The following is a 70204-nucleotide window of genomic DNA, read 5'->3' as shown; positions in this document are numbered from 1 at the left end:
TACCTGCAGATTGATGTCATTGTGGCTTAATACAGTGATTTTTCTAGGCTTTCAAAAGCCTCCAGGCTTGGGTTGGGGTCCCCTCCCCCTTTTCTGTTCACTTTTAATATTTGTCAAATTTCAGCATCGAAGCAGTGAATTTAGCGCAACTACAGCCCCCTGCCCCCCCCCATCCCCGCCGCCACTGCAATAACACCCGTTATTCACACAGGAACCAGGAGAGGAGGGGGCACTGATCCCGCTGCTTTGTCAGTTTCTTGACTTTAGAGCAAGCACAATCAGAAAGGAATTGGTACCGGTCAGATTCTTAGCAAATGGTCAGAAGAAGGAACTGGAAGAAGCCACTTTAAAGAAGAAACAGGAGTCAGGGCAGACTGCAGGATCATCCTGAGCGTCCTGCCCCAAGACCCATCCAGGGGCCATCCCCAACCTTGAGCGAGAACAAGTCCCCTTCCCTGGGAGAGGCACAGCCAGAGCAACAAAAGGTGCCATTCCCTTTGCCATGGACTTCCAGCCATTGGCAACTGCAACCCCCATTTCAGGGGTGAGGAAGCTAAACCCAGCCCAAGGCTACAGGGCTCCCTGTTCGGGTCCTTTGTGTCCAAGTCCAGGTTCTTACACATAAACCAGTTGCCTTTCAGTAGGGCAGGAACGCTGTTCCTGCTTACACACCATGTCTGAATTCCCTGTTGCCTCAGAGATCCTGTGGTCCACACGCATCCCTTCCTGGTGAACGACCTCAGAAGAGAACCGACAGAGGGCCGGCACTGCGGGTGTGCCCTTCACGAGCGCCTGCCCTTGGAAAGCTTGCAGATGGCGAGCAAGGGAGGCAGGGGTGCTAGGGTGGGAAAGACCCAAGGCTGCTCTTTCCTCTACCTCCCAGAGCCCTTGGATATGGCCCTCTGGACCACTTTCAAGTTCTAGGTCCTGTACCCAAGAAATCAAAAAGTAATGAAAGGCAACTGGTTGGGGATAAGAAGAGTTTTGTACAGATAAAGCCCTGGAAAGAGAACCCACTTTGGGGGATGATAGAGGGCAAAATGCCCTGGGCTTCTTTAGTCCCCTCATTTAATTCCAACATGGAGCTTGGCACTACTGAAGTTTCCAGATGAGAGGAAACAAGAGAGAAGTTGGCCTCCCGTCCCAAGCCAATGGAGCAAAAGTCAAGGGGCACAGTGGTGACGGCTACTGCTTCTCTCGTTTAAGGAACAAGAGTCTGGTTAACTGATTTACCCACTAGGATCACACGGCTAATGAGGGTGGACCCAGAATCAGAACACAGATCCGTCTACCTGCTTCCAAAATCCTTCCCCTGGGCCACACCACACCATCTTCTCCAACGAGAACCGCCAAGGAGTATTAATACCACTCACTGTGGCAGAGGACTTCCAGATGTCTTTCGAAGGGCTTTCACACCTACGACCTCCAGTGAAGCAAGCCAGGACAGCACAATATCCACGTCACACCAAACCACAGGATGATCTGGAGAAAGTCATCTTGCCAGCAGGAACCAAGACAAGTGACACTTCCTCCTGACCTGGTGGTCCTATCGGTAGTGGTGGTAAAAGGAATTCCAAGAGGAGATAACACCTGGCTTAAGATCTGTAAATCCAACTCCTTGGTTCAGCTCATCAACCAAAATTAACTCTCTCAAGGCAGACAATACCAGGAGACTGTAAACGTCTGAACCACCACTTTTCTTTTTCTAATTGCTTCCAGTCAGTTCATCTATCGGGCGCAATCAAAGCAAAATGTTTCAAGCACATGAGCTAGCTGACTTGTCAAGAGGACACATGCTGATTACCCTCTGCTCCAGACATCCCAGAAATGATGGCTACCTTATAAGACTCTAAAACATTTTGACTCTAAAACAAGAAATCCACATTCCTGTGGACGTGGACAACTGATCTCTGGGGCTGTGGCAGGGAGTTCAGTATCTGCTGGGTAAAAGGGGACTGCTGGCCAGCAAGAAGGAGGTGTCAAGAGAGAAAAACCCACGGTAACAACAAAGGACCAAAACTAAAGACCTGTACTCAGAACTCTGATGGGGGAAATCCTGTCACAATGTGTACATATATCAAATCATCTCATCATACGCTTTAAAAATTTTTTTTTTCTTCAACGTTTTTATTTATTTTTGGGACAGAGAGAGACAGAGCATGAACGGGGGAGGGGCAGAGAGAGAGGGAGACACAGAATCGGAAACAGGCTCCAGGCTCCGAGCCATCAGCCCAGAGCCCGACGCGGGGCTCGAACTCACGGACCGCGAGATCGTGACCTGGCTGAAGTCGGACGCTCAACCGACTGCGCCACCCAGGCGCCCCTCATCATACGCTTTAAATATCTTACAATTTTATTTGCCAATTATACCTCAATAGAGCTGGGGGAAAACAGGAAGCCTAAAAAGCAAAAGTTTAAGTCGGCCATCAAAATCAAATTGAAACATACATTTACACCAGATGACATTATTCTATAGCTCCATCAACCAAAGACTTTATTTAGGTCTAAAATGTCCAAGGAGGTAAAGGAAGGCATGAGTTCATTAAAAACACTTCAAGACGGGGCGCCTGGGTGGCTCAGCTGGTTAAGTGTCCGACTCTTGGTTTCAGCTCAGGTCATGATCTCACAATTGGGGAGTTTAAGCCCCACATCAGACTCTGTGCTGACAGCGGGGAGCCTGCTTGGGATTCTCTGTCTCCCTCTTTCTCTGCCCCTTCCCTTCCCCTCAAAAACAAACATTTAAAAAAAATTCCAAGAAATTATGGAACAAAAATAGGCAACATGTAAAACAAGAAGGGGCAGATATGTAAAAAAAATAGAAACCCTAGAAATCAAAAACATTTGCTGGGTGGAATAAATTCTCCACTAAATACAAAGACAAAATTAGGATATTGGAAGAGAGTTCTGAGGAACTCACCCAGGACACAGCATGGAGAGAAAACACAACATCCATCAGGCACAAGTGCCAGGACAAGGGGATGTAACGAATTTGGGCAAGCAACAGCCACAAACGTAAATGCTAAAAATCTTCAAGAGTTTTAAATGTGCACACCTTGAGTACTAAGCAGGGATATATATAAAGATAAATTACAGCGAAACCACAGAATATAAACAGATGATCTTAACAGCTTCAGGATTGTGACGGTTGATTTTATGTGTCCAATTGGCTGGGCATGGTAGCCGGATACCTGGCCAAACATTTTCTGGATGTTTCTGTGAAGGTGTTTTTGGACGAGGTTTACATTTAAATTGGTCGACATTCAGTAAAGCGGATTACCCTCCATAAAGTGGGTGGACCTCACCCAATCAGCAGAAGGGCTGACCAGAACTAAAGGTTGACCTTCCCCAAGCAAGAGAGGATTCTACCAGCAGACCTCCTGCAGATTCCATGTGCAACATCAGCACTTTCTGGCTCACCAGAAGACTGCCTTTGGATGTGAAGTGCACTCTCCTGAGCGTCCAGCCTGCCGGCCCCCCCTTATCGGATTTTAGACTCACAAACCTCCACAAGCACATGAGCCAATTCCTTAAAATAAATCTCTTTACTTATACATATACACTTACTCTGTTTTTCTGGAGAACCCTGACTAACATACAGAAGAAAAAAAGATAATTCTATAAAGAAACAGTACTAAGACTCACAGCAGGCCTCTCAACAGGAAAGTACACATGCTAACACAAAGCAGGCTGAGGGAAAAGTAACTGTCAACTTAGAATTTTATACACAGCTAAACCACACTTCAAGAGCAAGAACAAAATACAGACATTATGTGGGAAACATTATCAAATACAGACTTTTTCTAGAACACAAAGATATACTCGTTCTCACTATGGGCAAGGATTTTTTAAAAAGTTAATACACACTATTAACTGCTGAACTATAAAAACAAAATAACTAACTTTGATATTTTAAAACTGAATAAAACCAAAACTTAAACATCAGTTATAAGATAGTGGAAAGGAGTGTTCAGTGAACAGGTAATATGGGTGAGACCACTGTTGTTGGGAGGCGGCAGCATAACTATAGAGTTTTATACTTATTTATGAGCGTTTAAACTTTCGGGGTACCTATCAATCCATGGCCTTCACACTGGAAGTGAGGTGGGAGGGCGAGAGGAATACGAAAAACTTTATCAATCCAACAAAGAGCAGAGAAAGAGGAAAGAAAAAACAAGCATGGTAAATAAAAATAATCAATCAAATAATAGAAACTGTGGGAATGAACTCATATAAATACAATCATAATTTCAATCTTTTAATTGACGAGCTTAATCTATGATTATATAAACATCTAAATGGATTAAGCTCATCAATTAAAAGCCTGAAATTATAAGATTGCATTTGTAGTTTTTTAACATTTTTAAATTTTTTTAAATGTTTTATTTATTTTTGAGAGAGAGACAAAGTGTGAGTGGGGAAGGGGCGGCGAGAGAGGAGAGAAGACGACACAGAATCCAAAGCAGGCTCCAGGCTCCGAGCTGTCGGCACAGAGCCCGACGCGGGGCTTGAACTCACAAACTGTGAGATCATGACCTGAGCCAAAGTCTGATGCTTAACTGACGGGAGCCACCCAGGTACCCCTGTATTTGCATTTTTGATTTATTCAGTTTATGATGCTTACAATGGACATACATAAAACCCACAAGGCTGAAAATACTGAAATAAAAATATATATCCCATGCGAATGCTAGCCAAAATAAGCCCACAGAGTAATCTTACATCAGATAATGCTTAAAGGAGAAAAAAAATGTATTCACAGGGATGAAGAGCCATGCTTTATAATAATCAAAGGGAAAAAAATCCACCTAGAAAATATAAGAATTATAAACTTGTACATATATAATAACAAAGCCTCAAAATAATGTAATTCGTAAAACATATAAAAATATATAAAGAAAAAAATTACACAAAAGCAGAAACAGAATTACAAGCAGAACCTGACAAATCAACTTAGTGGGAGAGCTTAACACATCAGAAAATTGATAGCTAAAGTGGTTCAAAATTTAATAAGAACATAACAAATTCGAACAACAAAATTAACAATCTAATAAATATAAAAACTGAACTCTGCACCTGACAAACAGAACATTCTTTGCAGAGGTACATGAGTCATTTATAAAACCAATTTGTGTCACAGTGGAAAACATAACAAATCACAAAACCTGGTATCATTCAGACCACTCTCCTTGACTACACTGTCATTAACTAGTAAATCAACAAATAGCCCACATGTTTGGAATTTAAAACATACATCTAAATAAGTCATGGCTAGAAGAGGAAGTCTCAGTGGAAATTATAAAGTATGTGGAACAAAAAACTATGAAATAACTCCTTTCAAAACTGGTGAGATCTAGCCAAGATTGTACTTAACAGTAAATAGAACACAGCTTTATGTTCATTTATTTTACAATCAGAAAGACTGCTTATTAGTGAGCTCTGTGTTCAACCCAAGGAGCAAGAAGGAGGACCAGGGAGAAAACCTACAGAAGATAGAAGAAAGGAGAAATTAATGGAGGAGGAGAGCAACAGCAGGCAGGAGCAACGAAACCAAAAATGTTCTTTGGTGAGAGGCAGGAAGGAAACAGAGACTCTCCAATCAGGACCGGTCAATAAAAGTCACAACCAATATGAGGAATAATAAAATAGGCAGTAAAGATTTTTTACAAATCCTAAGAGAAGGCTGCAAATGATAAATGTGGAAATGTACACGAAACAAAGTGTGTGTGTATATATAACCAAAACTGACACAAGAAGAAACAGAAAACTGAAGAAATCAAACTGAATTGCTAATCAAGTCTCCCCACCATCCCGAACACTTAAAACCGACAAGGTCCAGATGATTTTCTAGGCAGCTTTCACCAAATCTTTAAGGACCACGTAATCCTTATTTTACATTGTTTCAGAGACTAGAAAAACGGAAAGCTAGCCACTTTGTTTTTCAGGACGAACAACAAACTGCATGGTACAACTGGACAAGATCCACGTGGAAAAGGAATCCCAGAGCACACAGAAACAGCACATTCTAGAATGGAGAGAAAGCACTGCCACCCAGCAGCACCAGAGCACCCCAACTCCAGGCCAGAGAGGCTACACCCTACCAGCTTCGAGAAAACTTCAAGTAGAAATCCGGCAAGAGTGAAAATTCTTTTTTTTCCTCCTGTTCAATCTAGAAGCTGTGTTTTCTTGCTCTTCAGTACAACGGGGTGAATTCAGGTGGTTGTGAAATCAGCCAGCCTCTACTCAGACACTACCTCTGGTCTCATGCACACCCAAAGGGCCTTTTTCATTTTCTAACAGCCAGCGTTGATTCAGACTGTGCGCTGGACACTCAACAAAGACTTGTGTGTGGGGTGTGATTGTGGTAAAACACACATAAAACTTACTATTTTAGCCATCTGTAAGCATACAGGGCAGTGGCAGTAAGTACATTTTCCCGTAGTTGTGCAATCATCACCAGCATCTCCAGAACTCTTTTCATCTTCCCAAATTCAGCTTCCGTTAAACAACAGATCCCAAATTCCCCCTCCACCCAGCCCAGGCAACTGCCATCCTACTTTCTGTCTCTGTGTATCTGACCAGTCGAGGTGCTTCACATTAAGTAGAGTCACAGAGTACTTGTCCTTCTGTGCCTGGTATATTTCTCTTAGGATAAGTCTTCAAGCTTCATCCATGTTGAGCAATGTCAGAACCTCCTTCCTTTTCGAGACTGAATAGTATTCCATTGTGTGAACTGACCACATTCTGCTTATCCTTTCACCCACTGATGGACGCTTAGCTGCTTCCACCTTCTGGCTGCTGTGAACATAAGTGTACAAATGTGTCTTCAAGTCTCTGCTCCCAACTCTTTTGGGTGGATACCCAGAAATCAGTTTGCCAGACCACGTGATGATGCTAGATTTCATTTTTTGAGGAACGAACCATACTGTTTTTCGCAGAGGCTGCACATTGTCCATTCTACTAGTAGTGCACGAGGGCTCCGACTTCTCCGCATCCTCATCAACACTTGTTATTTTCTGGGTCTTTTATAACTGCCATTCTACGGGGTGCGCAGCAGCATCGCACTGCGGTCAGAGAGATTTTAATTGCAACAGACAGCACGGCAGGCATCTGTGGAAGAGGGCTGCTGCTCCCCCTGTAACAGCTCAGACTTTAGAGCTCAATTTGTTTAAAAAAGACTGGGGAATAGGGCAGGGGTTGGGGGGAGGGCTGTAGTTATAAAATGCACTCCCTGAAATAAAAGTCCTTGTGGATCAGAAAGACTACTAGATTATTGAGTCCCATGAGAGTCTAACACTACAGAATGATACTCCCGTAGACCATAAACAAACAAATGAATGAATGAATGAATGAATGAATGAATGGAATTTATTTTTGGCTTTGTTGGTCAAAGATCACCTTCAAAACATATATATTCTGGGAATGCAAGCTGGTGCAGCCACTCTGGAAAACAGTACAGAGGTTCCTCAAAAAACTAAAAATAGAACCACCCGACACAATTGCACTACTAGGCATTTATCCACGGGATACAGGTGTGCTGTTTCGAAGGGACACATGCACCCCCATGTTTATAGCAGCACTATCGACAATAGCCAAAGTATGGAAAGAGCCAAAAATGTCCATCGATGGATGAATGGATAAAGAAGATGTGGTATCTATATACAATGGAGTATTACTCGGCGATCAAAAAGAATGAAATCTTGCCATTTGCAACTACGTGGATGGAAGTGGAGGGCATTATTATGCTAAGTGAAATTAGCCAGTCATAGAAAGTCAAAGATCATATGATTTCACTCATATGAGGACTTTAAGAGACAAAAGAGATGAACATAAGGGAAAAGAAACAAAACTAATATAAAAACAGGGAGGGGGACAAAGCATAAGAGACTACAAATATGGAGACCAAACTGAGGGTTACTAGAGGGGAGGTGGGAGAGGGGATGGGCTAAATGGGTAAGGGGCATTAAGGAATCTACTCCTGAAAGCATTGTTGCACTATACGCTAACTAATTTGGATGTAAATTAAAAAAATAAAATAAAAAAACAAAAACAAAAAGCGTATACATTCAATCTAATAGCCAGTGTAACATATTATCATTATCATATATTATGTAACAAATTAGCATATATAGCAAACATAGTTCTCACTATATTTCAGGCACTAGGCTAGGTAATTTTCCTACATTTTCATTTCATTCTCCTAACGACCACCTTTGCGGATGAGGCAGCTGAAGCCTGGGACCCAGGAAACTTACCCAGGATCACACAGCTAGTCATTTGCAAAGCCAGGATTTGAGTCACAGGCAGTCTGTTTAGAGTTTCCGAGTCCGTAAGTCATAAGACTTCAAGATCTTTTTCTACTGTTCCAATTTTCTCTCTTGTAAAATTTAAGTTGAAGCTGTGCTTTGCTCACCAAGTTAGCTCCCACGCATTTCACAAAACGGGAGCTCCTCTGAAGAGGAAGGACCTCGATCCGCCACACTGCAGTTCTCACATGACCTTGCTGCGCTTCCCAGTTATTGACAACGCTCCTTCCTCAGTGGAGACTATGGATAGCAGGCACCCAACCGCTTCCCTTTGGATTGTGGCACACGTTAAATGCTGAAGGCTCAGGACTGGACTACCTTACAAACTCACAGGACAGCTGGATAGGGTCTGAAGCTCCAAAAATAAAGCTCCCAATTTTGAAACGTAATAGCAGACATCTGGCAATCAATAATCAACCGATTCATAACTACACTGCAGGACAGGAAAAAAGGCCTACATGTGGCCTGTGGAACTTCATCCCAGAGACCCCAACAAGAAAACCAAGAAATGCAACAGCAGACACAGCCTAGATGCCACTGCAAAAAAATACACCTAGACCCAATGTCTCAACGGAAGCCAGATCTCCATTTCTCAGGGGCTCCATGGTTCTGCTCCTCAACGTACATCTCTGCCTCTTTCTCCCCAACTCACTTGCCCGCTTGCACGTGCACCAGAAGGGGCTTTTTCCCAGCCATCAAACGAACAAGAGGCTCCAGCCAGCTTCAGAGCCCACCACCAACCAACTGGCCCAGTCTGGTTAGGGCCCCAGGAATGAATTCCAGTTGACCGGACTCCTCTTCCCTGAGCAGGACAATGGAAGTCTACGGTCGCCACCCTATCTCCAATCAGAAAATCTGATGCTCTTAGGTCAAGTATCCTTCTCAAGCCCATTTACCTGTGCCAGGGAGGAGGGGGAGGCGGTGCATATAGTTCTGCGCCTTTAGACACCATCCTAAGGAAGGGGGACTTGGTCCAGGACTGAAAGAGCAACTGTGCAGAAGATATGTTGGGGAGGTGATAATTTGGGAGACTTTTTCTAACAATGATTATGACTATATATTTAAATTGGTACGTATCCCCATACTGCTTATCTACCTATACTTCCGATATCTCTAGGCTTAAGAAAAAAATACCTAATTCGTGCCTCCTTCCTCTTAGCCTCAGGCCACTTTGCTGGCTCAGGTGTCTGCCCCTGCCCCACCCCAGTAAACTGTAAGCTCCTTGAAGACAATGATTATATGCGATCCATATAATTGGCTAATAACAGTTACATATCAATAAGGCTGGAAAAAATAACAGCAGTTGACAATGTGTACTATCAATATGCCATATACGGGTGCGAATCACTTTACACCCATTAGCTCATCTAATCCCTAGGCTGTTATCACCACATAGATTAAGGACACACAACTCAAGTTATTTAGCAACCATAGTTACTCATAGTTAGTGAGTCCTAGCATCTGCATTCAAACCTGACAGGTCTACTGCACAGCCCATCCTTCTAAACCCAATGCTATGTCCAAGGCAGGTCATTCAGCAGTGGGAAGATCGGGGATGGATGGAGAGACGGATGAATGCATGCATGGATGGATAGATGGATGGATGAATAAGCAGGAGGGTGGGTGGATGAAAATGTTAGGAAAACAAAAACAACGACCCACAAAGGGAATACTTTGGTGGCCAGTGGGCTTAGCAGCATTAAGGCATGTTCCCGAGTGAGGTTAAGGCCATGGGTTTGCTGTATTCCTAGTCTTGCTAAAACCTAAAATCCCCACCACTGGTCCTAAAAGCGTAAGAGGTCATATGAGAAGGAAAGGATGAAGGATAGACATAAACATGTGAGTGTCTATTCTCTCTTATGAGCTTTCACAAATCCAAACTTGTCTGGATCAGCATGAACCCACCTTCACAAATGGTAGGGAGTCAGAAGGGTCATCTTCATAGAAAAAAGGACATCTCATTATGTCCCAGAGACCATGGAAGCAAGGCAAAAAGGTTTTAGCACTTTTGTCCACCACTAAACACTTGCCCTTAACAACTTTAAAAGCAAGAGGCTTTGAAAGAATGAGAGCCCTTTCGAAAAAAAGATTTCACACTTGCTTCTAATTCTCTTACTTCTTGTGTTAGTCAGAGTTCAGGCGGAGAGCGGAGACCCCACGAGAAAATGGAACGGGACTTTCTTGTAGGAATCTGACTGTATACATACAGTTAGGAGAGGAGCTGGAAGAGGGGTATGAAGATCCAAACGGGTGCTGGAAGATCAGCAGTCACCTGTCAATCAGAGAGGGCAGGCATGTCCAGCTACAAAAGGACCACAAAGGGGAGCTGGACAAAGGCCTCTGCGTAGCTGCTGTCCTGTGGGTCTGCAGCCACACAACTGGCGGTGGGTCTTAGGCTCTAGCTGGGCATCAGGGCTTCGGGGCTTCGGGTCAAGAAGAAACGCTGGATGCAGATGAGAAGACGGCAAGGATAAGCAGGGCACCCATTACACACTTCTGCAGCCATCCATCTCTGCACCTGACAGCCAACAAACCTTGAAGAATAATGGCCATGTTTCTGGTCTGTGTACATTCCTCTTTGGGCCAACTTTAACCCGGAACCATACAGGCAAGGGGATGCTGGGAAACGTAGTTCTCAGCTTAAGCAAGGCAACCCAGCCTAGTCCACCAGACTCCTTTAATTAAATATAGAATACTTAACGTTATTATTCATATCTTTGGGGAGACTGTACATTTTAATCATAATTACGTGATAAATATTTCATGGTATATATCTTTGTCATATAATTAGGAATAAAAAATGTAATCTCAAAAAGATTCTAAATAATTCAACTGGCTGAGGATGTGATTAAAGCCATGATTGAAATATGGTCAGAGGTAACTCAAGGTCTTCAAGCATGATCTCCCAAGAAACATGTCACAACTAGGTGTTTTACAAAGGGCACTGAAATGGAAATGATGCAAAAGGAAAAAATCCGGGTGCTTGTTAAGTGTGGGGTAAAAACCTAAAGAACATATCCAGCTCATGTTATAATCTGGCAAGAAATAATCTGGTCAGTTTTATGAAATCAATATCCATTCTTCTCTGGCCATTGTTGAGGCAGGGGCATTCATTTTACTCATTCATTTTGAAGATTATCTTCTTTTTTTTTCAAACCCCTTGAGGTTAGGGGCTGTGCTGTTACTTCTAAAGGCCCTCACAGCACCTAGTACCAGGACGACTGGCATTTAGAAAACATGTCTTGACAAATTTCAATCTAATTCCATATTTGCTGCGTCCTACTTCACGCAAAGCACTAGGTTTGGTGATGGGGAGCTGTGAACCAGTGGGGTTCCTGACCTCTAGGGGCTCATTAGCCAGTACAAGAGACAAGAGACTACTCGTGCACAAAATATACTCTGAAACAGAAATAAACTGGACTTTGAAAAGTACAATGAAACATGCTTTGGGGAATACGGGAAGAGGTGAGATCAATGTGATGTGAGAAATCTGGGAAGGCTTCTTACAGGAGGTGGCAGGAGCAAGGCCTTGAAGATTAAAACTTCAAAAAAAGGTTATACATGTGTATGAGAGACAGACTGGCAGAGAGACGAGAGGGAGAGGAGGTAAGGAGGGAGGAGGGAGACTGAAGAACCTGTTTGGGGGTAATTTGGGGCCTGACTTATCAGTGGATCACCTAAAACATTCTCCATGTGTCTCCCTTAACCTACAGCCAAATGAGTGCCCATGGCTTCCCCCACTAGATCCCAAACATAGTAATAAACACTTCTATCAAGTGTTACACCCTGGGTTTAAAGAACTCATGCCCTATGGAGGAAACTAGAAACTCTTAGATGGGTCAAGCAAACTCTTGTACCATCCAATGACACCCACCCTTTCGGGCAGTCATTCATGCAGCATACATGTATTTACTGAGCACCTACTCTAGTCCAGGCACTATAGAAAAAATAAAAATCAAGACACAGTCCTCGTCCCAAAAGAACTCACTACCTAGCAATCTGGAACATAGTATGGGTCAATAAATATATAGAAAATGAATGAGTGAGTGAATGAACAAATGAATGGAAGGGAAATAATACACATCATCATCAACCATTTAGATACAGAGAAACAAAATGGTGTAGTGGGTTAAGTGCTCAGGCTCCAGAGTGAGGCCAGGTATGAATCCTGGTCCTACAGACAGTAGCTGTATGACCCAGAGGATGTTAATTTCTTGTTGACTTGGGGGGTTATTAATATCATCCTCAGGGCGCTTGGGTGGCTAAGTCGGTTGAGCGTCCTACTTCAGCTCAGGTCACGATGTCTCGATTCATGAGTTCAAGCCCCATGTCAGGCTCTGTGCTGTCAGTGCAGAGCCCACTTTGGATCCTCTGTGCCCCTCTCTCTCAAAAATAAACATTTAAAAATATATATTTTTCAACTTTTTTTTTTGGGGGGGGGGACAGAGAGAGACAGAGCATGAACTGGGGAGGGGCAGAAAGAGAGAGGGAGACACAGAATCGCAAGCGGGCTCCAGGCTCTGAGCCATCAGCCCAGAGCCCGACGCGGGGCTCGAACTCACGGACCGCGAGATCGTGACCTGGCTGAAGTCGGACGCTTAACCGACTGCGCCACCCAGGCGCCCCATAAAAATATATATTTGTTAAAAAAAAATAGTAATAACAACACCATCCTCATTGATTTGAGAGGTAACACTATGCAAGGAAAAAAATGATCCAGTGTCATTTAGGAAAGATGGATAAAATCATTTAAGGGCTCTGAGCAGGTAGAGGTAAATCATTTCGGTTTTTAACTTGCAAGCTACTCAAACATTTAAGAAACATTACAAGTCCGTATTTGTAGAAGCTGAGAACGCCTGCCTTCCAAAGGCAAAGGGACAGCGTGTTAGGCCATGCCAGCATGGAGAGGAGCGTGAGAAAGCCAGAGAAAAAGCTACAGCCTCAGGTGCCCCCGGCACCCCAGGGCACCCAGCTGAGTGGGCCAGAAGCATGTTCTGTTCTATATGAGCCATGCAGAGAAGCAGGGATGAGAGTACCTCCTAAGCGACTGCCTGGAAGAGTCCTTCCACGATGCATGTTGTTTTTTGTGTTTTCGTGCACTGAAGACAAAATGTGCTATTTCACAGTTCCCTCAAATAGCCCAGTTATTTCATGGCATCACATATGCCAGACTGGATCCAACACTTGGTCTCATGGGCATACACTGGGCTGACTGTCCATTGCCACCCACCAGCGCCTGGACCAAATGGCACAGTGGGGTCTTGAGCACCTATTTCAGAAATCCACCAATGGCCTTACTTTCCTAAGCCAACTTTCACACAACTGCCGCTTTTTGTTTTTAATCTTATTTTGAGAGAGAGCACGAACGAGCAGGGGAGGGGCAGAGAGAGGGGGAGAGAAATCCCAAGCAGGCCACGCTGTCAGCGCAGACCGTGACATGGGGCTCAATCTCAGGAACCGTGAGATCATGACCTGAGCTGAAATCAAGAGTCACATAACCGACTGAGCCACCCAGGTGCCCCACAAATGCGTTTTATGATCTGCCCGTGGATTGAAGGGAAGGGAAAAAGAGAAGTAAGAGAGGAACAGAGGGAGAAAAAAAGAAAAGTGAAGGACTGTGACCCCTGAATTACAGATCTGCAAGATTAGCCCTAAGCAGTAGCCGAGACCTTGAATCCTGTGCTATGAATCATTCAGCCTGGCACAGGCTTCTGATCTCTGAGGATGAGGAGGCTCTTGTGAAAGACCCCTGTTATTCTTTGCAGCAAGCACTTGGCAGTAATGGATAGTTCCATGAGAAAAATGGCCACGACTTCATGTTTTCTGTAAGGCCCTCAACATTCAGTAAGAGGCCAGGCCTTCAGAAGCTTTTCAGATCTCTGTTCTCCAGATGTCCAAGGCTTTGGGTACCCCTCGCTCAGCAAGTTCTGACAGAGGTTGAAGGCGGCTTGTTTCAAACTGATTTCTTCAGTTTCTAGTTCCTGACCTTTGTATTTCTGGAGGGCTAAGAAAAACAAAGAGGAATCCCCTTCTGCCAAAAGTAATGACAATCCCACCCACAAATATTATAGGCACAGGCTCTGGTACATGGTCGCCCCTTCCAACGCATCCACTTCTCTCTTGCCAGGTTCGTCTCCCAAGTTGCCAAAACAGAACCTTTTACAGGCATTTTTGTCTCTTTAACTCCAAATCTACAATTAGGTGCTCAAGGCAACAAGAATTAAAAATAACTTTCCCTAATTTTATTTTTTCTTCTCCGCTAAGAAGCTCTAGTCAAGGAAAAACCCTTAAAAAGATGAAGTCAACCAAGAAATTTGCTGAGAGAGATCTAAACACTGTCCAAAAGGAAATAGAAATCATCTTCCCTTCTGGTTTTTACCTTTTCTAAAATAGTCACTTGGTGGCCAAATTAAAATTTTGCTTACAGAGCCCAATTTAAATTTCAGGTTAGTCCTACTGTTTCCCAATGAATCCCAAAAAGTCTCTGCAAGTTTCCCAAGGTTAGTCCCCACTCACCAGCTGAGAGGTCTGGGGTAAATCAAACTGTTTCACTATTTTCACCCAAAAAGTGTTTCTTTAGAAATATTAAACATGCCCAGCCTCAGTAACAGAGATGGCTACCAAGTGTTTCCAGGCAGTAGCCCTGTTTGATGCACAGATCAAATTATTACTACTATTACCAATAATGTGTTAATCGCCATGAAGAATCCACCTTTCAAGAGTTCAGTATATTTCCTCTGATCTCATTTGCTTTTTCTCCTGTTGACTTACCACAAATTCTCTGTGAGTCCAACTGAGTGATATTTCTCTTCCTCTTCAACAGCTTCAGATCTGAGTCAAAAGTAAACCTCCGGGGGTGCCTGGGTGGCCCAGTTGGTTAAGCGTCCCACTAGTGATCTCGGCTCAGGTCATTTCACGGTTTGTGAGTTCGAGTCCCACATCCAGCTCTGCATTGAGAGCACAGAGCCTGCTTGGGATTCTCTCTTCCTCTCTGCCCCTCCCTCGCTCGCAAGCACACATGTGTGTATTCTAAGTAAATAGACATTTTTTAAAAAAATAAAAGTAAGAGCACCTGGGTGGCTCAGTTGGGCAGCCAACCTCAACTTCGGCTCAGGTCACGATCTCACGATTCAGGAGTTCGAGCCCCACATCTGACTGGTTGCTGTCAACGCCAAGCCTGCTTCAGATCCTCTGTCCCCCCTCTCTCTTTACCCCTCCCCCATGTGCGCTCTCTCTCCCTCTCCCTCAAAATTAAATAAACCTTTAGCAGCGCCTGAGTGGTTCAGTCGGTCAAGCCTCCAACTTTGGCTCAGGACATGATCTTGCAGTTTCTGAGTTCAAACCCTGTCTTGGGCTCTGTGCTAACATCTCAGAGCCTGGAGCCACTTCAGATTCTGCATCTCCCTCTCTCTCTGCCCCTCCCCCGCTCGCTCTCTCTCAAAAATAAACAAAAAAAAACATTCAAAACAATTTTTAATAAAAATTTTTTTAAAATAATAAACCTTTAAAAAAATGAAATAAAAATAAAGCAAATCCTGGATAATAATGGACAGCACAAGCACAGGATGTTTTGAAATAGTACATATTACTGCAAAGATGAAGTCCAGCATTGACCAGTACGCGTGCTTGTGACAAGCAGAAAGCTGAGCCGCCAAGGAAGGACCGAGCTCTCAACGAACAGTACCCATTCTAGGCTTCCGCTAGGAGCTGAGGTCAACGTTCACCTGCCAGACTAGAGCAACAAAGGGCAACGTGCTGAGAGCCTACGTGTTAACACACTTGTCCTCCACGTGTAGGACCAGCTACGTCAGTCACATCCGGGAGGCTGTGCTTCTCCATGATATCGCCAGCAATCTGGGTGAACTAAGAGTGAACCCGGCCACAGGGCTGCTTCCACATCCGAAGCCTGAAGGTGCACACGGCCATTATTCTGACCAAGGGTATTTCTGTAAATGGAGAATGCTAATAACTGACTGCCATGTTAAGCTGTGAAATAATGAAAGAATTGAGTGATTTTTGTCAGGTGATTCAATAATATGTTAGGCCTTACCGGCTGAGGGGATATGGCTAATAAAACACCAAAGACAAATCGTCTGGGCTCTTTAAGAATACATGGCTGGTACTAAGAAAATCTTCGAGAGCCAAGTATTTTGAGAATTATAAAGTGATGTTATAACAAGGTCAGGAGTCTAGGTACATAGGTTTTAAATTACTGCAATAGCCTGTAACAGAGTCCTATAAACGGGATGAAAGGTACTTCATTACAACATTGGAAAAGCAAAGTTCGGTGCTTCTGAGACCAGTAGGTATAATTTGTACGGCGTCTTCGGGTGTGTTGGCTAGGATGGTCAGAGGTCAAAGAATACTTCTCGGGAAATTAGCTAATGAAATAAACCACTGGAAATGAGCCTTCACGTACTCTGGTCCAACGCCCTGCTACATTAAAGCGAAGGAAGGCAAAACATCTCTCTTGCCACGTCTCTATTCAAGTCAGGGGATTCAGAAAGTCATTCCCCCAGCGGTGTATTCAAGGAAAGCAAAACAACAAAATAAAACCAATTGCTTTTCATTGAAAATAAGTTCTGAAAGCCAGCTGCCAAACCCTGAGTTACACTAAACGGCCAAGCTAACTTGTGTTGTATTCTCTCAATGACCACTCTCTGCCCAGTCAGTCGCAGCACAGTCTAGTCTTTACCTGCAGATTTCTTTCCATCGGGATACAAAATTCTTCCCAGCTAAGAAGCCAACGCCCCACAACCCCACAAGTTCTGTGGGTATCCTTCGAAAACGAAAGCATTGTTGCAACGCGCCTCTTCTCAGGGGAAAAGTGCCCTTGTGCTACCAGTCCGACGGGCGTTTGGGGACAGCGGGCTAAGCAGCTTTCGTTCCTCCTTGCGCTAGTTCCAAAGCAATATGGCCAGTCAGGTGCCATTGCTTTAAGGAAAGTGCTAGAAATAGGCCTAACAGCTTAAATAAGTTCTTTCCCAGGTGAAAGATGGTGGCTGATCTCACTCATAGGAGAAAGTGGGCACTTAGCTCAGGCACTCCACTGTATAACCTGGCTCAGCTGTTTCCCTACGAATGATCCTGTCTTTGTCCCTTTCCTTCTACATAGTAACCACTTGATGTAGAATAGGGTTGGGCCCATTCCGGGATAGAAACAGTATACCATCTCTGCACCTTTTAAAAACAGGAGCATTACCACAGGAGCATGAAGGCATAAGTGAGTACACTTCGGAAAAATGGAAAATGGGAATGCAGTGAGAGAGAGCTACACATGAGGCCTCAAGTGTGTGCAAAGCTTTATTTTAAAGATAAGCAATTAAGCAAATATGGCAATATTAACATGGCAAAATCCGGATGGTTCTGAGTATTTCTGAAGGCTTGAAAAAGCTTGTCAATGTTTTTAAAAAGATACATATACTGACAAACTTAAGAACTAGGAATCTTGCCCAACGTCACTCATCATCAGGGAAATACAAATCAAGGCCACACTGAGATACCACCTCACGCCGGTCAGAATGACTAAAATGAACAACTCAGGAGACTACAGATGCTGGAGAGGATGTGGAGAAACAGGAACCCTCTTGCACTGTTGGTGGGAATGCAAACTGGTGCATCCGCTCTGGAAAACAGTGTGGGGGGTCTTCAAAAAATTAAAAATAGAATCACCCTATGACCCAGCAATAGCACTGCTAGGAATTTACCCAAGGGATACAGGAGTGCTGATGCATAGGGGCACGTGTACCCCAATGTTTACAGCAGCACTTTCAACAATCGCCAAATTATGGAAAGAGCCTAAATGTCCATCAACTGACGAATGGGTAAAGAAGATGTGGTTTATATATACAATGGAATACTCCTTGGCAGTGGGAAAGAATGAAATCTGGCCATTTGCAGCAACGTGGATGGAACTGGAAAGTATTATGCTAAGTAAAATAAGTCATCAGAGAAAGACAGATATCATATGTTTTCACTCATATGTGGATCTTGAGAAACTTAACAGAAGACCATGGGGGGGGGGAGGGAAGGGGAGAAAATAGTTACAAACAGAGAGGGAGGGAGGCAAACCATAAGAGACTCTTAAATACAGAGAACTGAGGGTTGATGGGGGGTGGTGGGGGAGAGGGGAAACTGAGGGATGGGTATTGAGGGGGGCACTTGTTGGGATGAGCACTGGGTGTTGTATGTAACCGATGAACCACGGGAATCTACCCCCAAAACCAAGAGCACGCTGTACACACTGTATGTTACCCAATTTGACAATAAACTATATTTTAAAAAATAATAAAAAAAACTAAAAGCAAAACCAATATAAAATCCTTACTATGCACACACACACACACACACACACACACACACACGAACTAGGAATCTTATAGATAACCTGAGAACTACATTAGTATATTAAAATGAAAAAACAAAAACTTAAAAGTCAATTATTAAGACGTGAGAGCCATGAATTGAGTATTTTTTATCCAAGGAGAGCAAGGATTTACTCTTCATGGACACTGTCAGGCAAACTTTCTGCTATATACTCATTTGTAACTCCATGAATTAGGTGTTTTCTCCATTTTCTGGCTCAGAGATTACCTGACCACAGGGGCACCTGGGTGGCTCAGTCCGCTGAGGGTCCGACTTTGGCTCAGGTCATGATCTCACAGTTCGTGAGCCCAGCCCAGAGCCTGGAGCCTGCTTCAGATTCTGTGTGTCTCTCTCTGCCCCTCCCCACCTCATGCTCCGTCTCTCTCAAAAATGAACAAACAAAAAAAGAAAGGAAAAGAAAGGAAGAAATTGACCTGACCACTGTTACTCAAGGGGTCAAGCAGAAAAGTGAGGATTCAGTCAGGTTCGAAGGCTGGACTCAAGCTGTCTCATCACACTTCCCAAAAAAAAAACAAGCAGGCACAATCCTGGAGGAATAACAGGCCAATCAGGTGAGGGGGCTCTAAGACTACAGGAGCTCGCAACACTCTTTCCTCTTTAAAGTACTAACCAGAAAGTTCTTGAACAGGGGCTCTCTGTCCACACTGCTCTTCCTGGTGCCCAGGCTGTTACAGTGTCTGCGTTATTAATGAGTTCAGGTTTAAGAGCAATCACCAGGGGCGCCTGGGTGGCGCAGTCGGTTAAGCGTCCGACTTCAGCCAGGTCACGATCTCGCGGTCCGTGAGTTCGAGCCCCGCGTCAGGCTCTGGGCTGATGGCTCAGAGCCTGGAGCCTGTTTCCGATTCTGTGTCTCCCTCTCTCTCTGCCCCTCCCCCGTTCATGCTCTGTCTCTCTCTGTCCCAAAAATAAATAAACGTTGAAAAAAAAAATTAAGAGCAATCACCAAACCTAACTGCCCTCTTCACTAACAGGATAGATGTGAGGACCAAAGGTCAGCCAAGTGCTTGAAAGCAAAACTTGGTCACACTATGGTGTCACAGCACTTGCCAGCCAGAATTGCCTGCGTACTCATCACTGCCCGCCACAATCCCTGCCCCAGACTGGAAACCCAGCAAGAGCAGGTACTTTATCCTACTTCCCACCGGAGCCTCGACACATCGCAGTGCCTGGCATACAGCAGGCATTAAATATTTGTCCGATATTCCTACTAGGTGGCAATTAAAAATAAGGCAAGAAACAAACTATGAGAAAATTTCCCCCATTTAAGTGTATAAAGCAGGGTTCTTCTATATGACCCAAGTTTTATCAAATGATATATACCAAAGCCCCCCCCACCCCTCCCCCACCGTATCGCTCAGGAGCATCTTAGATGTAGGTAAAGTAGGCACCTGCAGCCTCTCTGGAAAAGCCGAAAGAGTGAGGCCATGTGAGAAGCAGCTCATTTACCAACTGTCACCAGCCATTTGGAACACCTGCCCAATATGACACTTGGGGGTGCAGATTTGAAATCTGTGTCTTGAGTTCACCAGGGCCAGACTCCTCTCGGCCACCGCCGTAAGATCGCTCACACCCAGGCTTCAAATGCTCTAGGGGCTGACCAGCCACCGACGACTTCAAAGCACGCCTAGGACGCCTCCTCAAAGTAAATGTCACAAAGACGCATGGCACGTACCGTAAATCAAACCATCTCAAAGAAAATCTCCAAACACGTTCACCCAGGCATTTTCATTTGATGTGGTTAACAAAAACGCTTATTTACAGGAAGATGTGCACAGAAAATTCTGAAGGATGGATATTCTGAGTAACCAAACTGTCATCTCCTATTGTAGGACCAGGTGATAGTACAATTCGTTTTTTGCATGCAGTTATCCAAATCTGTCTACCATAAACGTTAATTCTGTACCAGTTGTCAAGTGCTTATTGAATTAACAAAGCTAAAGATCACACATCCAGCGCACTGGACACCGAAGGGCTATTCCAAAATTACACTGAAAATTATTCTGAAAAAAGTGATCACCCCGATCATTCAACACCACCGAAGTGGTGCAGTGCTCATGTGCCAGAGCATACAAAACCGTGTGCTCCCCACTTCTGATGGAACGTAACAGGTGAGGTAAGGTGCAGACATACAAAACAGGTACAATGCCAGGCAGCATATGCTAAAGGTATAGAGACAGGAGGTGCTTCCCGCAAGCTTCGAGGAATATACTCTCGCGAGCTGCAGTGACGAGGGTTTCATGGAAAAAGGGATCTCGAACAGGACCTTACAGAAGGATTCAAATGAAAACTCAAAGAGCAATTCAGAAAAGGGAAAAGTCTGAGCAACACTGTGAAATCTGGCAGTCAGCACGTGTACCTGAGTAACAGTAAAGCAAACAGCCCAGCACTGAGTACAAAATCCTGATCTTTTTTCTGGGGAACGGTAAAATGTACAGTGTTGGGGGACGGGGAAGGGGGTGTGGGAACAAGGGACGAGGGGAAAGAATAGAGGCTCAGGGGCAAAGAAATTTGGGAAAACTAGGTTTAACAAAGTTAACAGGCACGTCTTCGTTGCTGGAGTTCTCCAAGCTCTTAACAAGAGCTTCCGCCCCTGGAGAAGAAATCTAGTCGTATTTGACCACACAATCCTTTTTCACTGAAGAGATTAATGGACAGCAAAACGCCTTGGGAAACACATTTAACAGATAACAAACGCAAAACAATAAAGGGCTTGAATGCCAAAGGCCAAGTGTGTAGTCTGGCCTCAGTCCTTCCAACAGGGCCAGGATTTTCCCCAGGACAGAGGAGGAACTGATGTACCCCTAAGTTTCTACACAGAACTCAGAAGCAGGTGTCGCTGCCACCACATCTCCATCCACTTGTCAGAGTCCCCAGCGGTCAGCCCCCTTCTTCTGCGAGCACCGGGACAGTCAGCAGTGGCTTCCTGGTGATCTGCGGGCCTCGGACACACACCATCCCATAAAGTGACGCAGGGACGTCTATGAGCAACGGGGAGCACTTGACAATCCCAAGCACAGCATGAGAAAAAAAGCAAGTGTGTTTAAAGTCTTGAGTGGTATAGAGCAGCTTTTTCAAATTAGAGGTGGCAAGGCATTTGTTACACACACAGTTCAAGGGGCCGTAACCAGCATTTCTTTAGAAAAAGAAAAAAGACAAGCAGATGCGTCCCAGGCACAAAGGGCAAGTTTATGAAACGTGTGTCTGTTACACATACTGTATCGACCTCTGTGTTCCGGACTGCGGTTCAAATAGATTTCCTCCTGGGATCACAGCTAAAAGGTCTGAAAGTCACTGCTCCACAAGACAGGAGAACTTAGGACAGAGACCGAAGGCTGCTGCATGCCCCCAGATGGGCGGAAGACCCTTTTAAGACAGTGGGAGAGCAGCAGCACAAAGACTCATCGGAACTGGGGCACCTGGGGGGCTCAGTCGGTTGAGCGCCCGACACCTGACTGCGTGCGGCTCAGGCCACGATCTCCCGGTTCGTGGGATCGAGCCCCAGGTCAAGCTCTGTGCAGAGCCTGCTGGGGATTCTCTCGCTCCTTCTCTCTCTGCCCCTCCCCAGCTTGTGCACACACACTCTCTTTTCTCAAAATAAACAAATACACTTAAAAAAAAAAAAAAAAAAAGAAGAGAAACGTAAAAACCATGACGAGACCGTGGAGAAGGGAAATCACTGGAAACACTAAGGAATTACACTGGGTCATTTGGGGGGGGAAGCAGCTGTCATCATAAGCAGGCAAACCGCGAAGTGACTAACGGTCCACAGGGGAGGCAAGGAGACACATTCAGGCTGAGACGGGTTTCAGGAGAGAGGAGAGGACATCCACACAGAAGTACCAAAAAAAGCTCTCCCACACCACCTACTTGAAACAGGTCCCAAACGTTGCTTTAATTTCAGTCACCTCTGACAATACCGTATTAATTCTCTTTCAGTTAAACAATGGTTTAAATTTCTGCTCTGTCCGCGACCAAGTGGTTATGACTCTAAAAAGCACATAATCACACTAAAGAACCAATACTGTCAGTTAGTCTCTGGCTGTTACATTATTGACCATCCCAAGGGCTTCACTTTGATTTAGCATCTGATGGAGAAGTACAGCCGGGTCTGTCATCTGGCTCTGCGTGCGTGCGTACGGGGACCGCGCCAGCCCAGGGATGTATGGGCCACATGTGCCCTCCCGCACCAGCACCAGGAGAGCGCCACGCCAAAGGGCGCCCGTCAGCCGTGCACGGTCCGTGCCCCCCCGCCCCCGTGATGCAGCCCAGTCGGCTCAGGGGCCCCGCCAATCCAGAAGAGGGCACCAGGGAAATGGCACAACTCCAACAGATCACTTTAGCCAGGACTGAATCCCCAACGTACACCAGAATAGGCATAATTAAACGAGGCAGTGTGGACTTAAAGGTACAATGTCATCCCCACCAGGCCCTTGATGGAGGGAGTTTTGCTTTACAGAAGCCTTTTTATGAAGTAAATTACATTAATTACCAACGTTTAAAAACATCCAACATTTAAGGGTTCTGAATCTCTGATTTATTAGGCAGCACGGAAATAACAGGTTTAGATTATTTTACAAAAAAGAGCTCAAGCTGCTCATAAACAACCACGGGGCTTGCTGGGGTGGGGACAATTCTTCAGACCACCGCACAAGGACACAAAGACTCCTCACCCTACACAAAGTCATCAGGAAAGGGCACACAGACAAGTATGTTTTAAGACAGAAAACTGGGAAATCCACATACTAAATAAGGTGTCCACAATGACTATAACGCATCCCTTAGGGGATAAGTATGCATTTGTAGGAAGCAAAACAAAGCTTTCCACAGAGAAACCACTTTCACGAGATGATTACGTGGACCTGCAATGAAGAAAATACATTTCAAAAGATGGGTTCAGACTTGCACTAAGTTTCCATTGAAACACTTAAAAATAAGACCTTTCTCTGTTATCAAAAGAATTTTTTTAAAAACACGTCATGGATCAATTTCAGTAGACGTCCAAGTCCCATTCAAAAACGTACATGTGCAAAGAATACATATGAAACACCAAAAGTTTGACAACAGAAATACTATCTGGAACCAGCTAGAACAGGCCAAGCCAAGTTCGTGTTCTGCTTCAGGGCATTACATTAAAGTGAATCTCATTCTCACTATAATTTTTTTTCTTTTTAACCTTAATCACCAGCGGCTGGGCAACTGAAATGGACATGAGAACTATATAAATGTCAGAGAAATATGTAAACCTCATTAATGTTTCCAAAAATTCATTTAGAGATAGAAACAGGTCCAAATAGATGCCTGTCTAAATGTACTGCAATTACGTTACAATTATTTTTCCAAATACACAGATATGCTCTGTCTTTTCTCAGCTCATTACTGACTCAAACAATTTGCCCTTCTGGGATCAATTGTTTGCTAATAAATAATTGTTTACAGTCACAAAATGAAGTTAGGAGGTTTTCTTATTAGTTTTCCTTCTGCACCCTAATAAGATTGAAAACTAGCTGATTCCCAGGAGTCTAACCTTAACCTCGCTTTGTTGAACAGCCCAGGAAACGATGAACCATCTGCTTCGGAAAATAATGGACGGCCAAGAGGAAATACTGTTTAATTGTAGATTAACCTCCTCATGAGGCAGTCTGAAGCAGCTTTAGAATTAGCAACTACAACCAGCAAAAGAAACAAATGGCTCAAGAGCCTTTTCCTCCACCATTTAAGGTCCAGAAAGAATGCAAAGGGGTTTTTATTACCTGTGTTTATTTACAAACATGTTATTTCCACAGTGGAAACAAAAATTATCAAGGTCAAAACTGACTCTCAAAAGTGCAATCACTGCCCTCCAATTTTGTTTGCCCGAATACCTTTAATGCAGCAAACCATCAACCGTCTCATGCACTTAAGAGTGTTCGGTTTAAAAGAAAAAAAAAAAAAAAAAAAAATCAATAAAAACCACTTTTCCATTATTTTCAGGTTCTTATAATATTAAGATTAATATATTTCCCTGGTTTCTTTGTTATTAGTAATAAATCCACCATTAGGCAGTACGAATTGTTTTATTATCATCAACATGGCACTTAAGTAAATGAAATCTTGTCAAGTACATGGTGACCTACAAGTTCAAAAGAAAAAAAGAACAGCATGAGATCAAAATGGCCGGCCAGGACAAGAAACACAAAAGTGAGAGATTAAATGCAAACACAGCCCTTTATCCAACAGGCTTCACATACTAAGTCTTTTCTAAAGTCAAATCTGTAAAAATATGCATCATATGAAATATTTAACACTCTGCCCCTTCTCTGGGACTCAACCAATTTAGCAAGGGTGTTAAGCCATTTTAACTCAGAAAAGTAGAAGAATCTTGAAAACATTCAGTCATTCTATATTTACCGAGGCCTGGGTAGAGAGGGACAGAGAACAGGGACAAAGACCCGTGGGGGCAGGTATTTTACGGTTTAACAAGCGCCTAAGTATCAGTTTTCCCCTAGGCCTGGTACAGGCAATTAAGTAAAGAGCTCTGCCCTGTTGGTACCAAAAAAAATGTCAATTGTTCCTCTCTGTCAACAGTTACAACCAAACTGTTATAGCCAAAGACAGCTATGAAAATTTCAAAACTACGGAAATCTGCTATTCCAGGCAAGGCCATATTATTCTGGGTTTCCAGTAAGACCTGAAGGTCATTCACTTTGTGTAAATATTAAAGGAACAACCTCGGTGGAGAGGAAAGATTTTTGGTGGTTCAAATTCTCAAATATCTTAAACAGATTCGCTAAAATAAATTATTCTTGAATTCCTCAACTTAATTTTGAAGCAGTGTGCTAGTAATAACTCCAGAGATTCAAATAATAGTGCCTATTCAAGAAGAATGAGAGTTTGACATTCTTCTCTACCAAACAACTGGGCACAATTTTATCCATCAGACGTCTATCAACCTACGGATATTGAAAGCTTGGGAGAACAAGATAAAATCAACTCCAACCCTACAGTCAGCTGTAATATCGAGCAGGCATCAACAATGCTATTCGTGAATTTAGAAAAATTAATAAATCCTGGGTTGAATGCAAGAAAAGGCTCAAATACAGGTGAAGCATACTCACTTGGGTTTTGTTTCGGCATCTGTCACTTGGCGAATGAAGATACCATCTTCAGGATGTTCCGTGTCATCCATTTCATACATATACGATGATGCTATTGCGAGCGTGGTCCCATCATTACTGAAGGCAAGCGATGCGATGCTGGTGGGGTACCGATGGAACTGGCACAATCGCTTTTTGTTAAACGGATCCCAAATGTTGACAAATCCATCAGAGCCGCCTAGAAGTCATTTCAAAAGAGGTAAAAGGGTTCTTAAAAAGCAGACACAGGGGCGCCTGGGTGGCGCACTCGGTTAAGCGTCCAACTTCAGCCAGGTCACGATCTCACTGTCTGTGAGTTCGAGCCCCGCGTCGGGCTCTGGGCTGATGGCTCGGAGCCTGGAGCCTGTTTCCGATTCTGTGTCTCCCTCTCTCTCTGCCCCTCCCCCATTCATGCTCTGTCTCTCTCTGTCCCAAAAATAAATAAACGTTGAAAAAAAAAAAATTAAAAAAAAAAAAAAAGCAGACACAGGGAAAAAAAAAAAAAAAAACAAAAAAAAAAAAAAAAAAAAAAAAAACCAGGACCTTTAACGGTTAATTTTTAAGATCACATGAGTTTCATTTTCCCCACAGAGGATCACATAAAATTTCTGCTCCCTAAATATCAGAAAAAGCAAGCACAATTTTTTTTTAAACCCTGCCTAAGTATAAATGCCTCATGTTCAATTACAGCAAAATCTGTTATCTCAGTGATGCGATGCAGGTTCACCTGCCATCCCGTACCTGTAGCAAATGTATTATGGATGTTGTGAAAGGAAATGGCATTGACTGGGTAAATCTGCTCAATGTTATTCTCCTTTAGTCTGTGACACTTGAAGGCATACTTCTTCTTCTGCACTTCAGGGCTCGGGTCCAAGTACTCAACTGCCACTCGACCTTCGATGGAGCTTAATACATAACCCTGCCAAGAGGGAAGCAAAGAAGGACAAAACTGGTGACTCCAGCTTCCCAAAACAAAGCACTGATTCCCAAATTCAACCTGTGCTAAAGACGGTTATTTCAGAAATGAAAGATAAGTACAGCCAGGTTTTAACCAGGTGTAGGTTTTAAGCTGTACTAACAAAGCTATGACCATTCCAGAACTTAGAGAACATGAATACCTGTTCTATAGAAAAAGAACAGTAAAGCTATCACATCTAGTAACTTTTTAAAATATAGACAAGAATCCTAAAGGGCTTCAGTATCATTTATTCGTCCTGTCCAGAGGGGGCTCAAATGGGGCTCAAATGTGTTCCATCAGTTGGATAGAATTTGCTATGCCCTGGGCCTCTCTACCTCCAACAACTGTAAGAAGGGGGATTCCTCCAGTGGGGGGATCAAAGATCTAAATGAGCTAGAATGCCAGCCTTCCATCTCAGTCATCCTGCCCCTTGCATTGAACTACAGCAAGCTGAGCTCACACATAAACGACACAGATTTTCAACAATGTTCAAAAGTGGGTTACCATTTCAAACCTTTTCTCACCTTTCCTTGAAATGACAGTATGTCAAAGAAACTGAAACATAAGATAAATAAGGAGTCTGTATTTTTTTTTTTAATTCTTCAAGGTATGAAAACAAATTATTCCTGAAGAACTACTTAGGGAGAAAAAAAAAAAAAAATCAGTGAAATCTGAAACTTCCATGACCCACTAGAGATAGCCTAACAAAGTTTTAGATGTGACCTAAATATGAGATTGATAAATGCAAGGATATTTTAATCACATGCTTAGATCTAGAAAAGTTTCACATAACTGCCATTCCTTATCTTCAATGGAAATTTACAATTTCCTGAGAAAAAGAACAGGGATCACCATTTAAGGCACTAGCCTTTTGAGATAAAGGGCCAAGAGAATAACCAGCATAACTGCATCCAGATCCTCAACCATGAAAGGACAGCAGAAGATTCCAAAGATAACTGCCGTTTTTAATGACTTTTCCTCTCGTAAAATTCTTACAGCAGCTGACCACACCACCAACTCTCCTTCAAACTTTCAGGATCTGAGGGGAGAAGGGGCTCAGTAATAAAGAGGGCAGTCTTGTTTAGCAGTGATGACAAGGGAGGAGAACCTGTATATCAAGAGTAAGTCATTATATAAAGAGCATGGCCTCTCTAACTTCAGTGGCTTTTTTTTTTTTTTTTTTTTTTTTTTTTAAATCCAAGTGCTGCTGTCAGACCTGCTAAAGAACTCCATTCGTGTTAGGGTTACAAAGAGGCCAAAAAAAAAAAAAAAAAAAAAAGAGAAGAGCCAATTCCATAATCCTGAGTTTCCAGACCTAAGTCTGAATTCATGGGTTTGGTGAATGGAAATGTCTGCAAAACCCTCTTGGATTACCGTATACCTGTCAAGCATCCTGGACCAAGGAATCAGAAGACCTCTGTTCCAACCATGGTAGATGATTTGATTTCTCTGAACGTCAAGATCTTCTCTGAAACTGGGTTAACACACTACTCTGTAACACAAGGCTGCTGGAAACGTAACAGCAAATTCTAAACCACTACTGATTACAAACAAAAGAGAAGCGAAGCTTTAAAAGGCAATGACCAGTGAGATCCTCTTATTTTCAAACTGAAGGAAGGTGGGGGGGGGGGGGGGACAGGTGCGCACCTGCTTGTTGGGAAAAGCCCGTATGCAGCGGGTCTGGTACTTGAGGCTGGACTCCCGGCGCTGCTGTACGTAGCCCATGTTCCGCAAGTCCCACACCAACACCCTGCGGCCTGCAGTGCCCACAATCAGCCGGTCTCCAGACACTGAGAGGGTATACACCTTTCAAGAAAGACCAAAACTCACTAAAATCCACCTATTTGCCAGAAAATGATATTTGGTCCCCCAAAAGTCCACTAATCACAAAACCATAAAAAAGTTAGCCGATCAGGTTCTCAAACACCGGAATTAAATTCTAAATATTACAGCTTTACAAACCAAGTAATTTGCACAAAATCTTCAACCCAATATATTCTTAGTACTTAGCGAAGTATTGTATTATGTACCTTCTGCAAAAACACTTTGGAAGATTTAATTCTCTTGGTGATAAAACAAATTATTTAACCCTTTTTCCAGTCTTCTTGTTTCATTTAGTGACAATATAAAACCGTAAAAACTACTCAAAAAGGAAACAATAAAGCCATAAAACAATTCAAGAAACCTCTCCACGGGCATCTAACTTTTCATAAGATAATCATTTTCAAAGTTATTTTTCTATGACCACCTTTTGAAAAAAGATTTCATGTTTGACTCTAAAAACCTTGATTTTTCTCAGCTGTCACACTGAATAAAATTAGGCCTTTCTAAGAAGAATGAAGAAGCCATCGTCAATTAGCTGCTTAGTTGCTTTTTGTGGCATATGAACTCAAAAGACGAGGACAGTGGTCTGGCATGTGACAAAGCACATTCTTGTGCCCTGATGTCATACTAAACACTCAAGACAAAGTTCATCATTAGTGAAAATTTAAAAAGCATTTTCTCCCCTAAAAGCATCTATCCCCCACCCCCATCATGCCCTTTTTGCAGTATTACAACGACTTTCGCAAAAAATTCCTTTATAACAAGTTACAGAATTTCCTGCAAGCAAGCATTTCAAGTGGTTTATTTTCAAACATGCTATTTGGGGACCAAACAGATAGCAAACTGATGAAAAAGGCGGCACAATGTATTTTCCTGATCACGTTAAATAATTTTTTTAAATCTAGACTTTAGATATATAATTGTACTCTGGTTATTACTTTCAACTAATAAGCAACTCTAATTAAACCTGATTTAGTATTTTAAAACCCGAAGAAACACTAAAAAAATGAAGAGAACCCAGGCCCTGCAATGTAAGACACCTCTTTAACGTTCAGTGGTTAAAACACAAGGTTAGTAGCCACCAGTGTGTTAACTGCATACCACCAACCAAAAATACCAAGTTAGGTTTAACAATTAACAATCAAATCATCTCCACAATCTGGCCTTCAAATTCAACCAACTAATCTGACTAAGGGAAATTACGAGGAATTAGAAAGATTCCAAACAGCAGATTTAGTTAAGCACATTTAAATAAGAAAGATGTAAAGCTTTACCAGTTTCCTCACAAAACACATTTGCAGAAAACCAGAAATTAACCTAAGACATGTGAAACGCCAAACTTAAACAACACAGAATCCAGAAAGAGATCGATTTATACTAGCACGATCAGATTGGGAATTTTATCTTAAATCTTTACTATACAGGTGACACACAAGCTTCTAATAGGGCTTTCTATCCCCACTGATCGTAAATCAAGTGAAACCACTGTCAGGCCACTGACTAGGTCTATACATTTATCAAAGAAAGTATTAAAAAAAGTGACATAATGAACCTTGCTGAACCAATAAGCAGCTTGATTCAGTGTGGCTGTCCATTATACGATATTCTGTCTGCAATTTATCACAGCTCTTAACATGTTACATACAACCATAAATCAAAACTAGAAACAATGCAATTATTTTATTCTGAACAAAGGTCTTGCCAGGAGTAGATTCGACTGTGATGTGACGAAAATAATGGCTCTTTGGATGCACTACAGTATATAACGATGGCTAGCAGGAACTGAATAGTATATTTACACTAAGGAAATAGATTCAAGTGAAGGATACCTTTAAACTGCTAAAACAATCAATCTTTAAAATCAACTACCACCTGATAAAGGCTGATGAGGATACAGCAAGAATGCTCAATTACTTTCACTGTCCAGATGAAAAGGTTAGAATAATACACAGAGTTTCAGTTTTAAAAAGCTTCCCTCAGTACAGCCTTCAAACTACATCTATCAATAATAAAAATAAATACACAAATGGCAAAAAACCAAGGAATGCAGGACATCTTTCTCACCTCAAGTGATAACCCATTTCACCCTCTTAACAGTCCGCTCAAATGAAACCTCGGGTCCTAAGTGAAAATGAGTGACACTCCATCCTACTCCCTGGTTTGGGCATGTCAAACCCAATTTAAGGCAATCCAACGGTCTCTGCTAAATGACTTCTCTGAAAAGGCACGGAGTTGCTTCTCAGTCCTGGGATTTAAAGCATTAATAATACACAGCAGGGGGTTTATTTACTAGTGCCATCTAGCACAAAGAGGACAACAGAAAAAAAAAAAAAAGTTAACCCACACACCAAAATTCATTTCCTTTTGCTCAAAACATCTGTGTTGTAAAACAGACTCAATTAAGTATTCTATATGCCCAGCACGGGGTTTGAACTCACGACCCTGAGATTAAGAGTCGCCTGCTCTACTCACTGAGCCAGCCAGGCGCTCCTCATCAACTGGTAGTTAACCTTCAAGTTCAACACCATCTTCAGCAAACGTGTACCAAGTCAAATCACCTGTGAGACTAAAATTCCTGTTATGAATGGAAAGAACCTACCTTTTCAGGCTGAGAGAAGGTCCCTGCATTACAAGGAGTTCTGGGATCCCACAATTTAACCGTCTGATCCCAGCTCCCTGTAACCATCACATTCACTTCTGGACAGTATTCAACACATCTGATAGGGGCATCATGGGTTCCAACAAGATTTTCTACAGTGGAGGGGAGAAAGAGAAAAAAAAAAAAAATCACCCACCTTTACTACCTCTCCTGAACAAAGATTCCTCAAGTGAATAGAAGGAAACATTCATTAAACTGTAATGAATCCGCTTCCACCAACTCGATGAAAACGTCCGCACACAGAAAAATGTCTCCATGACTACAGTCATCCATTCCTCTGTTCACCTTACAATGCATAGTTTGATTCACTGGCATGACACATACCAAAGGCTGACTTGAATTTCACATTGCATTAAATGGGTGGCATAGTTGTTATTTTCCTCACTTGATTCTAGATTCCTTAAAAATCAGAAACCTTGTCAAACTCTAGAATTCTGACTTTATCTACTGCAGGTTCTGGTACATGGAGATACTCAAATATCTGCTGAATGAATGAATGAATGAATGAGTAGAAAACTCTGGTCTTCTGGAACTGGATAAAACTTGCTGCATTAGATTAATATCTGTAAGAAACTTATTTACGTGGTAACACTATCATCTGAAAGCTAAGGGATAAGGAAGGCAGAGAGTCTCAGGATGAGTCCCCTGGCTTTCAAATGGTGGATCAAGTTTCCACTACACAATTTCCTTCCTTTCAATTTCAACTCTTCGCCCAATCTCATTCATTCATTCAACTAACATCTGCTAAATGTCTAGTATGTGCCAAAATCTATACCACATGCTAAGGACACAACAAAGATTATGTGGTCCTGATCCTCAAACAGAAAAACCACCTATTTAAAAACATATCACTGACACACACACAAAAATTCCTCATGAAGTTCGGCAATGACCTCCTGCAAATAAACAGCTAATTCCCTTAATTATAGTCTCCATATCAAAAATCTTTGTATTTCAGTGTGTTTTTTCTCCGAAGTTTTCCAACAAAGAGGACCCAAACCTGCAAGCTAACTTACTGTGTGGAATAAGCTGCTAACAAACAAAACCAAACATCTGCAGTTCTAAGTTACATGACAAGGGGACTTTCATGAAATATCCTCTTCTGAGTTGTTTGGGGTTTTTTGACTCAATATTGTGCCCATCCTCTTTCCATCCTCCCACTGTCCAGCTCACCCTCATGTAGTCATATCTTTGTACCTCGCCAACTGCTTCAAGTACAACTCTACCTAACAGATGCATATACAAAAAAGACATTTTTTTAATGCTCCAAGAGCTCTGTGCATTTAAGTTCCATTGCACTTCTGCTCTGCTCCGAAGTTACCATAAAAAATTGAGTAAGTCATTTCCTATCTGCACCTTAATTAATTTCTTAATTTATTCAGTTAATTTCTTAAATTAACTATAAGAAAATGTGTCATTTTATTACTCATTCACTAAATGCAACTCAGGCATATTCTAGGCTAAATAATCACACAAGTGGAATGAATATAGAAGCTGGAGATGACTGGCTATTTTTACATCTAGTTTTTAAAAACCTATTTTCCTTCAGTCTGAACCAAAATAGCTTCAGAACAAAGAACACTCAAACATCACCACTTTCCTGGAAAATCCCAATGTACAGGAGACTACTGTGGAATCCAGTCCACTTCTGAGGACAGGTTAAAGTCATATCCTTAAGGGCAACTTCATGTAAAGACTTAGAATGGAGATCCTAATGGAACTCAATTTACTGAGAAAGTAAATGCATGGTATTTTGTGATCAGTAACTTACGCTTACCATTTTTTAAAAAGTCCTAAATTTAAGCCACTTTTACTTGTACCTAAACAACTTGGGAACTAAGCATTCAGAAGCCACTTTTCCTAAATAAACATTTACACTTTAGTACCTGAGCTGAGAAAACAATAAACTGGTAGAAATGTGGCCATATTACCTTGATCCGTGTTCAAATCATGCATTTTCAATTGATGGTCTAACCCCCCACTCCAAGCATGCGTTGGATCCTACAAAATAAAAGTTTCAAGACATTTAAAAGTTATAGACATTTACAGTGTTTCAAAATTCCGGTTCCTACAGCCATCTGTTCACTTTATGTTCAGGATGTGAGCTCTCTCTCTCACATACACACACACACACACACACACACACACACACACACACACACAAAACCCGAAGCGCACAAAAGAGAGCAAAAACTACATCAGCAAACTAAGGAGAACTGTTTCAGCACATTGGCTGAGAGGAAAACAAGCATTTCATTTCTATCTCCTAGTGGGAAAAAAAAAAAAAAAAACCTTCCTTTTTATAAGGCAACCAAATTTTACCGTCTGGTGGCAAATTTCAAATACAAGTGTCGTGTATCCAAAAAGTTTGCAGGGTTACTCCACTGGAAAGGAGACCGAGTTTCCGACTTCTACATAACCCCAACGCCAAAAGTTAAAGTAAAAAACGGTATTTGGCTCAAGACGGGTGTTCAGGAAAACGTTAAGAGCTACCCGAATGCCTACGGACAAAAGCTTCTACCCAATGCTGTTAGAAGGACGCTATGAACACAGGATCCCCGAAAACAAAGAGGGCAGGTGCGCGAACTGAGAACACGTACGTAGAAGGCACAGTCCAGGACGGCGCCGGTGTGCTGGTACTTGAGCCGCATGGAGTTGGCCGGCACATCGTAGAGGCGCACCGACGTGTCCCAGGAGGAGACCAGCAGGAACTGGGACGTGTTGGGGCTGAACTTCACCGAGGAGATGCCGTCCTCAGGTGGCTGGTTCAGTTTGAACTCGTTAGAACCGGTCATCTACGGAACAAGCGACCAGTCAGTCCCCAAAGGTCCAGGACGCGGTGCTGGGCTGGCCGAGCACTGGGGGGAGGGGGGCGGGGGGGGGTCACGGTGAAGGGGTGCCTTCCCGGCAAGGGGCTGTCTCACCGGGGAGGGAACTAGCGAACGTAGGCTACCGGGCGTCTGCGCCTGCGCGGAGCGTGCGCGCCCACCGCGGTCGGGATTCACCCGCTCCTCCCCCGCCGCCCCCGCTCAGCGCCCCAACCCGCCCGACCCCTACCGGCGCACCCCTAACTCCAGCCCCCAGCATAGCCCGCCGCGGGCTCCCGCAACCCGGCCCCTCCGCCGGGCCTAGCGCCCCAGACGCTCCGAAAATAAAGAGCGATGGAAGCGAAACGAGCTCCCTGCGGACGGCTCTGGCAGCTCCGGACCTGGGGAGTCCCCGACGGGTCCGTCCCTGCGCCCAGTGGCCTCGCCCCGCTACCTTGGGCTCCCTTCAGAAGCAACTTGGCCGCCGCTCGCGGACGCGCCACCTCCTCGCTTCCCTCCGAGCACTCGCGGGCTGGGCGAAAGAGGCGGAGAGGAAGCTCCAGCGCATGGCTGCAATTGGCTAATTTCAAACGCCAACGTCTCATTCGAGGCCGCCAATTGGTCCGCTCCGAGGCCCGGCGTCGGTCAACCCAGTCATCTTGTTCCGGCTCAAAGGCAAACCACGGTTTTTCCGATCACGTGGTCTCCCTTTATCACAAGGCTGAGCCCCAGGCCCCTGAGGAAGGAGTGGAAACTACAATTCCCAAAGAGCATCGCGCCAAGGCTGAGCTCACGCTCTCTCCCGCCCGTGTGCGGCACGCTGGGAAATGTAGTTTCCCTGGGGCCGACGCCCTGCCGGTTTTCTGGATAGTAAGTGGGATAGATGCTCTTTCCAGTTTGACCCTTAGCCACCCCCCCCCCCACTCGGTCTCTCAGACAAAAAAAAAAAAATCCCATTTTGGTCAATGCATCTATAGAAATAAATTATTCTCCCTTTCACTGGACATGCATATAGCCATGAAGTTAACCAAGAATTGGAGTGGAGAAGGAAATATTTGCCCTAAGCATTTGCATTATTTTGCCCTGATTTGTTCTCATTTTCCTGGAGTTTCCACCTGTGAACGAGGGTCTCACATTTCCCATTGTCTTAAGATCTATCGATATCACAGAAATCCACCCTTATTTATACTAGGCTTTATCCCTCCATTCCATCTTTTTTGCAAACAATTATTGAGCAGGCCTGGTGAGGGACTCTGGGAAGATGCATCAGTCACACAGTTCTTGTTCTTGGGGGACTCTGTCCAGAAGGGTGGACAGACTGGAAAACAAACAATTACTCTGCAGTGCATTAAAGTTCAAAAGCCTCTTTTAGACATATGTTTCAGCAGAGTCCAAAAACGACAGCTACAATGACAGCTTCTCCCCATCCACCTCCACCCCAAAAACTCCCTAGAGTTTCTGTTTCTAGACTCCTCCAGAAATAGGAGAATCAAGAAGTTTGCTTCTGTAACTGACATAATATCCATGAAAGAAAAGTAATTCTTAATTTATACCTAGAATGCTGTGACTCGATTACTCTTGAATACAAAAACTCACTGGCAATATTTACTTTAATCCATACTGCAACCGCTTTTTCACTGCCTTTTATGACACACACAAAAAAAACTTACTTTCTTGTGTGATTTTCTATGAAGTGGAAGGAAATTGTTGGAGTTAAAGTGTTTAACTTTTAAGGTACACTAATAGAGAAAAAAATGTTGTTGGCCTTTACACATTCACATACCCTATTCAGGTGCACTTCTTTTTATGATTCTCAGCACAATAAACACACTCACAGTAACCACCCTTCTGCCCACTGTGCTGATATTACTCCTAAAAGAACAGATTCTTGCCCTCCCTCCTCACCAGTCCTCATACTTGGTTCTCTTTCTGTTCTCTCTCAACAAGTTAATGGTGAGGTTAAGAATTTCAAAATGCAGTGCCTTGCCCCCATTCTAACTTTGGCTAAATAATTTTATCTCCAAATAATTCTATTTGGTTCCCTCTTCCAGTTGTTTATTTAATTCTATTAGAGTTTTGAGATTCTGAACATGAATTATCTGCTAATAAAATCTAAGTGTATTTCATTATACAGTGTGTGTATGATTCAGGTCCCTCTGGGCAGGCAGTTGCAGCTGAACTCTATTTGAGTTTTAAGAACCGTCAATCTTTTAAATCCAGTTTACAGCCTGAAAGGAGGCTGATGATTTTGCTGATTATTCAAATGAATTGATAGTCTCGAGATAGGAGATCTGGCCACAATGGAGTCGTGAACATTTTAAATCCAAATTCAAGTCGCGCGTGTGTGTGTGTGTGTGTGTGTGTGTGTGTGTGTGTGTGTATTAACAATCAGTTACCTGTAAGAGAGAGGAATTCCTAGAAACTAATTACACTGTTGGATCACCTTGGACTGCTAATTTCTGGATTAGTAAAAAGATTGAAATATCCACTATACGACAAACTTGAAAAGTGTCATCCTTGATATTTTAAGGGCAAAATCACTGCCATTAAGAGCCTAGAGTGGCTAGAGAAAGCCACTTCCTATAACAGTAGTAAGCATAAGGAGGATAGAGTGAGCCAATGCTGTTAAAACCATCATTGCTTGACGAACACATAATCTATTGAAATGCAGACAATAATGATATGGATGGAATATTCCTATACAAGTAGTTCCTGGAGAAAATGGATTATTTCTCCATGGAATATTCAAATAACAACTTTAAAGGAAAAGAAGAATTTAAAGGGGGTCATCTGGAAAGAAAAACTTCATGGAAATAAAATATGTGGACCAAATAAATTAGAAGAAAACGGATCCAGTGTGTCTTTTGTTTTCCCTCTCTGGCTATACAATAGTCAGCAGAGTTCTCAGCAAGTTCTAGGGCTCAGTAAATATTTACTGTATTTAACTAAGCTGAAATGAAATAAGCGGACTAGAACAAACTTAGAATAGGCGGATGTATTCTTGGATAACATCCTTCTGACGTCATCTTGAAAGAGATTGTAATTTTCATGAGAGCTTAGGTGAGAGGAAAACAATGACCTCAAAATGTGGACAAGAGACCCAGCACTTCACGCAGAATACTGCGGGTCACATAAACGGTTAATAGGTATCCTATATTTTCATAAAACGCTGATGAATTTCGATGCCTCTCGGCTGAGAGACCAGTCTATCACGCAAATGTTTTCCTTCCAGAGGGTGAGGTCCTACTTCCGCGTTGCGCACTTCCAGCACCCTTGCACCGACTAAGAGGACCTCAGGACCAGAGGCTGGAGGGCCGGGGAGTTCTCCCCACGTGACACCGAGCCACCCTCCTCCTCTAAGGTCCAGCCATCTTTTCCGACTTTTTACAAGGAGCAGGCGGCTGCGGTCAAACATTGCAAAACTCTGCGATTTACATGCTGCTCGCGCTGCTATTCTCTGGGCGCCTCGCCCTCCCATCCCGTGGCGCAAAAGCCTGTGGGCGTGCAGGCGGCGCGCCGCGATCCCTTTCAGCGCGACCGGCCAAGTGCTTGCCCTTGGCCCCGCCGTTCAGCCACGCACAATGAAAACTATAAACAACAACAATTTTTGAAGGTGCGGGGAAGCGCCTCTGCCTCCCGCGCTTTCTTTGCCGAGTCTCCAGCCTCAGATCCCTGCTCAGCCGAATCGTCTCTTTTCGGCGCCCGGTTCCCGCGCCGCGAGGGACGCTCAAGTGTGCCACCGGCTTCGGAACTGTGAGCGGCTGCAAGCCTGTCGCGCCAGGCTAAGGGACGAGCAAAGCGGGCTCTTTTCCTGGTTCAGGCAGCGCCACCCCACCTGACCTTCGCCCTCGGAAGGAGGCTCGCGGCACGGGTTGCACGACGTCGCAGGGCGCCCTGTTGCGGACCAGCCCAAGGCGCTCCTAGTGCTGGGTAGATACTGAGTCCCGGGAGGCAGCGCTTCAGCAGTGAGGCTCCCGGCCTTTGTCCCTCTCCGCGCGGGCTCCGGAGCTGGATTCCCGTCCAGGTGCACCGTGGCCTGAGCCAGGACTCTGGGCATCAAGGGAGTGGAAGGGGGTGCAGCTCCAGCCCACGTGCCGCCTCGGCGGCGCCAAGGTCGCCACCTTTAACCCCTGACCCCGGTCCCACCCTCCACGTGGGGAGAGCCGGCCTCTGCTGTCGCACGCTTCCACCAAAAACGAAGAAAAGCCGCGCGTCAGCACGCTGGGCAATCAATCTCACCAAAGTTGGCAACGATGCTTAAAATGTTTTATTTTTTTTTCCTCTTTAAAAATATTTACAGATCTGAAATCTCCCCCTTTCGCCCCTACCCATCCTCGGGACGAGGGAAACGAAAAGGGGCGTTGAGCTCATTGACCAAAGCCCCCCGCTGGCTTGGCCGGCTGCGTGTGCATGTACCTACATACAGGTGTCTATATGGGGTGAGGAGTGTACCTGGCTTGGTTGGCGTTTTTCTGATATTTCTTTTCTACCGGTCACTGTCGATCTGGCCGAAACCCCCTTTCCCACCACCACCCGAGGACATCCCCTCCGACATGGTTTTCAAAGCGTACTGGTTTTGGGGGGCGGGGAGGGGGGAGGCGAGAGCAGGCGATGTGGCTGGAGAAAAGGCCGATAAATACCCGAAACGCTCGAAACGAAAAGTAGGGCAGAGGCCATAAATAAGAGATAACGAATACACATGGTGTATTTCTTAATATTTCCGGCCGCAGCCCGCCCCGCGCCGGGGCCCCGGGGAGCGCGGCGCGGGGCCGGCGGCCGCTCAGTAGTCGAGCTTGTTGTAGAGGTTGTAGAGAGGTAAGGCCGAGAGGTTGCCGCCGGGGTAGTAGAGCGGCGCCGGGAAGGCGAGCGAGCGCGGCACCGGCACCCGCAGCAGCGAGCTGTCCCGGAACACCAGCGGCATCCCCACCAGAGTCTGCGCCGACGCGTGCGCCATGTTGGCCGCCTCCAGCTCGGCCGAGAGCTGCCGCTTCCACTTGTTGCGGCGGTTCTGGAACCAAGTCTTGACCTGGGTCTCGGTGAGCTGCAGGCTGGAGGCGAGGCAGGCGCGCTCCGAGCTGCTCAGGTAGCGCTTCATGTCGAAAGTGGACTCGAGCTGGTACACCTGGCTGCGCGAGAAGACCGTGCGCGTCTTCTTCTTGGCGGCGCCCGCCTGCCGCTCGGCGCCGCCGTCCCGCGGCCGCTCGGGCCCTGGCGACGGCGAGCCCGCGGGCAGGAGCCTCTCTTTCTCTTCCTTAAAGTCCGGGTGCGAAGGAGAGAGGAAAGGCGTGCGCTCCGAGCTCGCCGGCCCCGCGCCTCCGCTGCCCTTGGGGGTACCTGGGGAGTGAGAACAGACAGGAGGGCATGGAGTTGGGGAGCCTCAGAAAGCCCCAGCTCCGGCCGGGACCCGGCGGGGCGGGCCGGCGGTGGGGCCGGGGCGGGGGGGGGGGGGGGGTGCGGCCGGCGGCTGCAGCCTTGGTCCCAACCGCTTTCTCTTCTCCCTCTCGCCGGAACCCGAAGCCCAGCACCCTGGCCTTGGAAAGCAGCGGGAGAGGGATCCAGCCGCTTCGAGTCTGGGGTCTCGGTGCCCCCAGCTTCATGAAAGGACGTGTGGCAACAGGGGGAGGAGGTCTGGACGGGGGGGGGGGGCATTAGCATCATTTTAAAAGGTGATTTTGCCTTGTAATAACTGAGCTGGCAGTGTTCCCCGAGCTTTATAGTATGGCATCATTTCACAGGCCGTTTGTTCGGAAATCACGCTAAGGACTAACGCGGGGCTCCCCTCCGTCAGATGTTGTAAAGAGGAACCGTCTCTGAAAGGCACCATTGTCAATCATCTTGGAGTGGTCATCAGGCCCAGGGTGGGGGGCGGGGAGGGAGGGAGAGGAGAAAAAAGACGCTGGAAGAGATTGCGGTAGAGACAGACGGACCGCCGGCACCCGACTTCCGGACCTCTTGCTCGGAGAGTATCCGACCGATGTACGAGGGGGATATTGAGGGCAGAGCCGTGTGTGCGGCCGGCCCTGTACCCAGCCCGCTGTGCTACACTCTCCCTCCAACCCAACCTTCTCCAAGACCGCGCCGCGCGAGGTCTGTGTTCCCAGTCACCTCCCGGGCCCCCTCCGGGAGGAGGAGACAACAACGCGCGCGTCCCCTCCCCTCCTCCCTCGACCCTGGGCGGCCGGGGCTCTGGCCAGAGGGGGCCTGGACCCCGGCACAGCTTCCCGCCCCTAGAGCTTGCTCGCGGCCGACCCGGCGGCGTGAGATCCTTACCCAGGCAAGGAAAGGGGATGGGGGGGTGATGCTTGGAGCCCGGCTCCTTGGGGCCGTGCGGGTCTGGGCAGAAGCAGGCAGGTGCCTTCCAGCCGTCGTCCGGCTCCTCCTCCTCCGAGGACACGGACAGGCTGCGCTTCCTGGCCGGCCAGCCGGCGGGCTCCCGTGGCACCTCGGAGGGGCCCCCGCCCAGGATGGACTGAATGGTGAAGCTGGAGACGCCGCCGGCCGCCGGACACCCCTTGCCTGCATCTTCCTTGCTGCCCATCCTGGGTTCATAAGAAATCGGAGGAAACCAAGAACTCCCTTTAGAGACGATCTGGGTGGAAGGTGGTGCAGGCAGGCAGGCGGGGGGAGGGGCGGGGAGGGGAGCCAGGGGGAGGGGGCGGCGAAGCTGGTGAGGCGTCCCCTTTGCGCGGGGGACACGCGGGCACAGGATGGCTGCGCGGGGATCCTTGCCCGCCCGACTCTGGGTGCGCCCGCCCAGCCCCGGCGCGAATGCCCCTTCCTTGCCCGCCAGCTCGCGGGGTCTCCGCCGGCGCGGAGGTGGCGCGGCCTCATTTGCATAGAGGTTACCCCGACGCGGCCAATCGCAGCGCCGCCGAGCGGCCCCGGAAATTTTCAAAAAGCGACTGTGCGCCCCGGAGCGCGCCGAGAACCCGGCGGGCATCAGCTGTGTGCATCCAGGGACAGCCGTGCGGAGAGCAGCATAGATTCCAGCCCCAGGTTCCTGGCCGCTGTGGCGACTCTGACCGCTCGGACTCCGGCCATCTTGAGGGGCAGGGGCAGCGCGGGGCTCCGAGCTGGAGCGGCCCGACGCCTCCCTCAGGCGACGGTCCTCGCACCGCCGGAGGAGCTGGTACAGGCTGCTCCAAGATCCTCCCTACCCTCCCACCCCTCCAGCCCCGGACAGGCAGGCAGAGCCGGCGCCCCGCAGAGGATGCGCTTCCGAACTGATGCCCTCCCTGGGACCCTAACTGGCAGGCCCGGGGCAGACAACTGCTGACCATCCCAGCCTACAGGTCCCACCCCTGTCGCAGGCCGAACAGGGCTGCAAGATCCTTGGGGGTGTGAAAGAGAGACCTAGATCTTGTGGCGACACATCCTGGTTCACGTCCCAGCCCCACCATTTACAGACTGCGAACCAGGACGAGTCAGAGCCTCACTGCCCTCCCCGGCGGAATGAACTTCTCATCAGCATCTCCCCCTTTCTCCTGTTTTGAGGATGTCCTTAGATAGGGATGGAAAGCTGCAGAAAGCCCAGGAGACCTAGGAGCTCATAGTAGGGACTCAGTAAACTTTTGCTGAATAGCCCACAGCCCACTCTCTATTTCACAAGTTTCTGGGTTTGTTTGTTTGTTTGTTTGGCAAATATTGCAGGTCACAGAATTGCTGCAGAGATAGAGGCGCTTTGATGCTGGGAAAAGGAGAAAGAGGTGAGAACGGGTCATGATTTTAGAATTCAGCAAACTCCATTCAAATCTCATCTGGGTGACCTTGAACATGACACTAAAACCTTCTGAGCCTGGATTTCCTCCTTTCCTAAACTTGGGGGAAGAAATGCCTACCTGGAAGAAGTTATAGTTAGGTCTGCATGGCCAACTCCGAGGCGGCGAGGGGTAAGTGCTCAATAAACCGTGGTTCCTTCCCTCCTCCTGGTGACCTCTGAGCCCTGGTTCTTGCCCCTTTAATTCCCTATCAGCTGTTATTGGACCTCGAAGCAGCCAGGCGCAGGCAAAACATTACAGGGGCACAGTTGTCTACAGAAGCTGAGAGGAAAGGAAGGTGAAGTAAGGCCCCGAGGCACTCAGGCAACACCAGCTCGGTTTGCGACCCCAGGACCGCTCCACCAAGAGCTCTTGGGAGCCCCCTGCCCCTAAGATATTCCCCCAAATGCCACCAAGGTGATAGGAGACTCTGGAATCAGTCCCCACAAATGTCCAGACGCTGCACCATGACGGTGCAGTTCCCTCCTCGCCCGCGCCGCGCGGGGTTATTGAGTAAAGCGCTTATAATATCATTAGCCTCGGTGAGTTACCGACTGCAGCCCTACCCGTGGCAGAACCTCTCGCTACTTAACTCCTCGAAGGGCTCGTTAATGGGCTAATTGATTAGGAGTCGGCGGAGCAGCCGATCAGGGGCAGACGAGGGGGTGGAGGCTAGGGGCTGTGCGCCACGGCCCGGGAGGCCGGCGAGGGGCAGGTGCCGGCCTCCGTCACCGCATTAACCTCTTCAGGGCTCGGCGGCGGGGTCGAGACACATTACAAATGGTCAGCTTTAATCATGGTGTCAGCTCATTAACCCGGAAGGACCCGGCGCTGAAATACAATTTGTGCGTCCTCTGCGCGGCCGCGGCACAAGCTCCAGGGCCACGTCGCGGCCTGTCCCGCGCGCTCCCGCATGGCTGAGGGACAGAGGGGAGGTTCCTGGAAAGACACAGCCGACTCTCAGCCGCCTGCGGCCTTTCTGCCTCCTCAAACACCCTGAGTGGGCGTTATCTCCTGGCCTTAGCCAAGGCTACCCTAAGGGAAATTGGCCAGCCCGGAGAGTAGAACCCCCCACTCTCTGGTGAAGAAAGCAGAGTTGGGGGGGGGGGGTGTTGATTGGACCCTTCCAAATTAGTAAATACCTGGTGCCAGCAACCTGGAACATGCCGGGAGCCTCCCATCATTCTTCACGTTAATCCTCATAGCCAACCTGTGGTGCAGATCTTTAACCCCATTGTACAGGCGGTGAAACTGAGGCTCCCGGGGGGGAAAAGTGACCAGCCCAGGCAGAGTAACCAAGATTGAAGCTCAAGGTTGTTCCACTGCCAATATCAGGCCCTTGGGAGGGGGCGAGGGGTGGAGCAGACGTTGGCATGGAGTCCGTGAGGACCTCAGCTATCTTCCGAGCATGGGGTCAAGGGCCCACGGGGTTGGCCTCTGCCTGGGCGGGGACCCTAAGAGGTGGTGGCAGGGCTCTGGGGTAGGCTTCAGAGATGCAACTCCAAGACCGGAAGCAGCGAGGGACTGAGCTCCGGTGGGGAGGGGTGTGAGCTGACCCATGCAGCCTGGTTTGAGGACTCAAAACTAGGAAACCACGCAGCCCCACGACCCCACAACTTTGCCCCCACTCCACCCCCACCCCAGGCTAATTTGGGAGGTCAAAAGGAGCCATCTGGCCTCGTACTCTGCTTGCACCCTACTTTCTCTCGCATTGACCGTCTGGTCTACACAGAGGTGCGCTACAACTGAGTCCTGCGTAGCTTCTATCACCTGCACACCCCGCACTTCTTCACGCGCACGCACTGAGCTGTATGCACGCGCTTGCATAAACGGTTACGCGTTCACACGCATTGAGGCAGCAAACGTCCTCTGAGCTCTGACTAGTGCGCGCGCACACACGCGCGCGCACACACTCACACTCTCCACTTAGCCAAGGAAATGATGGTGGCAGCAGGACGGAGGCCGGGAGGCCGTGGCGGAGACCAGCGGACTCCCAGCTCTGCTACCCGAAGGACTCTCCTCTGGGCTCTCCTCTGCTATTCTGAACGGGTCACCTGCGTTGTCTTCCGCCCCCCCACCCCGTGCACTGACCGCAGTCACACCGCAGGGGCCGGAAGGCCAAGACTAGATCTTCCCACCATCCCTTTGGGGCATCCGGGGGTCCCCGAGACATCACCCAGAGCTCAAAGACCCAGACGCCCTCTCCTGGGCCCAGCACAGCTGTAAAACACACTCCCAGGAACCCTTAGCTCCAGGAACCAGCACCCACAGACACCCATTCTCTCTGCCCTCGAGTGTAGCAGTCGTTCAACTCCGCACCACCTCCCACCCCACCCCTCGGAGTCTCGGGGATAGCTCCGCCCCTCCCTGCTCCATTCAGATTAACCGCGGAAACTCTGGGCTCTGGCCCCTCCTCATTTTGGGGATCGCTCCCTCCCTAGGAATTAGATACAGCCGGGTTCCAAGGAATGATAAACTTTCCGAGATTGAAAGGACGCTTAAAGTTTAGGTCTCGAGATTATGCCACTGCTCAATATTAAAGCGGCCCAGAGCAAACTTGCCGAGCCTAATAAAAATTGATCCTCTCTGCTCTGCAGCAGTTGGGAAATAGGCTGGCTGAGCCGAGTAATAGTGGAAGAAGGCTCCCTCCGAAATGACAGATGAAGTCATAAACAAGTTTGATCTTGGAATCAAGCTTCGATAAATATTAAACACAGTCTGCCCCCCCACCTTTACGGGACTGGATTATGATATATGGCGCGTCCAAACTTTAAAATAAGGAAATACCAGAGAAAATGATCTCAATAAATTTTCTAAGTATAAACGTTGATTATGTTTCGATTTTCATTCAAGGACCTCTGCTGTTCGTTCTTTGGTGCAAATGACATCTCGCAATAGGCTTTTGGGGAAAAGGGCTCCCTATTTGAAAAAGAGAGCCCCAGAGGTGTACAATTTATGTAATCTGCGGCTGGAAAATGAATTGTGTAATTTATTGGAAAACAGAAAGTCATGAAGATTGGATCAGCATAGCCGAGCCCCGACACCGCCCCCCCCCCACATCCATCAAGTTCCAATTAACAGCCTAACCAGAGAGCTTTAATGGGTTTCCAATCTAGTGGCCTGATAGACTCATCAATTCCTCTGGGAGAAATTAAGAAAATCGACCGCCCCTTGGCGACGCAGTGTCATTCCTTTCTGCAACTATATGTCAAATTAAAAACACAATTAAAATTTAAACTGTTTCAATCAAAGGGTGCCCTGCAACCTATGTTTCACTTAATAGAACTTTGATGAAAATCTGATGCGTGCACTCCATCACCACGGGGGGCGAGGGCGGCGAAGGAGCTCAGGAGAGAAGGGCATTCTTTCTATTTCTTTAAGACATTTGCGCTCGGGTGAGGCACACCAGGTGACTCCACCTGACCGATCCTAAGTGATGGGCACAACACGCTCTCCGGGGCGCTCGCTCGGTCGCTCTACACCTCAACCCCAGCTCGTTTTCCTCTTCTTCCACCGCAGCCAGAAGGAATCCTTCTAGAACCCCGGTGACCCAGATTTGGGGCAGTTTCTCCCGGCAGATTCGTCTGGAGCAGCAGCCAAGGAAGGGTTTGGGCAAGTACAACCCGTGTGCACCTCCTGGGAACTCTCCAACGAGGCACGCAGCCTCCAGCTATCCCTTGCCTCAGGTCTCCGAAACTGCCAACGCTTGCATGAGGGTCTACCGGATCGTTGAGGCACGACAAGGGTGGGAAGAAATCCCAGGCGGTTAAATGGACCCCGGGGAGAGCTAGGACTGCGCTGCCGTCTGAGACCAGATTCTCCAGAAGCTGCCGCTCCCCACCCGAGCAGTCTTTTAGGGTACTTCCACAGGAGGGGCTCACACTCCGGGACAAGCGCACCCAAATCTCAACTCGAGATCCGGGTCCGAGAACCAGGCAGGGCTCCAAAGTACAGCCGGCCTAGCTATCTTTTGCGACCTTTTCCTCTCTTTCGTCACCCATCCAACCCCCAGCTGTTTATACATCAAAGGGTCAACATCCGCCCGGCACACCTCGACCGGGGCACGTGCACCCTGGCGCGCACACTTCCAGAGGCGTACGCCGGGACGCACGGATCGCTCGCACCCAGGAGCCTGGGAGAGCGGGCAGGCAGGGCGAGGTGGTGGGCAGACAGTGGGCGGGAAGCCTGGAGGAGGAGCCTGGCGGATTGCCTCCTCGGGGCCACGTGTCCGCGCCCTGGCAGGAGTAGTCCCCCGAGCTTGAGCTTGCCCCGCTGCGCTCCGGATCCCAAGAGGGGATTTCTATGGAGCTCAGGGTTCTTGCACCCTGACTCCATCTTGGCGACCCAGTGGAGGCATCTTTTCCTAGCTGCTTTGCAGAGTCTGGTTTCAGATAGCTAAGGGGAGAGGCCCTCTGGATGGTTCACTGGGCCGCGGGGCGTGGAAAACCGAGAGAGGTGGGGCAAAATGGAGTCTCGGAGGCGGGCAGTTAAGTCTGCACCCCGCAGCGCCCCTCGAGGGAAGTTGAGGTGCCCCGCGCACACGCAAGGGCGCGTCGCGCCGGCTTGGGAAGCCCAACGACGCGAGGCCTCGCCAAAGCTCCCAAAGGCCAAAGGCTGCGCAGCCCTCGGACCCCGCTCCCATCGCCCAGGCCCTAGATGGCCCAGCGTGCGCCCGCCCGCAGAAGAGAAAGCACATCTCACCGACCTTGCCTTCTCTTCCTTTCTTCGGGCTCTACCCTCCAGACGCGCGCTCTGGGAGCGAGGAGAGGACAGCGCTCTGGGGTTCTCGCGGCGGGGCCTCCGCTCTGGCGTGCCGGGAGCCTGCCAGGAGGACGTCCCGGCTCAGAATGAGAGCCCAGTGGCGGGTGGGGGGGCAGTTTATATCTGTCCCGCTATTGTTTGATGTACACACACCCGCTCTATTTACTACCAAATAAAAGAAATACATCAGTGTTGCCAACAGAAACAGCTCGCGCGCTGGCTGTGCCGTCTCCCAGGGCCCGGAGGCGATCGAGGGCGCTCAGAGTGGCAGAGCCCCACATTGTGGGGACCTCGGCTCCGAGTTCGGTCCCAGCCCATAGGAGTATGGGAGTCCGTGGTGGGTGTTGGCAGCCTCCGCTAGTTTGTCCCAGATGGGAGAGGAGGAATGCACGAGGCATTCCTGCTGGAAGGATTTCAGGCTTGCCTTACTTAGCAAGGGATTCTACCCAGCTTGCCTTACTTAGCCTGAGGCCGTAGAGAAAACCAGCTGCCCAGGGTCCCCTCAAACAAGGTGTGCCTGACTTTGTGTGTTAGCGATAGCTGTGATGATGAACACATATGTGGGTGGGCGTACCGCAAGCACCTGGGTATGGTGTTCATTAGGGTCTATCTAATGTGTTCATGTGTGGGGTGAGTGTTTATATCACACGGGAGTGTCCCCTATGTGTGGTTTGCTGGTGTGTCTATTTGGGTGATGCAGAAAGACAGTGTCATTTGCACTGATTTGACGACTGACAGGGAGTGCAGATAGGGAAGGGTCTGAAGTTAGGGTAGGTGGAGAGAAGGCTAGGTTCTGTGATGGGGGTGGGGTGGGGGGAGGGATCGAATGGATAAAATCCAGAGTGTTGGTTCAGTGTCCTAGGGTAGGGGACAGGGGCTGCCCTGGCATCCTGCAATGGAATGTCCTGGAGGAATTGGGTAGATGCACGGTGGCTCCTTCAGACACCCCCCCACCCCCCCACCCCCGCTGAGGAGTTCCAGCAACTCCCGGCAATCCCTGCAGAGGCAGGGGTGGGGAGGGGCATTCTTTGTAGGGGAAGATGACCCCAACAAGCTCTTGGGGTGTGACAGTCCCACCAAGAGCTTTCTTGGACTCTGGGGACACTAAGGCCTCAGAAAGCCCTGCAGTAGAGCCAAGGATGCTTCCTGTGTAGAGCGATGCATGGTGCCCCCACACTCTGGCACAATTCTTTCTCTTGCATTGTGAGAAATACCACCACTCCGACTTGACAGGAGGGAGGTGGAAGTTTCCCGCCTGGGCCAGCTTCAGGCTCACACAGCGGCCAGTCCCTGGAGGTGGCCAGATGACCCTTCTCCCTTAGGGCAGGCACGGTGGCTGAGGGGGGGGGGGGGGGGGGGGGAACACGTGGGTGCAGGGCAGCAGAGCTCCCCCGATAGGAGGGAGAGAGAGAGACGGGGAGAGGAGGACAAAGGATAAACGCTGCATGTGGGGAACCAGTTATTTCTCGACTTTGTAAAGACTGGGTCAGTCAAGAACCGTTTTCTAGAATCCAAACACAAATAAAGAAGTATATTCTTGGCATTCGATAGCATCGTGTTCTGGCTGTAAAAATCTAAGGATGTGTTTGCTATTGCAACATTATTTTTAATGAGCTGTTATTGGCCTGTCCCACAGTTAGTATTGCCAACAGTAAAAGGCATCACTGTGTTTTCAGGTAACACAAGGAACAACATATTTTGACCCTGAATTTCTGTTTATTTTTCATTTACGACACATGCCCTCGTTTTTATTCCAAACCACAGGGAAATAAAGGGAGATCTATCTTCACTGAGGTTCAGGCTAAAATTGTGCCATAAATACGCATGCCAGTTTATTTGGGGGCAGTTTCCCATCAATAGAAAACGACACCCAACATTTCAGCCACAGCAGACTCAACTGTGTGGATTGGGTTTGAAGAACCCAGCAAAGCGCTGGGAGAGGGAATGCGAGCGCGTGCAGGCGCTCCCCAGCGGACGCGCCGGGCGGTGTGCTCTTCGGCATCTTGACCGTCTACAGGTTCTTCATCTCCCCCTTCTGGCTCCCCAGCTTCAGACTTGCCCTGCCTGGAGTCGGGCGTACGGACCCCACGCTCTAAGGCAGGCAGCCGCGCGGTCGGCGAGGAGCGCGCAGGCACCTGCTTCCGCCCGCAGACGCGCGCTGCGCTGGGGCTCCCCGCGCGCCGCGCCTCCGCTGGCCGCCCACCGAGCGCGTGGGAACCGCCAGCGCTGCGCTTTCTGGCATGGGCCGGGGTGGGGGCAGAAGACCAGAGAGGCCGCCGCTGAGGTGTCGGGCGCCCGTGGACAGAAAAGGGTCTGGCCGGGAGGAGACAAGGTCCTTTCAGTGGCCGCGGCCACAGTTGGGTGGTCTCTGTTCCCCGACCGGGACCGCGCGCATACCCGAGCCGCCCCGAGAGCCGCAGCTCCTCAAGGCTGGCGGAGGCCTCCCTGTCCGGGAGCTGGCAGCCGCCTTCTCTAGGGCCCTCCCGCGATCCGGCCTCTCCCAGCTGGACTTCGCGACCCGCCTCCGGCCACAGCTAAATTCTAAGTCCACTCCCTTCTTTCCTCCCCCCGGCCCCCGCCCCTGGCTGCAACCGAGCCCACCGCGTTGCAGGCCCGCTGACGAATGCCTAGGAATGTCCTGCCCAGAATCTCGGGGCTTCTGAAGGGACCGTGGCCTGGGAACGGAACACGAGGCTGTAGCACAGCGTTCAGAAATTTATCAGCCATCTCGGAGCTGGCGGCGGCCGCTTCGCTCAATTTCTCAAACTAGATAAGCCTAGGTCCTCGCCCCGCGTTACCCTCTGAGCGCAGGGCTCTGCAGGCTTCGAAAAACACTGGGGAGAGCGCAGCCCTGGTCGGGAACAAAGCCGCCTCTGTCTCTGCCGCCTCCTGGATTACGGGGATGTGCGTCCAGCTCGGACTCCGCGAGCGCAGAGGCAGCCAGAGAGCGAGGCAGAAAAGGCTTCCAGAGACACCTGCCCTGCGGAAAATCGTCCGAAGTTTACACACTCTAGCGACACGAAACGCTTCGCTTTTCTTTTCTTTTTAATTAATTCGATTTCACGACAACAGTAAATGTAACAATATTTTGTGGGCTTTTTTTCTCTTTTTCTTAAAAAGGGACCGAACCCGGGTAGTGGCGAGGGAGATGGGGGGCAGGGCGGGGAGAACACCAAGCTATCGCAGAACAACAGGTGTAGCCGACAAAAAGAAAACAGATTGGGGGGCAGAGCCAGGAGCCCTGTGGAATTGAGGGTGAACTTTACAAGAAATCTGTACATATATCAAATAAGTTAAAATTCTCCTAAGTTGATTGTCCTTCACTTAAAGCGCTCCAGTATGCGTATCTCACTCCTTTGAGCATTGCTACCTATCTCTGTTTCTTTCCTCCCCTCCCTTTCCCCTTCTTAATTTTCTCCTAAACCAATGACCAAGATTACACAGTGAAGACGTCTGCTTCTCTTCCTGGAGAAAGAGGCAGGGCTCTCAGGAAATTTTGTACAATATTGCACAGCTCGAAAGTACAACAGTTACAGCAGAACAAAAAGGTAGGGGGAGAGGCTAAAAGACAGATTTTTTTTTTTTAAATATTGGATGGACTTTCTCGAAACAGGGCACAAAACAATACTAGTAATAATAATAATTTACCAACAAATGAAATCCCCCAAATAAATGCTACTAATAAATAAGACCACTCACACCGGGCCAGATGTGGAGCTGTTTCAACAATCAGAAGTCTGCTTGAGGCCTGTCTTATCTTTTCCCTTTAAACATTTAGAGAATCGTTCAGTCACGAAGCGGGACAGATAAAGAGGTCACCTGTGACACACCTCTGCCGGAAAAGTGGCCTGAGTCGGGGTTCCTCCCAGAGGCTGCTCAGATTCTGAAAATTAGGGAGGCTAACTGGAGGTGGAGAGGAAGAACCACACCCAGAAATCCAGGAATAAAAGTACCACAAGTTGAATTCTCTCTCTCTCTCTCTCTCTCTCTCTCTCGCTCTCTCTTTCTCTCTGTCTGGACTTCTGAAAATAGTTCTATTAAAAAAAAAAAGAATAAGCTAAGGGGGTTACGTTTCTGGGGCTTATTTCTCTAAAAATAAAACCAAAAAACCACAGCGCAATGCAAATTTGGGGAGAAGTGCTGCACCTTTTACATCTTTCAGCCAGCCGAAATCTTCGACCCGGGAATTTTGTCTTTTTCCTGCTCTTTCTTAATATAACCAAAACCAAAAGTAAGAGGAGAAGCGCCTCAAATCCATTAGGGGTGAATTGCACGAAAATGCATTGCAAATACTTACAAAACGCTACCGATTGGGGGAGGGGAGGCCGGGGCCGCGCGCCCAAGCCCCGGTTCCCGAAGGCCGCTGGACGTCTCGGCGCCCTCGGCCCGGCCCAGTCTCCTCCGGGATCTGGGAAGGCGGCCGGGCGCTCCCTCCCCCTCCCCTGTCGGGCCTCAGACTGGCCTTAGCAGCGGCACGGACGAGACCACCGGGTGCGAGTAGTATACGGGATGCGGGAAGGTGAGCAGCGGCTGGCTGACGGGCACCGGGGCCCCCGCGGCCGCGGCCGCCGCGCCGTCGGCCGCCGAGTTCTCGTGGTAGAGGATAGGCACCCGCACGATGCGCTGCGCCGCCGCGTGGCTCAGGTTGGCCGCCTCCAGCTCGGCCGCCAGCTGCCGCTTCCACTTGTTGCGGCGGTTCTGGAACCAGATCTTGACCTGCGTCTCGGTGAGGTGCAGCGACGCGGCCAGGCCGGCGCGCTCCGAGCTGCTCAGGTAGCGCTTCATGTCGAAGGTGGACTCGAGCTGGAAGACCTGGCTGCGCGAGAAGACCGTGCGCGTCTTCTTTTTGCGGCACGCGGGCTTCTTCTCGGGGCTCTCGGCGCCCTTCTTCCAGTCCTCCGCGCCCGGCGTCGCTGCCGCCGCCCCCACGCTCGCCCCGGCCGCTCCCGGAGCGGCCTCGCCTTCCTTCTTGCCTTCCTCCGAGTCGCTCTCCTCCAAAATGATCTCGTCCGGGCTCTTGGAGTCTAGCTCCTTGTGGTCGGGGTCGGCCTTGAGCAGTGGCTCCGGGGAGTCGCGATCGGTTCCCGAGGCGGGGGAGGAGTCTCGCAGGAGGGCCTTCTCCGAAGCTGGGGAGAGACAGACAGACGGACGCGCACACACGCACATCGAAACAGCCTTCAGAGAGGCCTGGCGCCTGGGGGCCGCAGGCTCAATCCGCGGTAGCCTCTGGGCCCCAGGCCTCGAGGCCTCTCCGTTCCCATGGGCCTCCTTCCCGGCTGGGCCAGGGCAGGGGCTCCGCGCCCTGGGATCCCCTTCCTCCCGAGGGCAGGCGACAGACCCGGACAGACCCGGTGGCGGCGCAGCCACTTCCTTTCTTTCCCTCAGCTCCCCCGCCGGGGGCCCAGGGAGAGATTCTCCTCTGGCTTGGGCCCCATCGGCTCACTCCCTCCATCCAGGCCCTGTCCCCAGCCGCAGCCGGCTGAAGCCTCCGCGTTCATACCCCAGGCCACTTGTCCCGGGAAGCGCCGCGCCCCCGGCTCCAATTCCACCTCTTTTCTCACCAAGTGGGATCGGATTCCCTGGCAGCGCAACAGAGCGCGCGGGCGGTAGGTGCAAGCCCGGGGCCGGAGGAAGTTGGCCAAACAGCGGGTTGGAGGGTGCAGGGGTCCCAGGGTTGCGGTGGGAGGCAGCGCGGGGCGGGGATGGTACTGGCGCGCAGGGGGGACAACGAAAGTTCAAAGAGAGGTCGGTACCTTCAGGTCTCGAGAGGTGGCCGCCGGCGGGGGTCAGGGTGTAGGGGTACCACCAGGCCGGGGAGCGCTCCAGGTAGTGCGCGGGCAGGGCAAACCTCTGCGCCGGGATCTCAAAGCGGGGGAAAGCCAGGTCGCCCACCTGCGAGAGCGCGAAGCCCGCGGCGCCCTCCAGAGCCCCCTTGGCCGCAGCGGCGGCGGCGGCGGCCGCGGCGGCGGCGGCGGAGGCCGGCGCGAAGAGCGTCCGTGGGGGCGGCTGCGGCTTAGGGGGTGGCCGGTGGTGGTCTCCGTTGAGCAGGTTCTTGATGGAGAACGGGGACTCCTTGGGCGCGGGAGGTGGGGGCGGCGGCGGCGGGGGCTGCGCGCTAGCCGTGCCAGGGGCGTCCGGCCCGGGCTCCGGCATGGTCCCCTCTCCTCCGGGTCCCGGGGAGGGAGGGATCGGGACGGGCGGGCGGCCGGGCGAGCAGGCGGGCGGCCGGAAATCAGACCATAAACGGAACTCAACTACGGGGCGCAAAGTCGGGGGCCGCCCCAGGCGCAAATCCAGCGGCGGGAGGGCGGGGTGAGGACCCGGCCGGGGCGGGCTCGCATGTGGGAGGGGTGCTGCTGAGGGGCGGGGAGCGGCCCAGCCGCGGCACAGAGGGAGCGAGGCGGCTCGGCGGCGGCTGCAGCTCCCGGGGAGGAGGCGGCGGGAGCAGTCCCCGGCTCGGGGCTGCGTCAATCCGGCGCCGGATGCTAATGATGAAATCAAAATGTCATCCAAGTTAAATGCGGGGAGTATACGGCGATTGGGCGCGTACAATGGCAAATGGGATTAGGCAGGCGAAGGCGCAGCCGAGCCCGGGCCCCGCAGCCGCCTCCACCACCGCCCCCTCCTCGCCTTCGCTCGGATTTTGGCGCTTTGGCTTCGGGCTATAAGAGCCTGCCTGTTATTGGCTTTATATAGTCCAATTAGGCAGCAAATGAGGACAAGCCTATTAGCACAAAAGGATATTGGCTCCCGCTAAAGAGGCACTCGGAGCGCTCGGGCGAGCGCAGGAGGCGAGCGAGGGACGCAGAGCCGGCGGCGCCCCCCGGCCCGGAGCGCACTGACAGCCAAGGCGCCGGGAGCCCGAGCCTTCCTCTGCCCCCTGCAGTTCGGGGACCCGCTTCCAGCCGCCAGGCCTGCGGGAGGGGGAAGGGGCGGGCCCGGCCCGCCCGGGTCACCTCGGGGTTATCCGCGCTCGCAGCTGCGGATCCCCCCTCCCCCAGGGGCTTGACAGGGTCCCGCCACCCCCACGCAGCTGGAGAGCCACGCAGCCCCGACCTGGGAGGCAGGACACGACCTCCCGCCCTCGGCAAAGTCAGCACTTTCCTACCCTTTGGGGTCCGGCGGCCTCAGCATACTCCCCAAAGCCTGCTAAGGGCGCGGCCCCGAAGAGGGGGATTTGGGTTCCCGTCTAATCGTTAGGGAAGGAATCAGGATGTAAGTCCTTGGACTGCATCAGCGGGCTCAGGAATCAGCGTGGCCTTGGCCTTTGGCCCTGGGAAACCGAAGAGTGAGCCTTTCCTCTGGAGCAGGAGTGGGTGTGAGTGTCTGTGCACCTGCGGGTGCGCGCAAAAAGGGCCGACACCCGCGCGTCTCTTGGTGGGGCTACTGGGGCAGCAGCGTCGCGGCACCGACGGCTACGCTCCGAAGGGCGCTCCTCTTCTCTGGCCCGGGGCCCAGAAGACAGCACTTTCTCCCGGGAAGTCTCCCCCGCCGGCGCTTAACAGCGGCAATGCGAACCGAAGGCACAGCGGCGCACCTTGCTCAGCCCTGGCCGTGGCAGCGGCACCGCAGCGTGTCCCCCAGGACCGCCGAGTCCCTAGAGAACCCTGCTGGGCCTCTGAGGGACAGCTGGGGGAAGATCACTCTACTCCATCGGTTTAAAAAGCAACTCCCCAGGTTGCACAAGAAGCCCGTAAGGCAGGCATTTAAGACTCTAGATTTAAGCATCAAATAAAGTAGAATTGCTTGTGGGGTCCCTTCCCGAGAGACAGCTCTCTGGTCAGAGAAAGGCGGCGAAGTGGCCATCCCTCCCCTCCAACCATCGTGAGCTTTCATGCACCCAAGGTGTTTTCATGGCCCCTTCGCTTCCCCATTGCCTTATTGGCAGATGCATTGGCCAGACGCAACCGCTTTGGTTCCGCTGTTGAGAACTGGGTTTGTATTATTATTTTCTGATCCGGGGCTTCAGACCCCGCACCGCCCCCCAAATCTCGACGGGCGCATTTAATGCTTCTTCTTTCAGCAAACATTCATCTACCGTAGTGAGCCCAATTTTTGCTTTGGGAACCTGGAAGCATTGTAAATGGTACTTCCGTAAACAATCATTATTCTCATTATTATTACTCCCTTGAGTTGGTACAGAGCGTTAATGGAATGCAAAACGCCATGCCGTCCAAAATCTGAGTTTGAAAGCAATCACCGCACTGATTGCCCGCCAAGCAGGGTGGGTCTCACACTTGGGTTTTACAGATGGAACAGGGCTCCCGGAGAGACTGGGTCAAGGTCACCCAACTGGTGCCGGACACCCAGAAGTCCCTTTTTCCCCAGCTGCAGAGAAAGCTCCTTGCGCGCAGCGCCTACGCAGGTTGGGTGGGCTGGGCTGGGATCGGCCCGCCAAGCGGCGGAGCCTGTGACAGAGTGGGCCCCTGTGTGTCCTCGCGAGTGTCGTGGGAGCTCTCCTATCCGAAGCGAACGCGTGCAAAGTTGGCTAAAGTTCTGATTCGCGGAAGCCGCCTTTAAACTGAGACGTACAGAAAAGCTGCTCATCCCCCGGGGAAAAAAAGAAGCGACCGGCAGACATCGCTGAGAAGTTCTGGCGGGGGGGAGTGGGCTCTTGGCTGATGGCAACTTGAAGACTAGACCCAGATGGGAAGCGGTCCAGGCTGGCAGGAGAAGAGTCTGGACAGCCGCCCCCGCACTCAGGGAGGCCGCTACCGGAGCCTCACTCCCTCTAGTCCTCCCAAGTTCTCCCGGTGTCTCCCTCCCAGGGGGCGCGCAGGTGCGCGGGTGTGCGTGTGTGTGTTCACCGGAAAGAGGAGTTTCTTGGGTATCAGCACCTTCGGCCCATACTCTGAATTTCAGGGATGCTGGGCTTGAACAGCCTGTTGCAGAGAGTAAATCTTTCTTTCCTTTCCGCTTCCAGAAAGCTCTTGGATGTGGGGCCGCTGGCGCGGACACAGCCCTTCACTCGCTCGCTGGCGAGGGGTGTGGCCTCTGCTTACTCGCGCGCAGGACTCCATTCAATGGCAGGCGAACAGCGCCCTCTATGGGACATCCTCTAGGCCAAACGGCAGGCTCGGCGGGAGAAACCTCAGCCCCTGCGAAAAGGAAAAGCGTTTAAAAGCCATGGCTTGTCTAACCCTTCCGGGCCAAGGCTAGAGAACAAAAGCATCCCCCCCACCCCCACCCCCCGCCGGATTCCTGAAAAAGCAGAGAGTGTAATCGCCTGATCTTTACCCGGCCACCATAAGAAGTGGTCTCACCTTCATCCCACCCTCCTTCCCTCCTTTCCTGCCCCTGTTTTGGGGCCCATTTTCTGTTCCTGCTAGTAACTGATCGCTGAGGTGCCCATCCTGACTGCAGGCTAGATGTGACCCCCTGGGAGGGCCAGTGGTGTTGGGTAAGCGCTTGTGTTCGTATCTGAATGCCTGAGTGAATGAATGAATTCATAGTCCCCATTTCAGAGGATTTGTCCAGTTGATTATAGTTCTTCCGGTAGCCTGATCATATCCAATAGCATTTTTCAAAAAGTTTAGTGAGAACCTGAGGTCCTCTGATGACACGTTTTACAACATCTAAAGAGCCCCAGCAATAAGACTATTAGAGGGGTCTTTCCCGGACTGATCAAAGGTAGGTGAACGTTTAGAACAGGGTCTCTGCAGCCCAGTGGGACAAGGGCAGAAGGGGCCTGGGGAATGCTAGTGATTAGCACCCAACTTTCACAAAAAAGAATGAGGCCTGGCAAAGGAGTGTTTAGAATGGTGTTCTCACCTGCCTCCCCCCACTCCCACCACACATACAAAGCACAGCTATATATATGCACACTTAGAAGTCAGTAAGTACTGAGCTCCCAAGGGGAACATTTCCATATTCTTCGAAACTTCACCTGCTTTCCTCCAAGGGTCCTCCTTGGAACAGTTTCCTAGGATAGCCCACCTGCTTACCCATGGAGTGGGGTGGGACCGCTCAGGCCTTTCGCCAAGGCGGCCAAGCTCACAGGCACGGAGTCTCCCCACAGAACGGGCACGGATCCTGCTGACCGCATGAGCACTTAGCTCTTCTGACCGGCAGGTCCTTGATTTGTAGGCAGAATGGATAATAGCTTGGAGTTATGATCCTGGGGAAACTGTGCCCCAGCCAGCATGTGCTTTGGCCCTCTTTCCTGGAAAGTTCCCTTATCTGTTCCAACACTGCCAGGAATGCTACCAAAGACCCCTCCCTTTGGCTCCTGATTGTGACTCTGAGACGCATCCTGAGTCAAAACAGAATTTCCTTATAGTGGCCGAAGGTCTAGCCCTTTCCTGAGAGTTAAGGGTGATAATTACTGGAGGTAATGTCTGCTAGCAGTTTTTGGGTGCCCCCTACATGCCAGGCACTGTAATCTGGGGAGGAAGATGCTGTTATTATCACTGTTTGACAGACGAGGAAACTGAGGCACAGGGGGTGGGACAAAGGGAAGGTAGTCTCAGAGCATTGTTACAAGGACCGTGCAGGCATTCAGGAAGTGCTACGTAAGCTGTGTCTCTTACCGTTCTGGTTCTTCATTCAGTTTTTCGGATGAGCCCGGAACGGGCCAGAAATCCATTCTTACAGGGTTTCTCCAAGAAAGCTAGCCGTCTTACAAGGGAAAGATGCCCCAGGAATTGTTGCCTTGCCCCAAGGAGGTCTTACTCACTATCAAGGAGCAAGCTAGCTCTCCCATCCCTGACGCCTGTTCTCTTCCTGGTTCCCTCTTTGTCTTCTCAAAAAAGCCTTTCTTCCCAAAAAGAAGCTCTCACCTGTTCTCACTGGGGGAAAACAAATGCTTTTTTTTTTTTTTTTTTTCTCTCCCATATCTTACCATTTGTAAGTGTCCGGATACCCTCTGGGCTCTGGCTAATAAATTACTATGACTTTTTTTAAAGTTTTTTAAAAATTTATTTATATTGAGAGAGAGGGAGAGAGAGAGAGAATCCCAAGCAGGCTCCACACCATCGGCACAGAGCCCCATTCGGGGCTCAAACTCACCAACCGTGAGATCGTGACCTTGAGTCAGACGCTTAACCAACTGAGCCACCCAGGTGCCCCAATTTGCTCTGACCTCTGATGAGACTCTGAACTTCTCTGTGTCCCAGCCTCTCCATATGAAATACAATGGGGTGCACCAAAACCACTCTGTTAGGCAAGCAAGGCACCCGTCAAGTCTTGGAAGAAGATACTCTTTGTAGGGGCACCTGGGTGGCTCAGTCGCTTAAGCTTGTGACTCCGGCTCAGGTCATGATCTCGCAGTTGGTGAGTTTGAGCCCTGCGTCGGGCTCTGTGCTGACGGCTCAGAGCCTGGAGCCTGCTTCAAAATCTGTGTCTCCCTCTCTCTCTGCACCTTCCTTGCTCGCACTCTGTCTCTCTCTCTCCAAAATAAATAAACATTAATTAAAAAAAAAAAACAAACGAGCTACTCATTGTAGAAAAGGCTTCACAAGCTGTTAGACTTCACCCCTGGGTCTTCACTCTAGGGTCCAGCCCTTTGAGAACTGTTGTGCTCTCCACCCCTCTGCTCAGGGGGGGCTTCTATCCCTGAAGTGCATTAAGCCCTACTGTGGACACAGACACTCTTCTTTGCTTTCTCATACACTGCTGAGACAGGCTGGGATTTCCAAAGCAAGGCTTTCTAGATATCAAGAATATCACCATAATGTATCCAATAAACCTTGAGCACCTAATATGTGCCAGACTCTGTTCTGGGCACTTGAGATGCCTCAGGGAAGGCATTGTATTGAGATGCCTCAGGGAAGGCTGAGTATTACTCAGCAATCTTTATTACTGCCTCTCAGAAAACAAAACAAAAATTCGAAGTCTTGGGAAAGTGGACACCTTGCTTTCCTCTTCCTCGTGCAACACAAAGTTCCCCGCCCTCCCTGGGAGGCTTACATTCTGGCGGAGGGAGCAAGTAAATGATAAGGCATGTTAGGGGGTGATAAATATAATAGGTAAAACTTAAAGGGGGACAGAGCACTGAGGTTGGGGGGGTGTTATAACATCACATCAGGTGGTCAAGTGAGGCTGCATGAGAAGAAGATGAGGTTTAAGCAAAGACTTTGAGCAGGTGCATTAGGCTGAGTGTTCCAGGCAGAAGGAAGTGCTTAAGGGCTCAAGGCAGAAGGGTGTCTGGTGTGTCGAAGGAGCTATAAGGAGGTGCGACCAAAGAGAATGTAGCAGGAGAGATGGGAAATGTGGGGGTGCAGCACACGGGACTCTGGAGACCTCGATAGGAATTTGTCTTTATTCTGAGCAAAATGGAGGATCACGGCAGCGTTGTAAGTGTTACAAAATCAGCTTTTTTTGAGGGTAGTGTACTGCACAAAATAAATGCACACAGTCTGCTCCCCAGTGTTTACAGCAGCACTATCAACAACAGCCAAAGTATGGCAAGAGCCCAAATGTCCATGGATGGATGAATGGATAAAGAAGATGTGGTATACATCTACATGTATATATATATATATATATATATATATATATATACATACATACATACATACAATGGAGTATTACTCAGCAATCAAAAAGATTTCAATCTTGCCATTTGCAACTCCGTGGATGGAACCGGAGGGTATTGTGCTAAGTGAAATTAGTCAGTCAGAGAAACACAAAAATCCTAGGACTTCACTCATATGAGAACTTTAAGAGTCAAAAAAGATGACCATGAGGGAAGGGAAACAAAAATAATATAAAAACAGGGAGGGGGACAAAACAGAAGAGACTCTTAAATATGGAGAACAAACAGAGGGTTACTGGAGGGGGTGTGGGAGGCGGGATGGGCTAAAGGGGTCAGGGGCACTGAGGAATCTACTCCTGAAATCATTGTTGCTCTATATGCTAACTAACTTGGATATAAATTTCAAAAAGAAATTAAAAAAAAAAAAAGAAGTGTGCACATTCTGAGAGTATGGTTAGATGGGCTTTGACAAACTAATTCAGTCTGGTGGTATGCTATGGTCAGTGGAGGCTTCCTGGAGGAGGTGTTCAGCTAGAGTCTTGATGAGGACGTTATCAGGTAGAGCAGAGAGAAGGACAAAGAGACAGAGGAAACAGCCGGGATGTGGCCGTAGAGGTTGGAAAAGGGCTTCGCAAGGTAGGGAGGATGCACAGGAGGCTAGAGGAACAAGCTGAAACCTGGCCAGAGAAGCCGTTTCCCTTGCGTGGGCCCTTGACTTCCTGCATCAAAATCAACAAGACTCCGCCAAACCCACCGAATCACATGGTGGTAGTGGTGGTGGTGGTGAGTCACGGGCTCAGGAATCTGCCGTTTCTGTCACCCGGGATCAGCAGACTTCTAGCCGTGTACTCGTCTGCTACGGCTGCTGGAACAGAGCGCAACAGAGTTGGGGCTTAAAATAATGGAAATCTCTTCTTCCACAGTTCTGGAGGCTATGCCTCTGAAGTCAGGGGGTTGGCAGGACCATGCTGTGACGTTCTAGAGAAGAATCTGTTCTAGGGAAGGACGCCTCTCTCCTGGTGTCTGGTGGAATCTCAAAGTCCTGGTCATTCCTTGGCCTGTAGCTTTATCACTCCCCTTTCTGCGAATGCCCTTACATGGCCATTCTTCCCTATATGTGTGTCCCCGGGTCTTTACAGGGCTTTCTTATTAGCACCCCAGTCATTGGATCGGGGCCTCCTCTAACCCAACATAATCTGGTTTAACTTGACTCATATCTTACATCTGCAAAGACCTTAGTTCCAAATGAGGTCACATTCACAAGTACGCGGAATTAGGACTCCAACATGTCTTTTTGGGGGCCACAGTTCAGCTCACAGCGCCCAGTGATCCCTCCTCCCCTTGAGTATGCGCTGGGCCTAGTAACTTGATTCTAACCAATAGAATAGAACAAAGGGGACGGATGTCACTTCCATGGTTAGGTTACAGAAGACTCGAACATCTGTCTTATTCACTGATTAACTCTCTCACCTTCTCAGCTTGCCCGCTTTTAGGAACTAAGGGCAGCCTCTTGAAGGTGTAGGCAATGGGGAGCGATGGAAGGATTTTTCAATCAGAAGCAAGAGGGTGCGTTTGGGTTTCAGTTCTGGAAAGGTTCTGGTTGGCAGAAGGCTGCCTTCTTGCTGTGTCCTTATATGGAAGAGAGAGGTCTCATGTCCATTATGAGGGCTTCATTCTAAGGGGCCCAAAGGCCCCCATCTCCAAATATAATCACACTGGGGACTGGGGCTTCAACATATGACTTTGGGGGTGGAGGAGAAGGACACTATTCAGTCCACAGTAATAAGGAAGCAAGGATCCAGGTAGGGTCAGAGTTGAGGTACCACAGAGCTCCTGGTGCACCCAGAGATCTCCAGATCACCCTGGCCAGGCTTCATATGTGCTGCACTTTAAAAAGCACATTTTGGGGCACCTGGGTGGCTCAGTCGGTTGAATATCCGACTCTTGATTTCACCTCAGGTCATGATCCCAAGGTCATGGGCCTGCAAACCCTGCATCAGGCTCTGAGCTGAGCATGGAGTCTGCTTAAGATTCTCTCTCTCTCTCTCTCTCTCTCTCTCTCTCTCTCATCCCTCCCTCTGCCCCTCTCCCCACTCGTGCTCTCTCTGTAAAAATAAAAAAATAGAAAAACATAGAAAAGCACTTTCTCACCCAACCTTCCACATCTTCCTCATGACTCTGTGGCCAGGGGTCTTTATTACTGCCTCTCAGAAAACAAAACAAAAATTCGAAGTCTCGGGAAAAAGTGGACAACTTGCTTCCCCCTTCCTCGTGCAATTTGCTGAGCCTTTACCCTCCCTGGTCCCCTGGTGCAAATCCGTTCATTAGAAGTCAACACCGGGCCCTCAGCTGCTAAGAGTTACACCAGGTTGAACCAAAGGTCTTCACGCAGGGCTCAGACATTTCCCCTGAGGTCACAAAAGAAAGTTCTCTCTTCTTGTTTTGGTTATAACGGGCCTGACAGGAACTGGGAATCCGTTTGGGAAGTGGAGTGCTTTAGAATGTAGAGCTAGGCAGGCCTTGCCTCTGATCCCAACCTGGCTGCTTCCGGGCTGCGTGGATTTTGGCAAGCTGTGTGCTGCCCCGACACGTTGGTCTTCTCATCTGGATGACGGCCACGACAGTGCCCACTTCTTGGCCAGCTGTGAGGCTGACACGAGGTCGTGAGCGAGGAGTGCTCCGCGTGGCACCTGGCTCGGTAGATGGTGGCCGACGAAATGTTGGGAGTGTGGACGGAGGGCAGGAGGGAGGTGACAGGGGGTACGAGTCCATGCAGGCTGCTAGAACAAACATACCGTAGACTGGGGGGAGCTTAGCAAATATTTCTCTCTCACGGCTCTGGAGGCCGGAAGTTTGAGATCACCGTGTCAGCATGGCCGGGGTCTAGCGAGACCTGGGTTACAGATGGCTGCCTTCCTGCTGTATCCTCACATGGCAGAAAGGGAAATCTTCTCTCTCATGTTGTGCCTCTTCTGAGGGCACTCGTTCCAGTCATGAGGGCTCCTCCCTAATGACCTGGTCACCTCCCCGAGGCCCCGCCTCCAGAGGCCATCACCTTGGGGGTCAGGGCTTTGACAGATGGATTTGGGCGGGAAGGGACACAAATAGGAAGTCCTATTTGGGGGGACTAAGTCCTATTTGAGGGGTCAGTTTAAAAACATTAAAAAATTTTTTTTTAATTTTAATTTTATTTTTATTTTATTTATTTATTTATTTATTTTTAATTTATTTATTTTTATTTTTATTTATTTTTAATTTTTTTTTAACATTTATTTATTTTTGAAACAGAGAGAGACAGAGCATGAACGGGGGAGGGTCAGAGAGAGAGGGAGACACAGAATCTGAAACAGGCTCTAGGCTCCAAGATGTCAGCACAGAGCCCGACACGGGGCTCGAACTCACGGACCGCGAGATCATGACCTGAGCCGAAGTCGGATGCCTAACCGACTAAGCCACCCAGGCACCCCCCCAAAAAAATTTTTTTTAAAAAAGAAGTTCTTGTGGTGAAGGGGAGAAGAAGAAGGTGGTATGGAAACCAGGTCTTTAAAGGAGGCGGGATTTCAACAAGCAGGGGTGAGAGGGGATAGAGGGCATTCCAGGGAGAGAGGAGAGCACGTGCAGAGACCCAGAGACCTGCAGATAGAGGATAGGGTGGACCCATCCGCAGGGCATGTGAGCAGGGCAGCCGTGGGAGTGAGGGTTAGCTGTAAAGGCAGATCGGGTCCGAGTTACGAGAATCCTAACACTCAGCCAGGGGAGCTGGGATACTCTTGTGGCAGTGAGGAGCCAGAGAAGGTGCTGGAGCAAGAGCATGGCAGGATTAGAGCTGTGGTTCATACAGATAAACCTTTCATCAGAGTGAGGCTGGGTGGGAACAGAGTCTGGTGGCTGGGAGACCAGGCAGGAGTTGCGCCTACAGTTCAGGAGAGAGATTACGAGGGTCCAAACAGGGAGATGGCCATGGGGATGGAAGGAAGGGCTCGATTTGAAGTTTTTCAAAAAGGCAGGGCCACAGAACCCAATAACTACTTACAAGTCAAAGTCGGGGAGAGGAAAGAGGTGAACGTGCTCAAGATTGCTGTGTCCGGCAGGACAGTCATAAATTACTGAATTTCCACGATTCTTTAAAAAAAAAATTTTTTTTTTAAACGTTTATTTATTTTGGGGACAGAGAAAGACAGAGCATGAACTGGGGAGGGGCAGAGAGAGAGGGAGACACAGAATCGGAAGCAGGCTCCAGGCTCTGAGCCATCAGCCCAGAGCCTGACGCGGGGCTCAAACTCACGGACCGCGAGATCGTGACCTGAGCTGAAGTCGGACGCTTAACCGACTGAACCACCCAGGCGCCCCTCAATTTCCACGAGTCTTAGACACTATCAATCTCAAAGTACACCAGCAGTTTAGTAACAAGATATTTAGGTAAAAGAAAAAGCATGAAATCACTACAATAAATATACACAGTAATTGTCCATTATCTCAATTTCAGAAATATTAAATATAAAAGCATATCTACTTTAGAATCAAGGAAATCTCATCATTTGGGGAACATAGAAGAAAACCTGGTTCGAGGAGGGGGCATATGAAATTGATGTTCAAAATAGCCTGTCTACAGGAGGGTTGCTCCTCCTACTCCGAGGATATCAAGCCGGGGCCCCGGATTTACTTTGGCCTCATGATGATGCGTGTACTTGCGTGTCCCTTGACTTCAGGCGTGGCCATCTGACTTGCTTCAGGCATGTTGCAAGCAGGGGGTTGAAATGTACTTGTACAGTGAGTCTTGCCCTCTTATGCCATAGAGTTGAAGAGAATTTCCCCGGGGGCCGCTGCCTCTCTTTTAGGCTGGGCCCCAGATTAAACAGACCAGAGCCGAGGCTCTGGTGAGGCACCAAGCCCGATCGCACACTCAGCTTGAAGTAAAGTTTCTCAGCCAAATGGAGGCTCCATCAGCCAGCTCACATAATGAAGAGCAGTTGATTGGGGCGCCTGGGTGGCTCAGCTGGGAAGCATCTGTCTTCAGCTCAGGTCATGATCTCACGGTTCGCGAGTTTGAGCCCCGCGTCGGGCTCTGTGCTGACAGCTCAGAGCCTGGAGCCTGCTTCGGATTCTGTGTCTCCCTCTTTCTGCCCCTCCCCCCTCTCAAAAATCCCCATTAAAGTAAATAAAACAATTTTTAAACAGATTACTATTTCTTGAGTACTTTCTCCGTGCCTGGTGCCAGCCTGTGCTCTGGGGAGTCAGGGATGAATAGGACAAAAGAGAGATCTGATCTCCCAGGGTGCACACGCTGGTGGGGGAGAGAGACTAGTAAATGAAGTAAATAAGACTTGAGACTGAAAAAAATAAGCAGGATAACGATATGAATTTTCTTGACGGCCGACCGTAAAAATACTACCATAGAGCAATTTCTTGTTTGATAATGCTGGCGTATAGCCTCCCACATAATTTGACTTTAACTGCAGATTTAATTTCCAGATTGTCAAACCTAGAGATTAAGCCCAGAGATCAGGGTTCAACCCTTTCGCGGGAGTGACATTTTTCTCCGTCACCCTCTCATCAAAATGTCCTGGGTATCCATTCCAGGGCAGGCGCTGGCTGGGCACATGTTGGATGAATGTTATCGCGTTCAATTCTCTCCCACCTGCAAGATTACGCCTGAGGAAACAGAAGCTGGCCAAGGCGCCCAGGACCCCAAAGCTGGGAGGGGTGGGACTGAGACAAGAATTCCAAGCCCCTCATTTTATCCACAGAGCCCTGCTGCCTTCCCCTGTCCCCACGGCCTTGTACTCTCACTCCTGGCGTGCGATGGATGTCAGGCTATTGAGACACCTCCTGGCCCAGAGATTGCCCCTTCCCTTCCCTTCCCTCCCCTCCCTGCATTCCCAGTAGCCAAGTTTGTGACACACGGCCACGCCCACTGACTGGAAGTATTTGGACACGTTTTTCTCGCCACATGCACGACCAAGTGAAGGAAGTAGGTCTGGAGAAAGAGAAGCAAGCATTTGCCTGGCAGAGACGAGCTGGCTCTATCCCTGATAACTTTCTTGTCGCTGGTTGCACCCACTTCCTGAGGCCTGGCTGCATTTCCATCTTTAGGCTCCGTGTATCCTTACACTAAATGTCCCTTTTCTGCTTAGGCTAGTTTGAGAACTTATTCTCACCTGTCAATTTGGAAAGAATTTGACTGATTCTTACTAAAGTGTGCATGACTAAACAACAACAACAACAACAACTCCCTCTGATATATGTAGCACGTGTTTATAGACGAGGAGTCAGTTGTGATGCTAAATGCTTCATGTACCTTATCTGACTTTAAGCCCATGCTCTTAAATTTATGCCACACTGTGTCCCTGGCAGGCAGAGAGTAAGTGTGGAGCTGTAAGCGTGGGAAGTCAGACCTGAGAGGTCAGCCTGGGTTTGGACGGTCGGGGAGAGTCTCAGCAGGTGCAACCAGCAAAGGCTCCTTGGCTGACCCAGCCGAGAGGCCTCAGGTGGTGCAGACACCTCACGAGGGTTTTCTCTCAGCAAATCTTGGTTGTGACGTCAGGACATAGCACCACTCTGTTATGTTGCACCAGTGTTTGTTTGTTTTTTAATTTTTAATTTTTTTTTAAAAGGAGACTCCACACCCAACGTGGGGCTCGAACTCATGACCCCAAGATCAAGAGTCATGTGTTCCGCCGACTGAGCCAGCCAGGCGCCCCGGTTGCGGTGTGTTTTGTGTGTGTGTGTGTGTGTGTGTGTGTGTATGGGGGGGGGTGTCTTCGAGCTATGCAGGAGCCTCTTGAGGCAGGAGAAGCTTCGGGATTTGGTGGGGGGGGGGGGAGAGGCATGCTTCTGCCTCCCCCGGTGAGACTGGGAGGTCTGCACAGAGGCAGTAGTGACACGGCCATGCCCGTGACCTGGACAAGCTCCCCTCTCTTCCTGGGGACTGTGGCGAGACGAAGCGCTAGGGTGAGCATCCAGGGCCCCTGCACTGCACCCACTGCGTCCATCGTCCTGTTTGGACCAGGCCCTGCTGGGTGGGCTGGGCTGTGCATGAGGACAGGGCGAAGGGGGGGTGCCCTGGAGCCGGACCGCCTGGGTTTGAGTCCTGTCCCTGCCACTTACCAGCTGGGGGAATACAAAGTGCTTAACTGCTCTGCGCCCCAACTACCCATCTGTAAAATACGGATAATATGGGTATCTTCGTCCTAGAGCCGCTGAGAGGATCAGACGAGAGAACGTGTGGAAAGTGCCTCACGGAAGGTTCCTGGCACAGACTCCCTAAATGCCAGCCTGATAACAGGTGGGATCAGTGTTACTGTTTTCTCTGCTTCACAGGTGATGGCTCTGAGGCCCAGAGAGTCAAGAGGCCTGCTACGGTCACCCGGCTATATAGCGATTGCCCTAGATTGGGGTCCCCCAAAGTGGATCCTGAGGAAGGGGTTTGCTTGATTCTGGCAGTTGCCAAGGGGGACTGGGTAGGGATGGGGAGAGCTAGGCAGGAAAGACAAGGGGGCTGAGTCAGGGGCGACTTCAGGCCAGGTTCTGCAGCGGATGGGCTCACTGTGATCTCATGGGGGAGCCCTGATGAGTCAGGTATGCCCCCGAGTGCCTGTGTCAGAGTCAGACATGCTGCACCTGTCATGTTCCTGCTTCCCCGGAAGGCCACCCGGGGGGGGGGGGGGGGACACAAAGTCCCAGGTGTTCACCCGCAGCAGCCTTATCGTTGGGGACCCAGCCGGGGCACCGGCACCGACCTCTTCCATGGTGGAATTAGGACCCCAGTCTCTCGCTTCCCGATCCAGGTTTCCTCTGCACCAGGCCCTTCCATCCCTCAAACAACCTAATCCAGCAAGACTCGCGCTCCAAGACAGAGGCGATCCTTCCGCGTTTGCCCTTTGGGGGCTATCCGCTGGCTTGCCCCCATTTTCGCAGCAGTATTGAAGCAGCGGGGAACCACCCCCACTCTGAGGACAAAAGAAGGCCATCTCCTCGGTCCCGTGCCTTGTCTCGGCAAATTTGTGGCAAGCATTTCAGTTTAAACATATGACAATTAAATCGTTAAGAGTTCCGATGCCGAATTAATTACCCAGTAGAAAAGGGATCAATTGTGTAAATATATCATTTATGTAATGAGTCCTGGCTGTGATTTAGATGTCCAGGTTGTTTTTTTTCTTCCCACTTCTGTCCTGAAAACAAGTCTAGCCTCCGGGCCAGGGCCAAACAAACAGCCTCTATCAGGTCCCAATCCAGAGCATTAAGTGGCCCAAATAGACAGGTGGGGGCGGGTGATACAGGGGGCCGAGAATGTGGGAAAATTGGAGCTATTTGCCAAAATGAGCCAAGTTCCTCCTATTATTCTTCATGTCTCTGCAGAAAATTACTCTTCAGAAACAGGGAGTGGAAGTTAAACACCCCCTTCAACGGCACTTCAGGTGCGTCTCATTTCACAGCCCCTCCATTCCCTCCGCCAGTCCCCACCTCCCGTCCAATTGTGGCAACCTTTGCTGAGAACAGGGGCCACCGCTGGGGGCTCCAAGAGGTGGCAGGGCACCCCCCCTACCCCCCTGCCCAAACATTGAACATTCTTGGGATCATCAGAGCTGACCTTCTCTGCCTGCCCAGCCCAGGGGCCAGGGAGCAAATTCCCTCCTATGCTGCTTCCAGACGAGGCATTAGGCGGGCTCCTCCGGGTGAAGCAATCCCGCTTCAAATATTTTTAATCCGTTGAACGCTCTTTACTGAGCCCTCACTTGGTGTTATTGTGTCCCTCCCTCCCTCCCTCTACTCCCCCCAGGTGGGGAGGATCTTCCCCCCAAACCCCATGCTCTCCCCTGCGCACAGCCCCACACCAGTCCCCAGGATGTCTGAGAGCCAAACCGCCCAGGGGCCATCAGTCTTCAGGGTCTGCATGGAGCCCAGCACCTAGGGGATCAGCACGCAGTTGCAAAATGTCTGCCAGCCTCAGGGGGCTTGGAGTGGAGAGAGGGCCTCCTCAGCCAAGTGCCCATCACCCCCTGCATCTCCCACGGAGCCTCCCTTCTCTGAGATCCAAGCCCATGCGTTTTGGGCTTTTTCTGGTTGTTTCCCTCCCTCTGCCTGGGGGCCTACCCTGCCCTGCAGTCACGAATCAGTGCAGCGGAAATGAGCTTGCTTGAGTTCCAACCCCAGCTCTGATCCAGGGAGGTGGGGGGAGAGGGGACCCCAGACAGGACTTGCAAGGCTTTTGCCTCCCTGAGACTCAGTTTCCTGATCTGAATGACAAGACCACAACTCTGTGATTATAAGATCCCCACCAGCTCAGCTCCTTCTGGGTAGGATGTTTTGAAGGAAGATACCCATCCTGGGGGCGGGCAACCGGGTAGGAAGCCCAGGCTTGATTTCAGAGGGGGAAACGCAGAGCATAAATGGTCCAGGAAGCCTTGGCCTTGGGGAAAACGAGCTTGGAGGGGGCAATTATACATCAAATGCCATGTATTTGTCACGATTTCATTGCTTAATTGATGTTTTATTGCTCCCACTGACACGTGTGATCGAAATGAAATTGCATCTACAGGAGGGGAAGTGAAATTTATTTCTGCTTGTATCTTAATGGGGGGAATAAAGCGTCAATTAAACAATGAAGATGACATATATTTGATGTATGATCTGAAGAAGGAATATTACTCACTAAAATGTTATTTTACAATTTACAGTAATGGAGCACCTGGCAATAAGGAGAAGCACAGTTCACACATTTTTCCATTATTTAAAAATAGCAAAAAAACCACATCATTATTAAATAATACAAGAAAATTTCACTTTTTTTTAATTTTTTTTTCAACGTTTTATTTATTTTTGGGACAGAGAGAGACAGGGCATGAACGGGGGAGGGGCAGAGAGAGAGGGAGACACAGAATCGGAAACAGGCTCCAGGCTCTGAGCCATCAGCCCAGAGCCCGACGCGGGGCTTGAACTCCCGGACCGCGAGATCGTGACCTGGCTGAAGTCGGGCGCTTAACCGACTGCACCACCCAGGCGCCCCTAATTTTTTTTTTAAATAAAGGAAAGAAAAGAAAAGGAAATGAGATGGACATAAGCTCGGGAAGCCACAGTCATAACGGGAGCTGCCTACTGAGTTCCTGCGTGCCAGGCCCTGTGCTGAACCTGACCTTGATCCTAAAGTTCACAGTAACCCTGCTTTACAGACAAGGAAGCTGAAGCTCAGACACCTTAACTGAGGTCAGAAGGCAAATATGCAGCAAATTCAGGATTTGAACCAGGTCAGTCTGACTCCAAGGGTCGCCTCTGGTCTTAATGCCAGCAGATACTTAGCAGAGGCCTGAGGAGAACATTCCTGGAATGTGGAGACAAAGGTGAGAGGAAGGAATTTAGGTGAGATCAAAGGCCATTGGAGGGAGTAGAGAGGGAGGAAATGGGAACCACAGGGGAGCACATGGAAAGTTCTGAAAAAAAGGAGAACCCGCGTGGACATATATCTGAGTTATGTGCCTTTCGTAAAAGATCACCTTTAGTTCAGAACTTAAGTTTATGAAGAAGAAACCATGGCCCGTTAAGGCTGTACCTACTTCAGGAAAGAAAGAGATTCTGTAAACTGAGTGTCTGTATAGCAAGCCCAGGAATTTTGCATTTATTTTGATTATCAAATTGGAAGTTGAGTCCTTCTGAAAAGATATATGAGGTCAATATGCAACCACAACATGCCTATGACTATAGAAAAACAATCAGAAAACTTTCTGGCCTTAATAGGATAAAGAATATCCTCAATGTTTAAAAAGCATTTACGCATTGTTACAAAAATATTTACCAGATACAGAAGTCTAGGCCAAGAATGTAATCGGTGAGTCACAGACACAACAGATATACTCTCTATCAGTCAAATAAATGCAAATGAAAACATCAGTGAAATACCTTTTTATTGGTAAGTTAGCAAAACTAAGGGAAAGATCATGCTTGATGCTGATAAGGATGAAGAGAAATACTTTTGTGTCTCTATTGGGAATTGGCATCAGTGTGAGTTTTCCAGAAAAAAAAAAAAAAAGAGTTGGTGTGGATTTCTATTTGTTTTGACTTCTAAGGACAAAATGATTGTTAAAGAAATTCAAATAAGTTTATTTGAACAAATAATAGCACATAGGGAATTCATTTAGTGGCAACGCCGACAGTAAAGAATATATTAA

At 48.8% G+C, this 70204-nt stretch overlaps 3 protein-coding genes across 6 annotated transcripts; all 3 read right to left on the bottom strand.

Annotated features, from left to right (window-relative positions):
* Positions 1–23200: 23200 nt before the first annotated feature.
* On the bottom strand, positions 23201–34613 carry BUB3 (BUB3 mitotic checkpoint protein). Of its 3 annotated transcripts, none has more exons than XM_040486691.1 (8): positions 34504–34613; positions 33843–34037; positions 33174–33243; positions 31183–31334; positions 28407–28565; positions 26543–26720; positions 25784–26000; positions 23201–24798 (listed from the first exon to the last, which is right to left on the bottom strand). In XM_040486691.1, exons 2-8 carry the CDS (start codon positions 34035–34037, stop codon positions 24783–24785), a joined length of 987 nt encoding a protein of 328 aa, XP_040342625.1. In that variant the 5' UTR covers positions 34504–34613; the 3' UTR covers positions 23201–24782. The 3 variants fall into 3 exon arrangements, with proteins under 3 accessions (XP_040342625.1, XP_040342623.1, XP_040342624.1); XM_040486689.1 differs by lacking the exon at positions 34504–34613 and adding an exon at positions 34451–34472; XM_040486690.1 differs by lacking the exon at positions 34504–34613 and adding an exon at positions 34451–34472 and having other exon boundaries at positions 23201–23548.
* A 3685-nt stretch (positions 34614–38298) lies between these two features.
* Positions 38299–46622, bottom strand: HMX2 (H6 family homeobox 2). Of its 2 annotated transcripts, XM_040486687.1 has the most exons (4): positions 46512–46622; positions 42949–43016; positions 40320–40588; positions 38299–39383 (listed from the first exon to the last, which is right to left on the bottom strand). In XM_040486687.1, the coding sequence occupies exons 2-4, from the start codon at positions 42969–42971 to the stop codon at positions 38830–38832; spliced, it is 846 nt and encodes a 281-aa protein (XP_040342621.1). In that variant the 5' UTR covers positions 42972–43016; positions 46512–46622; the 3' UTR covers positions 38299–38829. The 2 variants fall into 2 exon arrangements, with proteins under 2 accessions (XP_040342621.1, XP_040342622.1); XM_040486688.1 differs by lacking the exon at positions 42949–43016 and having other exon boundaries at positions 46512–46617.
* A 2972-nt stretch (positions 46623–49594) lies between these two features.
* HMX3 (H6 family homeobox 3) lies at positions 49595–52720 on the bottom strand. Its single transcript, XM_040486686.1, has 2 exons — positions 52321–52720; positions 49595–51693 (listed from the first exon to the last, which is right to left on the bottom strand). The coding sequence occupies exons 1-2, from the start codon at positions 52718–52720 to the stop codon at positions 51020–51022; spliced, it is 1074 nt and encodes a 357-aa protein (XP_040342620.1). The 3' UTR covers positions 49595–51019.
* Between the last annotated feature and the right edge of the window lie 17484 nt (positions 52721–70204).

The sequence above is a fragment of the Herpailurus yagouaroundi genome, unplaced genomic scaffold, assembly GCF_014898765.1.
Source record: "Herpailurus yagouaroundi ecotype Mexico unplaced genomic scaffold, PumYag 163, whole genome shotgun sequence".
NCBI classification, from domain to species: Eukaryota; Metazoa; Chordata; class Mammalia; order Carnivora; family Felidae; genus Herpailurus; species Herpailurus yagouaroundi.
This window is presented reverse-complemented; position numbering and strand designations above follow the sequence as displayed.

Excerpts from the sequence above, each read along its gene's own strand:
- HMX2 (XM_040486687.1), bottom strand. The coding sequence starts at position 42,971 with ATGTTCCAGGTTGCTGGCACCAG. Across the intron at positions 40,589-42,948 it reads TTCCAGGTTGCTGGCACCAG|GATGGGCAGCAAGGAAGATG; the intron begins GTATTTACTAAT and ends TTATGAACCCAG. Across the intron at positions 39,384-40,319 it reads CATCCCCTTTCCTTGCCTGG|GTACCCCCAAGGGCAGCGGA; the intron begins GTAAGGATCTCA and ends CTCACTCCCCAG.
- HMX3 (XM_040486686.1), bottom strand. The coding sequence starts at position 52,720 with ATGCCGGAGCCCGGGCCGGACGCCCCTGGCACGGCTAGCGCGCAGCCC. Across the intron at positions 51,694-52,320 it reads CCACCTCTCGAGACCTGAAG|CTTCGGAGAAGGCCCTCCTG; the intron begins GTACCGACCTCT and ends GTCTCTCCCCAG.
- BUB3 (XM_040486691.1), bottom strand. The coding sequence starts at position 34,037 with ATGACCGGTTCTAACGAGTTCAAACTGAACCAGCCACCTGAGGACGGC. Across the intron at positions 31,335-33,173 it reads TGATTTGAACACGGATCAAG|AAAATCTTGTTGGAACCCAT; the intron begins GTAATATGGCCA and ends CCTCCACTGTAG. Across the intron at positions 28,566-31,182 it reads CCTTCTCTCAGCCTGAAAAG|GTGTATACCCTCTCAGTGTC; the intron begins GTAGGTTCTTTC and ends CTTTCTTGAAAG.